The sequence below is a fragment of the Akebia trifoliata genome, chromosome 9 (assembly GCF_017979445.1).
Source record: "Akebia trifoliata isolate Shusen 1 chromosome 9, ASM1797944v1, whole genome shotgun sequence".
Taxonomy (NCBI): Eukaryota; Viridiplantae; Streptophyta; class Magnoliopsida; order Ranunculales; family Lardizabalaceae; genus Akebia; species Akebia trifoliata.
The window spans coordinates 1657194-1729282 of NC_141383.1; the positions used below are offsets into that span (position 1 = coordinate 1657194).

Sequence of the window (72089 nt, forward strand, 5' to 3'; positions counted from 1 at the left end):
TTGGTTGAAAATTTCATTTCGTCATTCAATCAATATTAACAATATAAATTATTATTTAGATTATTGATAGAATAAAATAAAATAAAATAAAATATTATAATTATAAAAAATATTAAAAAATAAAGCTAGTACATGTATCTATTTCATGAATGTAAATTATGATTTAAATTTTGATTGAAAATTTCTTTTCATCATTCAATCAATATTAACAATAGGAATTATTATTTAGATATTGATAGAATATTATTAATTTTATTTCAAATAATGGTGTTGATGATAATAATAATAATATAGATGCAAATTTTAACATATCAAAACAATCCTTGATTGATGAAAGGAAAATGATTTGTAATATAATAAGTTTATATTTTATTTTTGGATTTTCTCTCATTAAGATAATAGCTTGAAGAATTATTTTAATATCATTAATAATATTTCAATAATTTTCAATTCGGCATGTCGCAAATATTTTAATTGGAAAAAAAATTACAACTACACCATCAATGATTTGATGAATTTCATTTTTTTTAAGGTAATAAAGGCCATAAGTCTTCTATAAACTCTTGCATGTTTACTAAAGGTAGAGGAGAAAAAGATGGGGTTAGGGGTGTTTTATTCAAAATGGCATGGTCACGGTAGCAAATCGACTTGTTCGTCGTATTATGTTGAAAATGAGCTCGTTTGCTAAAGAATTCAATCTTGTAGAAGTATTTACTAAAATTCTTTGTTTCTTTATAAAAAAATACTTAATCATAATATCATATTTTATTTAGTTAATAAAAATATTTAAATTATTAAAAAATAATTATCTTAATAAAAATATAAAATATCAATTGATTAAGTACGAATTTTATTGATTTGTTCGATATTTTTTAAATACCATTCATGTTATCTCGATTGTCAGACGATTTAAAAATCCATCTCGTTCATGAGCAATGCCGGGATGACTCGAACGAGATTTGAGAACATACTTAGTGGGCCCAAAAGAGTACCAGATGTCGCTTCTTCAAAACGGTCTTACTAGATTTCAATGGCCCCGAATGCAGGTTATAGAATCCATCTAAATAAATTCCAGTTCTGAAGTTCTCTTTAGAGCCCCGTTAATTGAGAGGGAGAGAGAGAGAGAGAGAGAGAGAACAATGGAGGAATCGAAAATTGAAGAGCTGAAGGTGTTTGTGGATCAGTGCAAATCAAACCCAACGATTCTCAACGATCCTTCTTTTGGATTCTTCAAGAACTATCTTCAAAGGTGATTATTTATTTATCTATTTTTCTCTCATTTTTGAGCTTATTAGTTCTCAATTTCTTAATGACCCTTATTTCAAACTTTTGTTGTTTAATCAGTTTGGGAGCTCGGATTCCTCAAAACCCAAAATCGGTGAGAGAAAATTTCAACGAATGAGTTCTTTGAAGCTTATGATTGATTTTTATTTTAATCTATTGTGTTTATATTGTGTCTTTTGGACTTGAACCTTTACTTAGTGTGTAAAGTCTTCAACTGTTTAATTATAGTACCCGAACTATAAGAAGATTCCAGACCTCAGGTACCTGGAACGACACGAATTAAGTCGGTCGTATGCTCCCAATGTGCACCTTTATTAGCCACTCCACATGTCCTTCTTCGATTGGTTTGCAGTCTTGAGCCGTCGCCTTATTATGATAAGGCATTAAATGTCCTTGTTTGACCTTCCAGGCAGTTGGTTTCTTTTCACATGGCGTTTCTGTATTGGCTTGGCACGGGCACGTGGTGTTCGGTCGCCTCGTTTTTTAGGTGCAATGATGGCTAAGACAGCCCATCATGTGCTCTTCAACATAGGCAGTTCCAGCCCTTGGATTAAACACAAATCTCAAGGGGGTTTTCCTTATAAAACCCTGTTTTCTCACTTTTATTTCACTTTGTCAAAGCCCTGCCATTTTCCTTTCTTAAAGAACCTTTGCCCTTCTCTGTACATCTTCTCTGTCGAGTATTCCGGCCAAAGCTCATTCCGTCTTCTCTTGTCATTTCTTTTCTCAAGTATTCTATATTCCCCTTTTTCTTTTCTTTGAAGTTTTGGTTCGCTGTTGCTCGTATTTTCTTTTTGTCCTTTTTCTTTTCTTCTTCTTTAGATTGTTAGAAACCCCTAAAAATATTATGGGAAAAAACCCTATGTCCCTGTGAGACCATCCATGGAAGAATTCCGAGCTACATACTCCATTCCAGAGTTCGTAGTTACGGAATGGTGCGATTTCCCAAACCCTAATGAGACTTGGGAGAGGGACACGACCGTCGTCCTCTGGGGCCAGTTTAAGACAGGTTTTAGAGTCCCCCTGTCCCCTTTGATCCGCGAAGTTTTGAATTTCTATCATAAAACTCTCAGTCAAATAATGGGGAACTTCTTCCGTCTAATTTTCATGATCGAGCTGATGAATATTCGTCTTCCTGAGGACCAAAAGCTCGATCTTGTTGATATCCGAGTCCAATACAAGCTCTCCAATGCCTTCAAACAGCCTGGATTTATCTATCTGATGAAGAGACAGGGTCGGGAGGTATTGCTCCAACTACCCGAGACTGACAAGGAATGGTTCCTGTACTCGGTCAAGCTCACGGGTTCGTGGGAGTATGTCGAGGGCCAATCCATTCCTGCCCTTAAGAATCATTATTTTAATTGGACCGGTAGGGATCAACATATTCACTTTTTTTTTATATACGCCAATCGTGCCCTTTCTCCGACTAATTTATTTTTGATTTCCTGATTTATGCAGGGTGAAAGACAAGAAACCCCCTTCTGCTCCCGTCCTTGAATCCATTTTCGATGACAGAGAATTTCAAGATAGACTTACCTCTCTTTCACCAGCTCTTCTTCTCAACTCCTTTTTACGATCAAGAGAAGGGTCTTCTAGTCCTTCCCAAACCACCGTTCTTTCCTCTACCACTTCTTCATTTTCCCTTAGAAGCTTTAACTCCGAATCCGAGGAAAAAATGTCTTCTTAATTAATCACCCGAAAACCTTCCGCACGCAAGCGCATTTTTCTTGAGACTTCCCCTCTGCTCGTATCCGTCCTGCCCCCTACTAATCCTTCTCCAAACATCCTACTGCCCCAGATGCATTCTCAATTGGGAAGCAACGATCAGACAGGTTTGGTCATGTTTTCCAGCTTCGATCATCAAAACAAGAAGCAGAAAAATACTTTTTCCTCTGCGGACCAAGACGTTCCCACTGAAAAAGCCCGTGGACCTGAAGGTCTTCTTCCCCAAGAAGTCTCCCCTAAGGAAAATGTTCTGATGGTGAAGATCCCTCTTGAGGCATCAGCTTTAGCTAACCCCAAAATCGCCCGAGCACTACTGGAGGGAAGCCTTCCTCTTGTTGACAAGAGGACAATTTCTGACCTTCTAGAGAAGGATCTAGTGTCCTTTGTGGATGACCTCTGTAGCCAAATGACTAAGGTAATCTACTCTGCCACGTTCTTCTTTTCTTTAGATTCTCACGATCTGCATTTCCTTAATCGATTTTGTTTTTCAGGTTTAGCACGGGTTGTTTGCCCTTATTAAAAGTAGGTCGGATGCGCTTAAGGTTGCTTTTTCCGTTCGCTATTCTTTGGAGATGAAGGAAAAAGAGAATTCTGACCTTCGGGGTCAGCAAGATCAATTGACTCAAAGTTCCTTGGCTTTTGAAGGTCGATTAGATCGGATGAAGAAGGAGGCTGAGGAAAAGGAGGAATTACATACCAAGGCCCTCGAGGAGTAGAGAGTTGACCTTCAACGTCTGCTGGACGAAAATGTGAAGGAATGGGAAGATGCCTTGGAAGAGGAGAGGAAGATAATCGCTAAGTTGAAAGTCGACCTCCGTGAACTCCAAGCGATCTCTCATCCCCCAATAGTTCCTTCTCTGCCCCCGTTGCCTACTAACATCGATCTTTCTTCCTTAGCCCCTGCACCTATCGACCTTGTAGGAAGCTAGTTCCTTTTGTAATTCTTATTTTGATGTAGTCGTCCCTTATATCAATGAAAATTCGTTTTGTTATGTTTATTGACATGGATCTGAAGACTTTTATACTAATAAGAAATTGGCTTCCTATCCTTTTTTCCTTGTCAAATTGTCTTTATTCCTCTCAGAGTGAAGCTCGGTTCGCGTAGTCCGTGCCTTATTGCTTTGTTTAAAATTCGCTGTACTCCCCTGAGAGTGATGCGAAGAGCCGACCTTATTACCTTTTTGGTTTTTGCATCACTCACCTCATAGAGTGATGCTCGGTTCTAAGAGGAACCGATCTTTTTGCTTTATTTGATTTTGCATCACTCACCTCATAGAGTGATATTCGGTTCCAAGAGGAATTGACCTTTTTGCCTTATTTGGTTTTTTGCATCACTCACCTCATAGAGTGATGCTCGATTCCAAGAGGAACCGACCTTATTACCTTATTTGAGGTGAGTGATGCTCAGTTTCAAGAGGATCCGACCTTATTGCCTTCTTGGGTTTTGCATCACTCACCTCATAGAGTGATACTCGGTTCTAAGAGGAATCGACCTTATTGCCTTCTTTGGTTTTTGCATTACTCACCTCATAGAGTGATGCTCGGCTCCAAGAGGAACTGACCTTCTTGCCAGGTAAATGCTCGGAATAATAAATAGAAAACTTTTATAAAGAAATTTAAATAGAAAATGATACCGGGATTTCCCTCAGAGTCTATAAAAAATCTTAATGAAATTTTAACATGGAAATTGAATTAAATTGTTCTGAGCGACAATCTTTGAAATAAATCCTATTTGCTAAACTAACTTTACCCCTATTGAAAGTACCTTTTAAGGTTGAAAGCATTCCATGGTGATTCGATTGAATCTCCGGCCATTGTCTTCAAGTAATACGCCCCTGCTTGTTCGAGCTTATCTATCATATATGACCCTTCCCAATTCCCTCTGAGCTTTTCATTTTTCGGTACTTGCATGTTTTGGAAGACCTTCTTCAGCATAAGATCTCCTGGCCTAAACACCCTCCTGTGTATCTTTCGATCATAGGACCTTTTCATCTCTTGGTGATACTTTCGAGCCAACAGTTTCTCATTTACTATATCCCTAGTTTTCTGAGTTCGACCAGTAGGTACCTGAACCTCTGTTGGGATTACTGCTTCAGTCTTGTAAGTGAGAGCGAATGGAGACGCTCCCGTACCTCTTCATGCAGTAATTCGGTATGCCCATAGCATGCTATGTAGTTTGTCCGCCCACCTACTTTTCTGCTCATCCAACCTCTTCTTCAAGTTCTCAAGTATTGTTTTATTGGATGCCTTGTTTGTCCGTTCCCTTGAGGATATCTCGGGGTCGAATTCAGTTTTCGAATTCCATACTCTTGATAGTAAGCGAGGGCCTGTTCACCCTGGAATTGCTTCCCATTATCAGTTATGACGGCATATGGTATTCCGAACCTCCCAAAGGAATTTTTCCACTTCTCGAATTCGAGCCAGTGGGATGTTTTCTATCCACTTGGTGAAATAATTTGTTTTGACAAACAAGAATTCCCTTTTCCTTGTTGCTCGGGGAAACGGTCCCACGATATCCAATCCCCAGATAGCGAAGGATTAGGGACTGGAGATCGGGTGGAGTTCTTCCGAGGGTTGTCATATCATTCGAGCATGTCTTTGGCACTTATCACAGTTTTGGACGTACCTCTTAGCATTCTCTTGCGTGCAGGGCCAGTAATATCCCTGTGAAAGAGCCTTGTGGGCCAACGAACCACAGACCCCTTTGTGTATTTCTCCGAGAATTAACTGCGCTTCTTCCGAGCTCAAACGCCTTAAGTGTGGGCCCCTATAGGACATCCGGAAGAGTTCCCCCTCAATGATAACGTATTCCTTTTCAATTTCCAACCTGCTTTTTGTCTTCTGGTAGCACTCTCGACCCAAGAGAACTTATTATTTTGTCTTTCCAGCTTGGACTTGAATATATCTGCATGCATTCTTTTCCCTTTTCAGGATCAATGCTTGCCTGGGCCTGAAATTCTATGGGAATGGTTCTGACGTCCGTATCTCTGAGTATTAAGGCCAGGCACACCAATGAGTCCGCGTGGCGATTATCGTCTCTGAATATCCTTGATATTTTAACCTTTTCAAATTTAGTCATTTCTTCTCGGATAAGCTTCACATATTTAACCATCCTCTCGTTTTTTGCTTGGTATTCTCCTCTGCACTGTCCAACAACAAGCTGAGAGTCTGAGTAGCCTGCAGCTCCCGAATCTTTAGTTCTTGGGCCATCCTTAATCTACCAAGCACTGCTTCATACTTTGCTTCGTTGTTTGATGCTCCGAATCCAAGTTTCAATATCTTTTCTAGGCGATCGTTGCTAGGAGTAACCACTATCATGCCTGCACCTGACTCATGGAAATGAGCCGACTCATCTGTAAACAGCCTTCAACCTATTTCAAGGCTCATAGGGTCGGGTATATCTTTTTTTGGTTGGTCTACCTCTTCCTCTTGCTCCTAGTAGGGGTTTTTTGTAGGAAAGTCTGCCAGAAAGTCTGCAATTACTTGACCCTTTTGCGTATTCCTTGACTCGAAAATGAGGTCGAACTCTTCTAGCGTGACGGCCCATTTTGCTATCTTCCGGGAATTTTCGGTTTTGTGCAAGATTTCTCTTAGTGGATAGTTTGTCATGATTCTGACCTTGTGAGCTTGGAAACATGGTTTGAGCTTCTGGGTTTAATACACCAGAGCGAGCCTGATCTTCTTCGTTCGGCTATACCTTACTTCTGAGAGTCCCAACGTTTTGCTGTTGAAGTAGACAGGTAACTCATTTTTCTCTTCCGTCTTGAACAAGATGGAACTAATCGCTGTTGGAGTCGCTGGCAAGTAGACGTCTAAAGTTTCCACGTCCACTGGTTTACTCAGAACGGGGGGTGTTCCGTGGTACGTTTTTAGATTTAGGAATGCTTTCTCACATTTTTCTGACCATACCTTACTTCTGACCATACGAATTACGTTCCCTTCTTCAACAAAGTAAACAACGGTCGGCACTTGTCTGAAGACCTCGACATGAACCTGCTAAGTGTGGCTATTCGACCCGCCAACTTCTGCACTTGCTTCACACTGGTTGGTGAAGGCATCTCCGTCAATGCCTTTATCTGGTTTGGATTGGCCTCAATTTTAGAAGATACACTGAATGTGCACTTCTTAGGGTTGAGGCGCATCTTGTACTCCCTCTGTCGAATGAAAGTGTCTTCTAGATGGGTCATATGATCTCTCGATTGTTTGCTCTTTATTAACATGTCATCGATGTACACCTCCATCGTATCCCCGAGCTTGTCTTCAAACATCTTTGTGACCAACCATTGGTACATGGTTCCTACGTTCTTTAGTCCGAATGGCATCACCGTGTAGTAGAAAAGGCCTTGATCGGTGATGAAGGCGGTCTTTTCTTGCTTTTCAGGAGCCAATGAGGTCTGGTTATATCCTGAATACCCATCCATGAAAGAAAGCCTTTTATACCCTGTCGTAGCGTCTACCAGTTGATCGATCATCGGGAGAGGGAATCCGCCCTTTGGGCATTCTCGGTTGAGGTTGATGAAATCAATGCAGACTCGAACTCGACCATCCTTCTTCGGTACCACCACGATGTTTGCGATCCATGTTGGAAATTGTACCTCTTATAAATCCGACCTGCAGTAACTTGGCCACTTCTTCATTAATTGCTTGCCTTAGCCTTGGCGCTAGTCTCCAAGGCTTCTACTGAACGGGTCCGAACCTGAGATCCACATGCAGTTGATGGCTCGCTACCTGAGGATCGACGTCAGACATATCTTCTAATGACCAGGTAAAAATGTTTTTGTTTTTCCTAAAAAACTCAATCATCTTGTTTGACTCTTCTTTTCCCATATCTGACCTTATGAAGGTTCGGTGCATGCCTTCTTCTCCTGAATTTGACACTTGTCCTGGCAGTAGTGTGCCCTGTAATTGCTATTGATCCCTTGCGCCGGAAAGGCTAGCCTTTACTTCCTCAATTTTCTCTTGATGTTCCTTCTTCTTTCCCTCCTTCATTGCACTGGAGAAATATTACCGAGTTGCTACTTGATCCCCTCTTATCTCTATTGGACCTTGGCAGGTTGGGACATGCACGATCTGATGGAACGTGGAGGGAACAACTTGCATAGAATGGATCCACCTTCTTACCATAATGGCATTGTATGCTGAGTTTGCATTGACCAAAACGAACTTGGTCATGATGACCTCAGGGCCTGTCGTCATGGGGAAGGTGATTTCTCCTGCGAGTGCCACTGGGATTCCGTTAAACCCGTAGATGCTAACATATAATTGTTCTAACCCCCCGAGCACACCCACACGCTCGGCAACTTTCAGGAACAAGATGTCCACTGCACTTCCAGCGTCAATGAGAATCCTTCTCAGATCTACTATGCTTACCTCCAAGGTAATGACAAGAGCGTCGTTATGGAGGTTGGACACCCTTTTCAAGTCTTCAAGAGTGAAAACCGTTGTCTTGCTCCCCCATACTGACTCCGATACTTGAGCCACTACTATTTATTTTGTGACCTGATAGACTTCTTGTTCATGTTGCGACTTCCTAACCTTAGAACGGTGTGAGACCCCAAACACTTTGTTAGATCCTAATTTAGTGATGATCATGTTCACTACCCTCTGACCTCTATCCTCCCGAACTGGAAGGTCTCGCGGGGATGGGGTGGCAAATCCTGTCTCCTTGGGTCTTTTGTCACGGATGCCACGTATCTCCTGAGCTTGCCTTGATCGATCATGTCCTGAATGACATGTTTCAATCTCCAGAAGTTGTCTGTCGGGTGGTCATTTGCTTTGTGATACTCGCAGTAGGGCATCCCTAGCTGACCCCTATAGTTCGGTGGGGCTTGCTAGAAGCTCATATCATTTTTGATATGCTTCAATATCTCGGAAGGCCTCTCAGTCAAGGGCGTGAAGGCTCTTCTCAAATTCCAGGAACCTCGATTCACTGTCTCCTTTGCCCTTTTCCTGTCCGACCTCTTGTCTATTCCCTTTTTTTTGCCTCTAGGACTCGCCCTAGTCGGGGCCACAGTGTTTACCGTAGACACTGTTTCTCGAGATCTATTCTTCAGGGTTTCTTCCAATGTAATAAACTTCTTAGTTACCACGTAAAGGTCTTCCATTCTTTCTGGAGGATTTGTGATCAGCTCTTCGTGCAGTCTGATACATGGTATGATTGCGTTGACATATGCTTGAACTACCATGCCGTCGTCCGGATTTTCGGTTGAGAGTAGTTGTGACTGGAACCGAGCCGTGAAAGCTTGGATACTCTCTTTTTCCGCATGTCGTAGATAAAACTAAACGTTGACCTTGACCTTCCTCCACCTATTGTGGATGTATTGGGCCACAAAGAGCTCTTCTAACTGTAGGAAATTTCTAACCGACCCTGATGGAAGACCTTGGAACCAGGAAAGGACCCCCAACCTAAGGGTAGACGGAAACATCTTGTAGATAAGCGCATCATCTCCCTGGTGTAAAATCATCAAGTTCCTGTAGTGCATGACGTGCTCCATAGGATCTTTTGTTCCATCGAAGGAATCAAACTTCGGCATGTGGAACTTCCTTGGCGGCTACTCGTTTTGAATTGCAGCTGTGAACGAGGAAGCCCTTAAGTCTTTGATGACCGATCGGGCAAGTCGACCAACCTAACCTCATTTGACAGCGTCTTCCTCCCTTCGCCTCAGCAGATCTTCCATTTCCAATAGGGTGAGGGGATTCGGCAGCACGTATTGCTCCGTGCTGGCTTGATTTCCCTTATTCCTTTCCTCGGGGTCGTGATTTTTGGAATGCTGACCTTCATCTCTATCAGCTCCTCCCTAGTTCTCCGATTCCTCTCCTCTCCGTTGCCTCAGATGCTCATTTTCCCTCCTGAGTTCCCAAATCTCTTCTGACTGACGTTCCAAGTTTTGTTGCAGATCTACTTTGATTTGTGCCAATAGCTGCTGGACGTTCAAAACAGGTTGGTTTCCTTGCCCGCCCTGGGATCCGTGGGCTTGCTCCTCTGCTGCTACCAAATTGGTTGTCTCTGTTGCTCCTTCTGCTTCCACCCTTACTGCAACCCTCCTACCAATATTCCTGGTATTCGCCATGTGTATGTCATGTTTTTTCTGTTTGGTTCCCACGGACGGCGCCAATTGTAGAGGTAATTTTTGTGATCACCTCGAGATCTCCGTTCTCCGGTGTGCAAGATCTTCTCTGGATCATCCCTGTTCCCTGATACACAAAGCCTCCAATGCCTAAGTTAGATCCCATAGAAAATTTGATAGAGTTTTTATGAGTTAAATCGCGTACCTTTGGGTGTGGCTCTTTCTTTTATTTATAGAGTGATAGTTTCTATCTTCCATGTTTCTAATCTTAGCTCCTATTTTCGGATAAGAAGCATGAGAAACCTTGAGACTAGAACCTTTCCTTGCATATCACGCTGAAATCCCAAGAATCCAAGGATCTGCACGCCTCCTTTTCCGAGATCTCATTCTCCTTGATCGTTTCCTGAGCGACGATGGCTAGGTGGGAATCTCAACTACCCGATCGATATAATAAATAGGTCGAAACCTAGAGATCAGATGATATGTCAAACAGTTTACCGACCCGTGTTGTTACTTCTATGGCTTGCAAATTTATCCCTCTACAACAATCCTTATGATGGAGTAGTGCAAATAATTGCTCTCGATGTTTTTTCAATATTTGCACCATTCATTGTAATTTGTGAAGAAGTGGTACAGATAATTGCACTGGATGTTTTTCTAGTTGTTTCAATGTATACTGTAGACGTTTTTTTTTTTGATTGACCGTCTTCATCACCTCGAACCAGAAGCTTTAATGGTGATCCTTTGCACTTGCTTCAAGCTGGGACATTGGTGTGGTACCTGTTAAAGAGACTTTGACACCCTAACTAATGGTTTAATTAGGGTTTTCTATCTCGAGATCACACATAATCCAAAAGTCCTCTTCCACAAGGATCATTTCCTTATTTATAAATGTTTTTCGTTCTGTGAAAACCTTACCTTTCATGATCTCTTCGTGATTTGTGGGATATGAGAATATCCATTTCCTGGATCCTTGGGGACAGTTAAGGCTTAAGGGAAGGAATCAATCCAGCAAAAAAACTTCCTTATATGATTTGTTTCTCTTTCAAGAATCGTGGTCAGATTGGTTCTCTCTCCCTGAATGGTATGGACCCATTTGAAGAACTCTGGATGTTTACCATCTTCCTTAAGCCGCGTAGGGACACTACCGATCAGAGGTACCATGGTCTACTGGTGTGTTTGGATCCAGAGAAATGGAGAGAAGAAAAAAACGAAAAAAAAATGAGTTTCTTTCCATTTCTCTTATTTGGATTGCTAAGTGAGGAGAGAAAAGAAAAATAATGGAGAGAAAAATGGGCTAGTTTTTCCTCTATTTTTTTTCTCCCTCCAAATTGGAGAGAAAAGAAATGCTGATGACTACTAAGAGCACTAAAAGTTACAACTCTACCTTTTTTTCTCTCCAAACTTAAGTTCTTCTACTGTTAAACCAAACAAGATGGAAAGAAACTGGATTTCTTCTCTCTTTGTGTTCCTTTCTTTTAATGAGTGTCTTTTTCTTCATTTCTCTCCATCCAAACAAAGCGTAAATGATGCCGATCTCTACGCTGTCCTAGTTATCGAAGACCATATAAAATGATGACACATGTAGGGTTGGGAAACAATGCTTATATTAGACCTTGTCTTGTTTCTTTTTTGCCCTTATATAGCTCTACAATGACATTAATTATTCGATGGTAACATACCTGTGTTGGTGTTTCACAAGAACCTCTCAAGGAAGTTCTTTGATGTTTCAACAAAGGCTCCTCATGACATCCTAGACGGTTACTTTAGAGCAATTGGAAAAGCTTTCTTTATTGTTGTTATTGAGGCTACGCTAGCATTTTCCATAATTTATATGCACGTAGTGTTAGCACGGTTGTTTGGGTGATAAAGTTTTGGCTAAAATGGTGCAAAGTGGTGTGAAGCTTCTATTTCCTATAGGCTATAGCATAATCCGTTGGGGGTTCACTTGTAGTTTCCTCAACTTAAGGCAAGAAAATATCCTTGACAACTGCATCCTGTTTCCACATCTCTGTAGTTGGAGCAATAGTTCCATCCGTTGTTCGGATCTTGACTTCATCATTCTAGCTATTGGTTGCCACAAGTCTCTGATGTTTGGTGAGATATCATTGAATTGATGCTTCTGAATGTCTCGTTGGTCCTTATCCCATTTTCATGTTGCACAATTCAAGGTAGTCTGGAGCTTTCATTCTCCATAGTATGATTGCATGGGGGTTTACTTGTAGTTATAGCTCTTTAGTGGATGCAATAGTTCCATTGGGTGGTTTTGGTCTAGCCTAAAGGTTCCTCATTGTTTTTTAGTGGTTTCCACAAGTCTCTGGCCCCTGTCGGAAGTTAACGAAATTGATACTGCCACTTTGGTCAGGTCGTGAAGTCTATGCGTGGTATAGAAACCAAAGTTCCCATGCAACTACAAGGTAAAAAAGAGGAGTGCATGGTTTAGGTAAAAAAGATGTTCACAAAGTATTGCGTCACATTGGCCAAGGCTGATCAGAATCATCTTATACGAACAATTTGGATCATTCTCAATTTTTTAAAAGTGAGAAAAAGAGAAAAAAATAATGAAAAGAAGGAATGATGTAAGATAACAGTAGGTTTTTCTTTGGTGGGAACAATGGTAGAAGTGTGCTGCCCAGAGGAGCCTTTTGGCACTATTGGCGGTGAAAAAGGTTTAAAACGTGATTCTGTTTTGATGTTTTGATAATTCGTAAAATTGAAATGAAACATTCGTAATGTATTGATACATTCCAAAACATTCCATATAAATGTAGAAACTCTAGCTTTTATTCATAGATGAATTTAGAAGAATAATATTCTTTAATTGATTAATGAAAGATATAATTATCATACTTCTTCACATTGATACACATTACAAGTTATCTGTAACATAAAAACATCGCATTTATGGAGTTCATTTTCTCACTCACCCTTATCCTCCCTACATGGTTTGAAGTTTGAACCAACCAACTTCAATGAAGAAGATCATCTTCCTTCTTTAAATACAAGAGTTTTTTTTTAACCCAACGTGATCATAATCTGTGGTAAATGTCAATTGTGTGGTGCAAGCAAGTGAACATAAAACAGAAGAAACTTCGTATTGTCACACCAAATTTTGTGGAGTGTTGGAATCAACAACAGTCAACATTGACATTCTCACCCTTTTAAATCATAGAAAAAGTGAATTATGCACAATCACTTTCCATTATATGAGTTCGTGTTTTTAATGAGCCTTTTTTTTTTCCGCATAATAACTCTTCTCTTGTTTGTTTGTCACAGAAAAGTAATGTGCCAGATGAACAATATGATGAGAACCAAAAACCCAATCTACCAACAGAAGATGATATTGTTGAATCGGATATTGATTTGGATGAAACTGAAGTTGTAGAACCCGATAGTGATCCACCACAAAAGGTGGGTTGTGGAAACAATTAATGCTGACTGACCGAAGGCTAGTTCAATGTTCCGATATTTTCCTTGGTAAGTCTGTTTATTCTTCTACTTGTAGATGGGAGATCCTACTGTCGAGGTTACAGAAGAAAATCACGATACCGCTCAAATGTCCAAATCAAAAGCTATGGATGCAATCTCTGAAGGTATGGCATAACTTTGTTATGAATGATACTTCTATTTGTGCTTTAATACTCACATTCATCAATGCGAATTGTATTTGTAACCAACATGTGTATAGGTAAGCTGGATGAAGCCATTGAACATCTAACTGAAGCTATCTTGTTGAATCCAAGGTCAGCGATCTTATATGCAACTAGAGGTAATTTATCTGTCTTGTTTTTTTCTGATTTTCTATCACCCTTTATTAAGAGAGCTGCTATTGGCACCCCAACTTCTACTTATTACACTCCAATTTCTTAAATTATTTATCACACCCCAATTAAAGATTAAAACACACCATTCAAACATTACAAAAATTGGGCTCAAGTTATTAATCAACATTACAACACATACAAAAAATTGCAGTAGTTGTTTACAATTACGATTAGGCTTGTATAAAATCTTAAACCTAAAAAATCTAACAAAAAAAGGGAGAGAGTTACTTTTGGCACCCCAATTTTAACTTATTCTCAAACATCCACTTATTTAATTTGCTTCTCTTTTTTTTTTTAATGATTCTGTCTTGCTTCTCTTTATTTGCTTAGTTTTACTTGTAAAATTGATATCTGCTCATTTTCAGCTGGTGTCTTTGTGAAAATGAGCAAACCAAATGCGGCATTCCGAGATGCAGATGCGGCGTTACAGGTTTGTCCACTGTACCCTCTATGCTCTATTCTCAAAATTCAACTTGACAATGAATTTTGATTAACTGGTTGATGGATTCCCAACTTCTCTCATATAAAATTTACGGTTTTTATAAAGAGAGCTGCTATTAGCACACCAACTATTACTTTTAACACACCAATCCATATCTGAACATGTGCTTAATTTCAAAAGTATTAGTGTGCTGTAATTAAAAGTTGGTGTGGCAATATAATCTCATTTTTATAAATAAAAAAATGCTTACAGATTTGTATTGATCTGGTTTCGAAAATTATCTCATGAATCTTTAAATGTACTTGTATAGATAAATCCCAACTCAGCGAAAGGATACAAATTTCGAGGAATAGCACAGGCCATGTTGGGGCAGTGGGAGGAGTCAGCCAGGGATCTACATACAGCAGCAAATTTGGATTACGACGAGGAGATGGGTACTATGCTTAAGAAGGTAATTTGTATATTTTAAGAGATTTTATTGCCATACCAACTTTTGCTAACGCCACCCCAAGATGTGTACTAATTCTTTGGTGATTTACATATGAATTGGGGTACATTAGCAAAAGTTGGTGCGGCAATATAATCTTTCTATTTTAAAAGAGGAGAATCTGGAGCTGTTGCTTGATTATTTGTTTCAATATGCAGGTTGAACCTAATGCACGTAAAATTGAAGAGCATCGCAGAAAATATGAACGTCTCCGAAAAGAGAAGGAACTAAGGAAAGCTGAACGTGGAACGAATCAAAGAGCTGAAGCCCAAGTAATTGGAATTGATGTTATCTTTCTTGAAAAATATCACGCACCAAGAAATTTCTCAAAATTTTATTAGAAAAGATGGGGACGAGAAGTCCCATAGTACAATAAAAAATAGAAGAGTATAAATCAAAGATAAAAACCATAAAGAAAAGCCGCTACTCTACTAAATTACAAACAAGATCCCATCTTACTACAAAATCCTCAAAGAAGGTCTCTTTAAACTCTTTAAAAGCCATTTAATTGAATTGAGAGAACTCAAACAGTGATTAATTACTCAACCCTAATTAGGTTTTAAAGGGATTATATAATCTAATAAGTAGAAAAGACTACAAAGGACAAAAGACTTAAAAAAACTAATAAAATAGAATTATTCAATACTCCCTTTCAAGTATGTGTGTAGATATCGACAACGCCTAACTTAGACAAGACACCTTCAAAGGCGGTTTTGCTAACACCTTTAGTAAGAATATCGGCAAGTTGTTGAGATGTAGGAATAAAATGAGTACAAATCTGCCCAGAAATAATCTTCTCTCTAATGAAATGTCGATCAATTTCGATATGTTTCGTTCTATCATGTTGAACTGGATTTGCTGTTATGTTAATAGTTGATTTATTATCACAATATAATGAAAATGGGGTTGTCACAGGAAGACACAAATCAGCTAGTAAGGTCTTGAGCCACAATAACTTACACACTCCAAGTGCTATAGTTCTATACTCTGACTCAACACTGGATCGAGAAACCACATCTTGCTTCTTATTGCATCAAGTTACCAAGTTGCCACCAACTTTAATACAATACCCAGAAGTGGACTTTCTGTTAGTCACTGAACCAACATACTCTACGTCTGTCCATATCTCAACACGAAGATGACCATGATTACTGAACAAAATATCTTGACCAGGATATCCTATAAGATATCTAAGAATACGATAAATAACAGTAAGATGAGATGTGCGAGGAAAGTGCATGAGTTGACTTACAATACTAACAACATAGGCAATATTGGGACGAGTCATAACAAGTAAATCAATTTTCCCACAAGACGTTAATACTGACTAATATCTGGCAAACACTCCCCCTCGGAATTAGTCAACATGTGATTTTGCTCAATAGGAGTATCGGCGGGACGAGAATCAAGCTGACCGGAGTCACTGAGTAAATCAAGGACATATTTACGTTGAGAGATAAAGATACCAGAATGTGACTGCGCAACCTCAATGCCCATAAAATAGCGAAGATGTCCAAGGTCCTTTATCTCAAATTAACGTCTTAAGTAAGATTTTACCTCGGTAATGCCGTCGCAATCATATCCAGTAAGGACAATATCATCCACATAAACAATTAAAGCGACAATTTTGCCATGGGAGTGACGCAGGAAAAGGGTATGATCAACAGACTCTAATGGAAACCAAACTGATGTATTACCTTAGTAAAATGCTCAGACCATGTTCAAGGAAACTGCTTCAGTCCATAGAGAGAACGGCGAAGACGACAGACAAGTCCAGAAGAAGTAAGTGCAAGAAAACCAGGAGATTGGACTATATAGACTTCTTCCTGAAGATCACCATTGAAAAATGCGTTTTTTACATCTAACTGAAAGAGGGGTCACCCTCGGACAGCAGCAATGGAAAAGAGAACATGAATGGTGGTTATCTTGACAACATGAGCAAATGTCTCCTGGTAATCAATCCCATAAGTCTGAGCATATCTTTTGGCCACCAGACAAGCCTTATATCGAGCAATAGAACCATCAGGATTATGCTTAATAGTAAATACCTAACGGCATCCCACAGCCTTCTTTCCAAACGGGAGAGGAACAAGTTCCCAAGTCTAAGTTTTTTTCAAGAGCATTCAATTCGTCAATCATAATTGCTCGCTACTCAAGATATGCAATAGCATCTGCAACAGTATTAGGAAGAGAAACAACAGAAACATAAGCAAAAAAACTCCAATAGAAGGGTGAGAGAGCGGAATCAGATACATAATTAAAAATGAGACAAATACAAGTGCGCTTACCTTTGCGAGTGGCGATAGGACAATCATCACAAGGGACAGTAGGAGGAGGAGTTAAAGGCGAGGAAGTGAGTTGGTCTGGCATCGAAGTGATGGTAGTATTGCGTGATTATCAAGAGTAAACCTGCAATTAAGGAGGTGGCGATCTGATAGGAGATGGAGAAGAAGGAACAAACATGGGAAGAGGAAATAACAAGGGAAAGGGGTCATCGTCAGGGGAATCTAGAGAAAACCACTCAAATTGAATGCCAACTAACCCAGTGTAGTATGGGGTATGTTTAAAAAAAGAGATATCCTGAAAAATGAAACACTTTCGAGAGGGAGGATGATAACAGCGGTATCCTTTCTGGGTAAAGGAGTAACCCAAAAAAATACATTTAACGACCTTAGGGTCAAGTTTAATACGAGTTTGAACAAAGTAAACGCACCCAAACACACACGGAGGAAGTGGAAACAAGGGACGATCTGGATGGAGTTGAGAGAAAGGAATGGCAAATTGAAAAACCCGGGAGGGGGTCTGATTAATAAGGTAAACAACAGTTACGTTCATGCCAATAGAGAGAGCATGGGCTAACTCTAGAATATGATAATTTTTCCTTTCTGATTGACCATTCTGTTGAGGAATCTTAACATTAGACATTTAATGCTTAATGCCACTCTAAACAAATCTTCAATACCTCACTATAGGTGTACTCTGTACCATGATCAGAACGGAAAGTTTTGACGGTACGATCAAATTGGGTATGAACTATAACAAGAAATTGCTTGAAGATTCTATATATTTCACTCTTGTATTTCATAAGATAGACCCAAGTGGTACAACTGTGGTCATCGATGAAGAGGACAAAATAACGAAAATCATGAGTGGATGTGATGGGGGAAGGACCTCATATATCAGAGTGAATTAGGTTAAACAGAGCAGGTGCAGTAGTATTCATATTAATAGGATAATGAGAACGAACATGTTTAGCTAATTGACAAGGTTCACAAGAAAATCAAGCAAATTATTATTATTAAATAAAGCATGGAACATGTATTTCAAATATCTAAAGGAATATGGCCTAAACGTAAGTGTCAACGCATTACAAGTACCTTATTAGACTGACTACTACTACTAAGTCAAGAAACAGAATGAGTGCTAGGTGAAACAGGTGCGCCCAAGAGATACAAGTTATTTACTTCACGTCTAGTGCAAATCGTCTTCTTCAACCCCAGATCCTGAAAGACACAATAAGAGGGATAAAAAGTTACACTGTAATTCAAATGCTTGGTAATGCTACCAAGAAAGATAAAATTAGTAGTAAGTTGAGGAACATGCAGTATATCAATTAAGGATAAAGAAGGTGTAATAGAAAAATGACCTTGACCAGCTATAAAAGACAAAGAATCTTCAGCAAGGCGAACTTTGCAATGATCAGAACAAACACTATAGGTTTTGAACAGGGAGAATGTACCAGTCATGTTATTTGAGGCACCAGAATCAATGATACATGATAAGGAAGTGGTGGAAACACTGTGGCAGAGGCAAACGTACCTAAGTGAGTGAAAGTTGAAACCGGTTGAGATAAAGTCTCCATCTGATTGAAGAATTTCTTGATCTTGTCAAGCTCAGCCTGGGATATAGATATCGAATCTAAGGAGGAGGTAGTAGTTGAAGGGAGTGCTGGATCAGTAGTCGACTGAGAGACTACATGAGCAAAAGATCGTTGAGACAATTGACGTTGTTGATTAAGACAACCATGAAGCGCATAGCAATGGCCTTCATGTTACCTAACTTTCCACAATGATCACACTTATGTCGTTGACGTGTAGGTAGAGATCCATTGGGAGACTATGGAGAAGATATGCGAGCAAGCATAGCGAGTGGTCTCCTGAAGAGTGAGGTAGGACAGCTGTGTGACGACTCTTATCAGCTAAGACATAAGAATACACAGTCTGTAGGGATGGAAAATGATTCATACCCAATTAATGAACTCTCGTATACTCAAACTCATCCCGGAGACCGGTTAGAAATTGAAAAACTCGATTCTTATCTAGAATCGACGCATATAATGCCTCATCAAGAGGATTCTTCCAAGTATAGGACGAGGAATAGAAGGTCAATTCTTTCCGTTGAGCACGTAACTGTGATATATAGGTGGTGATTGAAGAGTTACCTTGCGAAAGATGAGAAATCTCATGATCTAAGTTAAAGATCCGGACATTGTTTTGACGTTGTGAGTAAATACTCTTTACGAAATCCCATATCTGTTTTGCGGTCTTGGAGAACTTAAAATCAGCCGCAATGTGTGGTTGCGTAAATGTAACCAGCGAAGAACAGACTATAGAGTCATTAGCAAACCATTGGGGATATATAGTGTCAGTCTGTGCAGGTTGTTTGTCCGTCCCTGTGAGATAACTGATTTTTCCTTTTCCACCAATAAACATTTCAACCGATCGTGCCCAAAGAAAATAATAATTATGACCATCTAAATTCAAGGTGGTTATTTGAATGCCAGGAAAGTCGGTTGAATGAGAGGGAATACCGCCCGATCCATCACTATGACCAGTGATCGAGGAAGATGATGTCTCTGAGGCCATCAAAGAGTCGATGTGCTTTGGTTTGAAGAGAGTTTAAATAAGAAGAGGGGACGACTCACAAGGAGAAACTGATCGCAACACCCTAAATGTGGCAATACACGATCGTAAAAGCTGTGGAAAGTGATCAAATACGGCTGTAGGTGACTAGAGAAGTCATTAACGCAATCGTAGGGCACCTAGGAGCAGTTATGTCGCTGCCATAAGCTTTAAACAGTAACTTGCTATTGTTGCAATCTTTAAACAACAACATTGCTATGAGTCTAGCCCTGAAACAGCACCCTGCTATGAGCCCATTCCCAAAACAGCACCATTGCTATGATCAAAACCCCCAAACAACACCATTGCTGTGATTGAGAACCCTAGACAACACTTGGCTCTTTTTAGCAAATAGCCAAGGAGCTGTTGTGGCAGTTCTCTAGGGATGATCTAAGGTCCATTGTTTGGCCTTAAAGCCACCAAAAAACAAAAAGCAGTACCTCTACTGTTGCCGTAGGGCTTCAAGATGTTCTAGCGACCCTATCGCATGGTGCGATTAGGGTATGGAGCAAAAAAACTCCCATAGGGGTGATGTTTTAATCTAAGACGAGAGGTGTTGAAGATGGATTTAAGAGAGGAGGGGGACGATGAGGTTTGTAGCAAAGAGGGGGGGGATGGAGGTAGGCTCTGATACTAAATTGAATTGAGAGAACTTAAAAAGAGATTAATTACTCAGCCCTAATTAGGCTTTAAAGGGATTACATAGTCTAATAAGTAGAGAAGACTAAAACGGACAAAAGACCTAAAAAAACTAATAAAATAAAGTTAGTTAACACTTTCCCTAGAAAAAGAGCAGCCCCAACACATCGATTTTGATATCTTCATAAGATAACTCCTTCCCTTTGAAAATCTGATTATTCCTTTTCTTCCATAAACTCCAACAAATAGCAAAAGGCAAAAGACTCCAAAGGATTCGCTTAGAACGATGAATAGGGATACCCCAAAGCAACCACAAGTCATAAAGCTCACGGATTGTTTGTGGAAGGCAACCCACCAAACCAAAGAGACCTAGGTAATGAGACCATTCCACAATGTAAAAAGAGATGATCAACCGTCTCTTCATTTCTCATACACAAAACACATCCATTTCCCGTTTGAAAGCCTCTTTTATTAAGTTGGTTAGTTTACCCAAAGATGCTTGTCATGCAAAAATTGAAATTTTTGAGGGAACTTTTGTGCCCCAAATCATACCAACGGGAAAGAAATTTCTCAATTATTGTGAGTCTACCTTTTTATTTCTTTTGCAGACTACTTATGAAAGGCAGAAAAAGAAAGAACAATCTCCAAGAAATAGAACTTCTGTAAGATTCTGATTTTATTGTTGAGTTGCAATCCTTTGCATGTGGTGGTAAGACCTTTAAACTAATTCATTTTATTTTTAATTTTAAAGCAGAGTTCAGAGGCTGCATCTGCTCTAAAAGATGGTATGTTTTCTGACTACTACTTTTTCTGTTTGCATTATTAAAAAAAAAATTGTGATTCATGCACGTTACTGTAGATTTGTTGAACCCTATTTCATTGAGGTTTCAAGGTTGCCTTTCAACATTAGCAGCGATAAATTCATGAGCTAAATAAGAGTTGGTGCCTATGTTACTGGGTTCATAGCGAACCACTAACTGGTACAAACTGGATCAGTTCGTGGTGGGTTCGTCCAAGACAGAGAACCTAATGAACCCCCTTATTTTGGTGAATTTTAGAGATGCTCCCATGGTTTGGTCAATATTAGAGATAACCCTTATTTTAGAAATCCCTAGATTTGGTCAATATTAAAGATACCCCTTTGTTTTTAACTGATGATATGTCCCTCTTGACTTGAGTCTTCTTCTATGAGATTAACATAAATGATGTAAATATCTGCCACGAACTACCTCTATGAACCGGGTTCTTCAAGAACGGCGAAACACGAACCGCATACCTGAATTCGAACTGAGCAAACCAACGAACCAGGTAACATAGGTTGGGGGTATATTATTGAACCACATATCTTTACTCTCTTCACTCAGTTTCTTATGGTGCATATATCGGTGTGTGCATTAATTGCTCCAAGGCTAGTATGTAAATACCTGCTTTTATACATGGATATTTGGCATGATGATTAGTAAGCATGAATACTTAAAAATGCCTGTATTGACACGTATGGATACCACCACTTATATCGAATACTGCATGGATTCTTCTGAAGGAAAATTTTCTCAGGAATAATTATTTCCTGGCTACTGAACTAAGAGTCGAAGTGAGCTTTATTTGTTTGGCATGTGAGGAAACATGTGTTTAGGTGACCTAATGAAGGAAAAAATAGCAATAAGATGAAGATATACTTCCTGAAGTGTCGGTTAGGTGGGGAATATCAATTTGCAAAAAGAGGTAGGGAATATTTTCTAGAAACACCCACCAAAAAAAAGTATTTTCTAGAAAAATGACTCTCTGACACCTATCTCATGACAAAGTCAGATAAGCTGGGAAAGGATCCGGGATTGATGGAAAATCAGCAAGAAGAAAATGATTTCTGTAAAATAAAGCACAGACAACATTTTAAAAAAAAAAATTTCTTTTTTTGCTTGAGGTGACATTGAATAGTTAATTTGGTTAACAAGTACGTATAGAGATCACATTTTCTCTGTGGCAAAACTTCAAATTAATCTGTTTGTAATCTTTCTAACCCTTTTACCGTACTTCTAATCCAAGCTGTCCTTCTTACGCTTCATTGAAGTAAATGTAAACACTGATAGTTATCATGGATTAATATAGGAGAGCTTCAATTGCCACACCTAATTATTTGGTGATTTACATATGAATTGGAGTGGCAATAGAATCTCTCTTAATATAGGTTGTCTGATTCCTTCCAAAACTTAACTGGTTCTTGGATGCGGTGATTAACAGGGCATGTTCTTAGTATTCACTCTTCTTCTGAATTTGAAAGCAAGTTGAAAGCTGCGTCAAAGTTATCCCATTTGGTGATTCTGTACTTTACTGCAACATGGTGTGGCCCGTGCCGCTTTATGTCTCCTCTTTATGAAAGCTTAGCAGCGAAGTACCCAAAAACTGTTTTCATGAAAGTTGACATAGATGAGCTTCGAGATGTGGCGGCACGTTGGAATATTAGTAGTGTTCCGACCTTTTTCTTCGTAAAAGATGGAAAGGAGGTTGACAAGGTGATAGGGGCCGATAAGAGTGGGCTTGAAAAGAAGATTGTTCAATATGCAGGCCAGTCTTGAGAGGGTCCATTAAGGAATTTGGCTTTTAGATTCCATCTGGTTGTTTACTACAATTGGCTACCTATGTTGTCATGGATCTCTTTCAGTATGTCCAGGTTATCTTGAGATAAACTGTTGTACTATCCTTTATTAGGTTGGTTCTCTTGTTTAAAATCTTAGATGTTATCTTGCAAACTGAACTTGGCATGGAAAATAAAACACCAAGTTATTTGCTGCTGCATGGGTGTTACCTATTCACTTATATCTACTGATTTGGTGAAAGATTATGTTTATTTTCCTCCTTTACACTTAATTTCAACTAGGGTGATCTAAAGGTTTTTTTTGTTTTTTGTGTGTATCCGTGGCTCATAATTCTTTACCCATCATAAATGGATAATAGATCATACATTTTGAAGAAATCTAGTTGGTGCGGTTAATTGTATATAACTAATAAGTTCAAGCTTCATAAAGGACATGGTTTTATGCCTAAAAGTGCCTAACACTCAAGAGTTGGGTTCATTTGGAATCGAGACCGACTCTACTTGGATAATCCAAAGTCAAGGAGATACAAAGGTGGGACGAAAGCCAATTCTACGACGAATGAAATCCAAGGCAGTCCATAAAACAAGAAGCCGCGTCACATAAGTCTGGTTAGTTCCAACTCATGTTATTATTTTGTCTGGAGTCTACATATAACTCAGGAGCATTAGATACTTTTAAGTTTTGACTGATGATCTCATTTTCACTGCTTGGGATACTACGAGACATCATATATGAACTAGCTGTCTATCGTAGTAAAAGTTGAGCTGCTATTAGCACCCCAACTCTTACTTATTCCCCAATTAAAGATTAAAACACACTTTTCAAACATTGGAAAGGTTTGGTTCAAATTATAATCTCAACATTACAAAACATTGTAACACTTGTTCAAACAATTGCAGTAGTTGTTTACAATTATGATTAGACTCATAAAATCTTAAACCCAAAAAGGAAAAAAAGAAATCTAGAAGGATAAAACAAGAGTTTCTATTGGCACCCCAAGTTTTACTTATTCTCAACTATTCAATTTATTTTCTTTATTTTTAGTTGGGGTTAAGTAAAAATTGGGCTTCCACTGGCAGCTCTCAAAGAAAATGACAAAGGAAAAGATAGATGTCATATATTAGTTTCTTGAATTGAACTGCTTATGAGCCTAAACACAAATATAGTAGAAAATTTATCGACTTTGTATGGTCATCATGTGTGAAACTGATTGTAATCTAAAATTTAAGACACCCAAAAGTAGCAAAAGAAATCAGATACGACCACACAAACTTTCATTTCCTCACATTCTTGGAATAGAATCTCAGAACCACGTAGAAGAATAGCCGATAAAGAACTCCCCAAGCGAGCAAGATAGCAATGTTGTACAAAATGTTATCCTTATCAATATCCATGGAGGTGAGGACATCTTGTCCGATCAATGTGCAGTTATTAGGGAGACCTTTTGCTTGGATATGTTCAGGGCTGAACGTCACTGAGCCTAGAGGGCCCGGTGATAGATCTTGAATATTCCCAGTGTAGCAATTTTTTCCCTTGAACTCATTTGTAAGCAAGGCCTCGAATGGGTATTTGATTGCTGAGATGTAATGGAGCCATCTCCAATATTCGGGAATCTGAAATCTTTTCAAGAAGAACCCACATGTCAGGAAGAAGAGTGCGGTGGTGGCTATCACAATCGCATATCCCGTGATGTAACTTGGTACAAGTGCGCTCACAAGCATAACATAGGCATTTGTAGTTATCAGCGAGGAGAAGAGAATCAGCCAAAAGTTGAGGAGATTGCTTTTTAGGCCGAGAATAAATTTTGTGATGACAGCAAATGTGAAACCTTGAATGGCAAAAAATGGAAGGTAGACAATGAAGGAGGCGATAACGTAAGAGGAGGCTCGATAAGCATTGTGAGAGGTCTCTCTAATGAAGATGAAACGTTCTTGGATGAAGGTAGGCACTGCATCATTCGAGGAAAAGAAAATGAGGCAGACCGCAAAGATATAGAAATTGAGAAGTCGGTTAATGGTCTTTAAAGTTAGATCATCGAGCCTTTGGAATAGGCTTGAAAGAATAAGAGCCATAACGGCCAAGACAATTTCACGAGAGAGGAAGAGTTCCGGGGTCCTTATCACATTGAGCACCGTGCGCCATGAGAGGACTGCAACCTCACGGAGCCATGGATTTGCAAATTCAGGTCCATGATCAGGTTCATCAAGCACATCCACCTCAAACTCTTCGTAAGAAGGTGCATAGGGGTCGGGAGATGGGTTGAAGACTACCGAAGTCTTGGTGCGAGGAAGTTCTTGTTGTTGGGGTGTTGGAAATTGACTTCTTGATCTCGGAAGTGGTGTTTTTGCTGGGGTAAGGCCTGGGGTTCTTGCTGGAGTCCATGACGGTGGACGACGAGGGGTGCCTTTGACACCATGGTAGAGCCAAACAGAGAAGTCTTTGTAGAAATGAGAAGCCAAACGTGGGTTGAAGACTCCACTATGCATGTTCATAGGCGTCTGAGTCTTGCGTTCAAGAGAGTTATCAAAGCCTTCTTCATCATCATCTTCATTGTAGTAGTTAAATTGGCTAGAATTTGGACCGGGTGTCTGATTTCCCACAGAAAAGCCCTGGCTACGTAGGTGAATATGTTTGGACGGGGTGGGTATCATGGCTGAGTAGGTGGATGACTTCATGTATGGCGTGCGTGATGTCTTTGGTGTTTTAGGGACGGGGGTCATGGCAACTCCATCAGGCTTGATCCCATCACGTTGGTAGAGAACAAGTGGCTCGAGCCCTACTGTTGAGTCATCGTACTCTTTGATCACATCTAAGAGATATTCCATGCTGTTCTCGCCATCCGGAACTGGTCTCCCAAATCTAGAAAGGTAAGTAGGAAGTGCGGTTGGGCTTCCCAAGTAAATCAGCCTACCCCTGTAATCAGATTAGATTGCTAATGAGCATCAAACATGGTTTCAAAACTTAGTTTGACATAGGGCAGGCAATGATCCGAAATATACCCGATGTCTGAACTGGTCCAAATCGAAAAAACATGAAATTTTGGATTTTCAGATCGGATTTGGATTGGAATCTTAGATCCGAAACAATTTCGGATCTGATTTGGATATACTCGAATCTGCTCCGAAAAAAATTTGATCCGAATATATTTTAATAAATTTTTTATATTCTTAATTTCATATAAATAAATATAGATAAAACATTTTAGTCTTTTTGATTTCCCTCTATATTTGTAGTTGGAAAGTAGATATTTTAAAATTATAAATTTTTTTTAATTTTTTAAACGTTGATCATTTGAAAATAAGGCGTGTGTTTGGATCGGTTTCAGATTTAGGATGAAATGAAACGGATAGGATTCAGTTCACATATTCATTAATCCGTTTGGATCGGATCGGGTACATGCTTACAAAAATTCGGATCGGTATTGGAGTGGTACTGATCCGGTACTGAATAGATTCATTGCCAGCCCTAGTTTGACTTCTCGTCTCATTCATGGACAAGACCAAATCATCTTGAACGAGATAAGTCATTTAACTCGATGTACAATTATTTTTTCATAAATATTTATATGAGCATAACTGTAAATATTTTTAGAAAATAAGGTAGATTATTAATAGTAAAATCATATTTTTATTTATATAATAAATATTTTAATTTAAAGAATTAATTATTTTATTTAAAATATACAAAATCCCTGTTGACTTGGCCGAGATTTTCAAAATATCGTCTGAGACATCTTGTTTGTCTCGCAAGATTTTGCACATGTGAGACGCCATGTCTATCCATCTTGTTCATTGACAATACCGAGATAACTCGGACCAGTCATCTTGGTCTCAGACTAGATTTATGACCATGGCATCAATTCCATAAGACAGATGTTTTGGAAGCGGTCTTAACCAGATTTAGTTTTCCTTCAGCTAATATGTTAATGGTGACAGGTTATAGAGCAAGCTATTCACCTAGCCAAGACGGTGATCCGATCTAAGAGCATTTGAATTCGAAAAGAAGGTTGATGGATGGTCATGAGGACGATGCTACCACCGCGGGCAATGTCTTTCACCTTATCCACCACACTATAAGCACTCGTTGAGTCTAGGCCCGATGTGGGTTCGTCAAGGAACAGAAGTGATGGCTTATGGATTATGTCAATTCCAATAGATACCCTTCGTCGCTCCCCACCTGACACACCCCTTCTTCCCTCATCTCCAATATAGGTATGTGTTGCAGTCTGTTATATTATCTCAACCAAATTCCTTATAGTTAGGTAACGATATTGATGAAGAATATTATTCGGTAATAAAAGAGGGTGCAATAGGCGCTGACCTGCAAACCCAGTTGTTCAAGGAGCTCATAGACTCTTCTCTTCTTTTCAGCCCTTGAAATTGAAGGAGGGAGCCTCACCTCAGCTGCGAACATAAAGGTCTCGAAGACCGTTAACATGGGGAAGAGCTGATCATCTTGCATCACATATGACGACACCTTCTTCATATAATTTGTCGTAACCTGCATCGTTGTGGTTAGGTGAGATGTGATTTGAGTATGAAATATTGGTTTAGCAAGATTCATGGTTTCAAACTGGGTTTGACATCTCATCTCATCCATGGACGAGACTGAGTTGTTTCGGACGAGATAAACTATTTAACTCGGTTTATAATGATTTTTTTTTATTTTGATGATGGGAGTGTCCAGACCTGTAGGCGGGCAACTAGCAGGGGCGAGGCAATTGGCCTCTTGGAGTACCATATCTGGCCCAAATCCCCCGAGTATATGCAATACCCCACAAACCACACATACCAGGTAAGCCGGGTTATATATATATATATATTATATATATATATATATATATATATATATATATATATATATATAATATATATATATATATATATATATATATATTTATATGAAAATAATTATAAATATTCTTATAAAATAAGGTATATTAGAAGATGTTTAATAATAAAATCATGTTTTATTTATATAACAAATATTTAAATTCTAATTTTTTAATTATTTTAATTATTTTAATTAAAATATACAAACTCCCAGTTGACTCGGCTAAGTTTTACTGAATTGGCTGAGATTTTCAAAATAACATCTGAGCACTTGTTTATCTAGTGAGATGGTGTGAAGTCTCAGTGCCTTGCTGAACGATACCGAGATGACTCAGGCCAGTCATCTCGATCTCGAACGAGGCTTAAAACCATGGTAAATAATTTTGTTAATCAAGACTAACCTGCTTTCCATCAATGCTAACAGATCCTTCCAGGCTTCCTCGGGCAATCCTGCCAGCTATGGCATCAAGGAACGTTGATTTTCCGGCTCCACTAGGTCCCATGATGGCCATGATTTCACCTCTTATTGCTTGACCTGATATGTCATTGAGGAGATAAGCTTCTCTAGTGATCCAAATGCCATCTTTCTTCTGCTTCTTCATGACACTATAAGATAAGTTCTCAAATTCGAGTCCTTGACCTTTAAGAATCTTGTTCCGTTCAAGTATGGTGTTGGGTTGCTTAGCGGCAACCGACTTGTCCATGTCTAATAAGCTCTCTAGGCACCTATTGGTTTCCCGCCGACTGAGTTGTGCCATTGCACCTATTGATGTTAGCCCAAGGACTCACTAAGACTCTTGTTTCAGCTCGGCCAATTGTTATTTTTAGTCCCTTTTAGGGGGAGTTTTATCTATATAGGATTCAAAGAAGTGAGGATGAAAATCAAAGAAAGTATTTGGAGGGTTGTGGAGGTTGACGATAATGGTTAAGAGAACAAGAGTATTAGACGGCTAGAATGAGGTGTATTTCTTAGAGTCTCTTCTTTGGGTTTAACGTTGGTTTGCTTTGATTTTGCAGAAAAGAAGTGTTCTCTTCTGTTTCTTTGTGCACCAAGAGACAGCAACAGCTATTTCTTTTTTATGTCATTATTAAAAGGTGTGGGCGCTAAGATGGTGTACCATGTATCCTGGTAAACCATATTTGATTTCAACATAGGGATGTATTATCTTGATATGTATAAATCCTGACCATTGGATTTCGGTTGAGATAATGTGTTTTTTTTTTTCATGAGTGACTTTTCTAGGGATTTCACATGAGTGCTGATAATTTGACGTACTTTTGATGCACGTTGATGTGGAAGTACATAACTTATTAAAAAAGAGAAAGAGAAAGAATTTCTCTCTCTTACCAGTGAAAAAAAAGAAACTTTCAGATTTGATCACCTTTTAACATTCAAAATCATGATCCGATGAAATAAGATTGTAGATGATAAAATTATATGAATTTTAAAAATAATAAAAATTATTTTTCATCGTTGAATTTTATTTTTAAATTTAAGTACTAAGTAGCCCATCCGATTTAATACCTTGGATTAAGTTCAAAAAATAATTTTTTTTTTTTTTTAGTATGAATATTTTCATAAAATCTAGATGGTTAGATTGTTGAATTGTCAATGTGACAATGAATGTAGGCTCAACAATCCTTTTTAAGATTTGAAATATCTAAAAAAAAAAAAAATAAGTGGGCAGAAAATGGAGAAGAGAGAAACTCTCACCTTTATTTTTTTAATAGTAAGTTATGCGCTTACGTCAGTTGCGTACGTCAAAAGCCCGTCAAATTATCAGCACTCAGCACTCTTTGCACATGTATACTTGTCTTAGACCTTAAGGCTTGTCGGTTGGCACCTTTTTATTTCACATACATACTTGCCTCTGTGGGCACCTTTTTATTTCACATATATATTTTTCTTAGACCTTAAGGGTTCTCGGTTGGCCCCTTTTTATTTGGCTAACATTGGATTGTCAATGGATCAGTTGTTAAGGAACTTAGAATCATAATCATTATATTTAGTTCAATTCTGATTTTTGTTGGTTCTAAGTCCGAGTCCAAAATAAATAGAATCGGAATTGTCAAAAATCATGGGCACTCATCGATTTTAGTTCTCAAAAATCGAATGAGAAAAGAAATATTTCAAATCATTATAAATCTTTTTTCCTTTCAAAAGATTAACATATTATCAATAAAATTATTAACTTAGTTATAATTTATTATATTAAAGATACAGATTAATGATTTTTTTTCAAGAATAAAAATTTATCCTAGTTATGTAAATTTGTATATACAAATTATCGATTGGAGCTTAAAATGACTTCTCTACTGAAAAGGGCACTTAGTTATAAAAATTGATCAAATTTTCATATTTGGCAAATACATGAAAAGGGCCTCATGCTTATGTATGAATAAAAAACAATTAGAAATGATAAGCAGTTCAGACTTATTTCTTGCAAAAATTTTGATTGTTGTGGGAATCTGATGGAAAATGTTAAGTTATGTGATTTTCAGATTTTGGATGGTAATACCTCGATCTATTTGTTTAATAATTAAAGTGCCGGATCCCAAATATGGGGATGGCCAATACTTGGCTTCTTGCCAGTCTAGATCTTATACGGAGTATCTACTGTAGCATTACATGGAACTTTGTTGTGAATGTACACCGCACACTTCAAAACTTCACCCCAAAAGGATTTTGACAAGTCAGAGTGACTCATTATACTTCGAACTGCATCTTGGTAAGTTTGATTTCTTCTTTCAGTAACACCATTTTGCTTTGGTGTGCCTTGAGTAGTGTATTGAGGAACTATCCCTTGTTCTCTCAAGTAATCTACAAAAGGACTATGATTTATACCATCTTTCCATAATACTCTCAACCTCTGTTTGAATGAACTGCCTTAATCATCTTTTCCGGTTGTTTTTCAACCTCAAGCTGAAAAACTTTGAACAAACTCTAATTTATGATAAATTAGGAAGACATAGGCAAATCAAGAGGAGTCATCAATGAATGAAATAAAACATTGTGGATTACCACAGGAAGGAGTGGGAAAATGTATCACGGATATTTGTATGGATCAAATCTAATAGGACTGAGGCTTTAGAAATCCAGTTTTCGTTGTTTGGGCATTTTGCCCTTAATACAATCTACACAAGTGGAAAAATCTAAAAAGTCCAGAGGACCTAGGATCCCATTAGTCGCTCTAATTTCCTAGAAACGTGACCTAGTCTCTTATGTCATAACATAGAAGAATTTTCAATTGAACGCGGACGTTTTGTACTTGAAGACTCAGCCAATAATGATGATGCAAAAAAAACTATCAATGCCTAATTGATATAATGCATCAACAAGTAAACCACTACCAATCATATCCATACAATGATAAATACATAAAATTGAGTCTTTGAAGATAAAACCAAAATCACAAGATTCCAGTCTAAAAATGAAAATTAAATTTCATCTGAAAGACGGGATATAAAAGTTGTTCTTCAAATACAAAACGAAACCAGGAGATAGAATTAGATGATAGGTTCCAATTGCCTCAACTTTCATTGCAATTACATTCCCAAGAAAAGCCTTTTCTCGGGTATAGGGTTTCTCATTTTGTTGAATCCCTACAAGGAATGAGTAATGTGCACAAAGACACTTGAATCAATCCACCATGATTTCACTAGAACTTCTATAAGATTTGATTCATGGTATATTAGACCCATACCTCTTGAATTCTTCTTTAATCAATCTTTGTATTGTAGCAATCTTTTATCAGGTGACCCTTCTTGCAGAATCAATATTCAGACTCTTCTAATATTATTGCTTTTCCCTTCTTCACTGGGACCTTTAGTTTATTATTGTATTTCTTGAATCTCTTCTTCTTAAAAGATTTCTTTCCACTTGGAAGAACACTGAAATGAGTTAACTCCGCTATGGACCCTCTAAGATGATTTTCCTCAAATACACATAATATGAGAAGTTGATTAAAATCCCTCTTAGTCTCTTGTGTATTATAATTCACCTTAAAAGTGTCAAAAGACTTAGGTAGTGACCGAACTACCATGTGAACTATAAAGTCATTTTCAAAGGTGATACCATGCTCGCGAAGATCAAGAACTAGCTTGCACATTCTCCTAAAGTGTTCTTTAACACTTCCATTTAATCATACTTCAATTTCATCAATTGGGTTAGATACTCACATCACAGAGACTTTTTGTCCCTGACAAACTACTTCTTAATCAAAAGTAGAAGTTCTTTAGCTATTTTTGAAATCTCCATCCCCCTTTGAGTGACTCATTAATGGAGGCTCGAATGATCATATTAGCCTTCTCCCACTTGGCATAATGTGTTCTTACTGATTCCTCAACATCTGGTGCAGGAATCTCAGGCGCATTCTCAAAGAGGACAAAATTGTAGTCCATGCAGCCCAGCACGATATCTATCTCTATCTGCCTTTGTGAGTAGTCTAATCAATTCAACGATTTTATCCTTGACAAATGCCTTTGAACTAGTAATCTGTCCATAACTGTATTATAGGAAAAACATGACTAATGTCACAACCTTATCTCAAGAGGGTTTTACGTTTTGTATATTCAAATCATGTCAACGGTTATGACGAGGTTGATCAGGGTGTATTTTAATGTCTTAACAGTTTCCATAATGCGGGAACAGATAAGATGACTATCTAATCATACCTTTGGGCAAAGACTTCGATGTGTCATCTGTCCCCCAAAATCATGTTTATTGAAACGTGCATACACTTAGTTATTGGTGCTTCAAGGTTGATTTAAACATTTCCACTATCTTTGGACGAGAGGGTTATCAGATCTTCCTATCACATTTATAACTATTCTATTTGTTTAACTTACACAAAACTGTCTTAAGTCACTTTTAGGTCGAAATAGTAGTTTAGTGTTAGTAAAACGCAACTTTGTGGCCTTAATGAAATTGTAAAGTCTCAATATTCAAGGGAAACCACAATCTCCATAGGTCGATCACCTTTAGGCAAAACGTGATTCTACTTTGGTCATATTTCACTTAAATGACCATTTTACTAGTCTTCCTAAAACTCTTATAGGCAGGACCTAACACCCAATGAAGGTTGAATATATATATCTATGTTCTTTATCTTTTAAACTGTCCTTTAATAGATGTACTATTTATATTTCATTTTATCCTCTTAGACGTTGAGATTTTATTTTAGATGTTAAGCATTATTCAATCGTTTATGGATAATAATGAAATGTAATTGTACATCTATGTTCATGTATCAGATAAGAACATTTAAGTTTATGGTACATATGTCAACCTAGAAAAGTGATGTATGTTTCAATAATAATTGCAATATGTTATAGCAATTACATTAATTCATAATACAATTGAATGCATAGATATCAAAATTTTCTTCGAAACCCCCAGAATCTACAAAATAATATTTGAGAGTAAAATAATCATTTTTACATGCATTAGGCAATGATTATTGACTTAGTAAATGTCTGCTCAAACTTATTAAATCATGCACAAGGTCAACCAATGTTAATTAGATCCAATCAAAATATGGTAATTCATGAAAGTTGAATTCATCCTTAAATGCATAATATACCAATTGATGGATTTTGAGTAAATTAAATTCTGAAATATATAACCAAACAATTATATAACAAAATTAATTTTTAAAAAAATATGTATTTGAGAATCCAACCAACAAACATCACCTTAAATATATGTTTAAATAATTTAACACATGCTTTAATGGCCGAATAAATATTGTTAACCTTTAATGCATGATTAAACACTTAAAAACATGCATGCATTAGGATTCATGCAAATATCAGAATATTATTAACCTTTAATGTCTAGTTGAATACTTAAAGAAAATTTCAAAAATTATTATCCTTTATTGCATGCATATACATTAAAATGCGTGCTTTAAATGATAGGTCTAATGTTGGCAACGTATGGCCAAGACACCGGCAACATGATCAGGATTGAACTAGTTATCGGTTGAACAGTGATAAGGAGGTCAATCAGGGATGACCTCCCTGAATTTGGGAATTTTATATGAAAAATTAAATTTTCATGATAAAATCAAATCTATATTCAACCTCCCCAATATTAATGTAACTGGATAATGATGCAAATCCATGGCTCTGATATCAATTGATGGATTTTTCAATCCACTTTACTAGGATCTAGGCATCATGCTCTAATTAAATTAACAATTAAATGTGATTCGCAAAACTAAATATGCATAACTTTGAATCGTGAATGATAATACAACAATCAACGAGTTGATCTTCCTAATGCCTCCTATGCCAATCTCCAACAATCAAAAAGAACAAAATCGTATAGATAGCTCTACCCCAATCCTTAGGCCCAAATTTAAAACACCTCGCACAATGCTACTAAGATATTACATTAGGGTCGGGATTGGGTAATTTGACTAATGGAAAACAAATAATCCTGACCATTAAAACACAACCCAATGATTGAGATTTATGTATCCCAATAATGCACACCTCAATAATACATATTTTGATAATAAGTCTCCATTGGATTTCATATTTTAACTTTCAGGGTCGCGTTTTTTCACATTTGTCATCTGATTTATTATATTAAAAAAGCCAAAACTCTTAACATAATATTATCAATAGAACCAAAATATCTCATAAGTTCACCCCATCTTCAACAAAAGTGTTGGTTTTAATCATACTTTTAGTAATTTTCTTTGAAATGATTTGAAATTATCTAATTCGTTTGATTCGACCAATCTAAATCAATTAATTCATTCGAATTGGATTCAGATATGGGTTTAATGAAAGTAAAAAAAGGTTCGAATATGGTTTGAACTTGTAGGATTCAAGTTGGATTCAGATCTGGTCCGTATAAAAAAAAATAGATTTGGATATACACATATCCGGCCCGAACCTGACCCGTTTAAGTCCTACCTGGCTTGCTAAGTTGGCCTAGGTTCGAAATCCATCTTCACCTCCTAATTATTGGGCTCGTTTGCCTTGAAAAACAGCCTTGTTTGCCTAGCCAAAAAAAGAAAAAAAAAATTTAAAATAGACATTTCTCATCTTCAATAAGAGCAAAGTCCTAATGTATTTTTTTTTACTAGTCTAAATACGTCTTGGGGTTTTTGATAGTTGAGTGAATATTTTCTTCCATCACACCTACAATTCTAGGTCGTATCTTTACTATTATAATGATAGAAGGGTGAATATAAAATTACACCACTTGTTTTATTTGAAAGAGTGATTTACCAGGCAAACCTATCTGTTGCAATTTTATTACAAAAACTCGTTACTTTATCAAGTTGATTACTAAAGAAAGCTTACATTGTGAATCGGGCTAGCATGACTAACTTATGAAGATTTCAAGGGTCTTGGCCCACATGATTTATCAAATTCGCAATTCAAAATCAGAGCCTTCTAGATTTCATGGAAAAATCTTGAACTTAAAAAAATCATTTTTGAATTTGATCAAAGATTTTGAAAAAAGATGACTATTAAACTCTCGAATTTATTTAAAAAAACATGAAATAATTGTGTGACTCAAACCTTTGTATGGGATTCACTTTAACCACTTTTCCTCTTTACCTCTCATCTTTATTTTTCTATAGATTTTATGACTCGAGAGAGATTTACACGGCACCTACCCCATATTTGCTTTTCTCCATTTCCTTATCAAGTTGATTCCAACTAGCCTTATTAAGTTAGTAAGGATTTCATCATTACTAAGAGTCCTTTGAAATACTATGCGGCTTCAAGGTTGAAGAGGACAAAATTCTATGAACTTTGAAATATCAAATCCCAAAAATTATTCTTTTTCATCAATGAATTTTAATTTTAAATTTGGGAGTTGAGTGTAAGTTCGGTAGTTGTCCATTTTCAAAACATTGGATCAAGTCCAAAAGAAAATCTTTTATTTTTGGATCTGAGTTCTTCCATGAAATCTAAATGGATGTGGTGTTGGATTGTTAATATGGTAGTCCATTTGAGCAAAACAACCCTTAGTGAGGCTCAAAATCTTACTATATTAATAAGGAAAATGTTTCTTTATCAAACTTGTTAACCAACAAACCTTGAAGTGAGGATCCACATCATAAAATTCAAATGGATGCAGGCCGAGCTAGTAAAGAGCTGGTGGGGGCAATTGCCCCCACAGAACTTTGAGACACCCCTATATTTTCAACTAATTACATACCCCATTTGCCCCCACACCCTCATCTCCCTCCCCATTTGCCCCCACACCCTCATCTCCCTCCAATTTTTGCCCCCACATCCTCACCCCTCTCCATTCAAGTTCTTCAACTATACAACTAATCATAGTTTGCCCCCACTACAAGAAAATCCTGGCTTCGCCCCTGAATGGATGCATTTAATTTTTTACTCAACCTATATTGGAGTGGATCCTAATCACATCAATTTGTAGCATCTATAAACATGATCTAATTCTAAGAACTTTCAAAAAAAAAAAAAGTGGTACTCTGCAAACCATTAAATTTTAGTTTTAACTTTGGGAGTTTGGTAACCATCCATTTTCATGACCTTTGATTATGTTCAAAAAATGTTTTTTTTTTTTTTTTTTTCCTGAAATTTTCCTCTGAATCTAAGGTTTTCCATGAAATCTAAGAGATTGTCGTGTTGGATTGCTTGATAATACATGTGGGCCCAATGAACCTTAGTAAGATTCAAAATCTTATTAAGTTAGTCATGTTAGCCTAATTCATTAAGTCAGATTTGTTTGATAACACACTTAATAAAGTGAGAGGGAGTTTATGTAAAAATATGAAGTTGGGTTCTAAGGGAGTTCAACCTAAGACGTGGGAACCAACTTGCTAAGTTGGATATCTTGGTCAGATTGAGTATCTATGCCTTCTTGGAATCTATTCAATCAAGAACCCAAAAATCATAAAACAAAACTACAAATCATACAAAATAAGACTACCCCTTAGGTTATAGATTATGAATATCGAGATGTCAATGAGATTGAGAAAACAATAAGAATATCCTTCATTATTTCTAACTTTATATGACTTCTCTGTTTCTACAGATAAGTTGCGAATTCAATCTTTATTTATTTTTAATTTTTTTTTCTAGAATTATGTGTTTTGGATTTATGATTTTATGTGACTCTAAGGATAATTTGAGCCAAACCTTGGTGATGTTTAATTGGTGTGTTTTAATCTTTAATTGGAGTGTCATAAATAATTTAAGAATTTAGATATAATAAGTGAAAATTGGGGTGCCAAGAGGAGTTGTCAGATACAATGTACATCGTATATCACAAGTTATTCTTATAATTCTTTTGGGTTTATGATTTTATCTATAAATCTAATCATAATTGCAACCGAATACTGAAATTGTTTGCACAAGTGTTGTAGTGTTTTGGAACGTTGCGATTATAATTTGAGCCAAATCATTCTACTTAATTTTTTTTTCTAGATTTCTAGTCTTTTTTGGGTTTATGATTTTATCTATAAGTCTGATCATAATTGTAACACCTTGGCAATATTTGAATGATGTGTTTTAATCTTTAATTAGGGTGTTGTAAAGAATTTAAGAATTCAGACATAAAAGTGAAAATTGGGGTGCCAATAGGAGTTCGCAAAATTTTTTTTTTTTTTTTTTTTTGTAATAAGTGATTGATTGAGAATAAGTAAAAGTTGGGGTGCCAATAGAAAATTATAATTGTTTTGGGTCTAGGATTTTATATGAACCTAATCATAAATGTAATCAACTACTGAAATTATTTGCACAAAGTGTCATAGCATTTTGTGAGGTTGGATTATAATTTTGAGCTAAACATTTGTAATGTTTGAGGAGTGTGTTTTAATCTTCTATTGGCAGTCCAACTCTTATTAAATCCCAATTAAAAAGAAAAATAAGAGTTGGGTGCCGATAAAAGTTCTCCCATTTTTATTTTTATTTTGCATTTAGGATTTTGTATCATCCTAATCATAATTGTAACCAACTATTGAAATTGCCTGTGTAAGTGTTATAGTAGCCAAACTTTGTAATGTGTGAAGAGTGTTTTAATCTTCAACAAAATTTGGAAGCACCAAATGTGTTAGGAGATATCTTTTTCACAAATCAGAGAATAACATATTGCATGTGAGATCTGACGTGTTTTAAAGAATAAATTTGATTTTCAATACATAACGCGCAAGGAGCACGTGCAAGAGTGACTGACCCGTGCCATATGCACAGGCATTCATTAGTTTAAAATTAAAATAAAATGGTGAAAATTAACTTTTTTGTTTTGATTTTTTTTTTCAAAGTATCACGTTTGGAGACAACACAAATTGACGCGATTAGGATCCACTCCAAGATATGTTAAGTAGCAAATTAACTGCATTAATTTGAATTTTATGACGTGAATCCTCACTAAGGTTTGGTGGTTAACAAACTTTGCGAAGTAACAATTCTAAGGGAGTTTTAACCCTGAGGGGTAGGCTCAATGGCAATTTTGGACTAATAAACAGTTAATGCCCGTAGGTCCTGTGTTCGATACTTAGTATGAGCATTAATTCCTTAAGGTCACCCGCAAGGGTGCTCCGACACTTACCTCGTGCGTGTGATGTGCAGGCCTTGCACGTGCCCCAAGACTAATCCTTGCACAACACCTTGGTCTATAGGAAGAAAAAAAAATTAAAATCTTAAATTAATTTTTATAAATATTAATTTTTGTAGGTCATGTACAAACACAGCCTACTTCACTTTGTCGAAACTTCAACTTGGATTAAGCCAAGATCATCAGCATTCATTGAATGGTCCACCCATTTAGGTGGTCATTAATCTAAGTTCCTTCTTAGGATTTGCACCCAATTATCATTATCGAAACTTCATTGTATTTAAGTAAACATGACTTCCTGGCTCGGCCAATCGGGCTTAGTCACCTGGCTTAAACTAGCCAGCCCGGCTCATTGACCCCTCTAGGAAGGGCTACCAATTTGAACTTTGATGACTTAAGGGCATGTTTGCAACAACATCGATCTTTCCTGATCAGGTATAAGATCTTACTAATTGTTTGGCTTCAGAGGGGATATGGGAGATGCGGAATCGGTAATAAAGCTCAAAAAAGCATCCAAGGAAACTCCCCCCTAATCACTACAGTATGAAAACCGATAAACAATTACAGAAGAAATTCAAAAAAGCTCAAATTCTTGCTCACGAAGATCGATTGATTATGATGAAAGAGAAATCCTCCCTAACTGCTGCAACCAAACAAGCCCTAAGCCACCTGCAAACAATTACAGTGTCTACCATGCTCATGAGTCACCCAGCAAGAAAGAAAAAAACAGACGAAACTCGAAACTTCTTAATTGAAAATTTCATTTTTAGTCTATAATCAGAATTCAGCACAATGAGTACGACATTTAGTGCACAACCACGTCTCATTTACAATACACATTGAAACAACTAAGTGACTAACATTGAAACAATATTCAACACCGACTTGGCAAATTTGGTCTAGAATAAAAAACATGGACAAAAGAATTACCTTAGTGTTGTCCCATACTGTACACATAAACTTATTCAGATCACAATCCGACAACTAGAGAATTTGAAAAGCGGATACCACGGTACGTTGGAAGCTTCACTTTAGTCTCAATACTTCTTCCTTAGCAAGCAAAGTACAAACCAGATTATGACTTTAAACAGCGGATCACTTGGCCGTTTTTGAGTGTTTGATAAGCCAATCGATGACAATATCTATGTTGATGGAATCCTTGCATGAGATCATGTAGCAGCAGACCTCCCTATCTGTTATGGACTCTAGGCCCCTGGTTCCACCCATCAACAAAGACATGACATCAATAAACAAAAAAAATTAACGAAACTTTATTAACAAAAAACATTGATTGATGATTAGGGTCTTCGAACTCACAGCTGATCCACCAATGCTTGCTTGGAAAGGGCTTCAGATTTATCAATCTTGTTGCCGAGAACCAACAAAGGGATCTCACTTAAAGATGGTTTCATCAGAAGGTCTTGCAGCTCACTTCGAGAAATGGGAATACTGTCTCTGTCAGCAGCATCAACTACATATCTACAAGCAATGACAGAAGGTGTTCGTATAAGGAAATAAAAAGAGAGGTCAAGCCACTGCATCTATACTTGAATCACGACCATAAAAAAAGATCCGAAGAATATACAAAAGATCCGAAGAATATTCTTGATACATTTTTAGTAAAATTTGGAAGAATGTTATTAAATAAAGTACTAGGTCATGTTTACAGAATCCGAATTGTTTCAACCTACACAAAGAGTGATTTTCATATCAAATGTGCAGAGGATTATGCCTTTGGTCTCTAGAAAAAGATATACTTTGGTATAAAAAGAAAAGTTCCTTATATATGACTAGAAGTTGGCATGTGCAAACGCAGGTGTAAGAAAAGGGTGTAATTGTAATTTAGAACATTGATTAAAGGATTTAGTAGAAAGGATATTTTTGTAATTTTGAAAACTCTTCTAGGGTCATGGGCAGCAATTTTCTTGATTTTTTTACCAAAATGACTATGATTACATTAAGTTTAAATGTAAAGGTGGGGGCATTTGTGGGATCCATAAATTGGTTTCGAACAACTTCTACTCCGTCTTCTCTCATTATAATAGTAAAGACGAGAAGCAAGGTTGGGAGAATGAGAGAATTACAAAATTGCAGAAACACCACGACAGTAACGCTCCCACATAGTGCGGAACCTCCGCTGCCCTCCAAGATCCCAAAGTTTAATTGTCACATTTCCCTTTGTGACCTTCCGCATGTTGAATCCCACCTGGGTTTGGAGTTTCAACAATGTGTAAATAAATATCAGAGAATGCTGAACTACAAGAATTGAAGTTAAGATTATTTTGAGAAATGATACCTACAGTTGGAATCATGTCTTCAGTGTAGCCTCCAGTCTGATAAACATGACTCATTGGTAAGTCAAATATAATGAACCTCTCAAACACTAAAAAGGATCAGAGATTTTGTTTACTCACAGCAATGGCATTAACAAGAGATGTCTTTCCTGCATTTTGGAGGCCTATTAGTGAAAGCTCCATTTCCTGCTTGAAGAACAAACTGCGACATACGCAGGAGAATAGTGGGAAAAATTATGAAACTGAGAACTCAGTAGAGTTTGATTGCTTATAAAAAGAAGAGTTGCTATTGGCACTCCAACTTTTACTAATTACACCCCAATTTCTTAAATTATTTATCACCCCCGAAATAAAGATTAAAACACACCATTCAAACACCACAAAAGCTTGATTCAAGTTATTATCTCAACATTACAAAGCATTATAACACATTCAAACAACTTTAACAGTTGTTTACAATTAGAATTAGCCTCAGGTAAAATCCTAAATCTAACAAATAGATATCTAAACAAGAGAGAGTTACTATTGGCACCCCAATTTTTACTTATTCTCAGCCATTGACTTATCATTTTAAATTTTTATTGGGGTGTAGTAAGTAAAAGTTAGAGTGCCAATAGCAGCTCTCTAAAAGAAACAAATACTACAGAACCAAACCTGCAGAGCATGTTATTTTTCTAGTAGTTCCACGGTTGACTCAAAGCCTAGGAGCCATTTATACATACGCTTTAGCTAACAAGCTCAAAAATATTTACTAAGCCTCAATCCTACTCGTCAATTGAGAGAAAAATTTGCTCATGACGAGGAAAAAAACCATTTCTGGGTAGAGCAACATACGTAAGAGACTGGAGAAAACCAACAATGGCCAAGTCCAAAAAATCTCTAAAATGCTGGAGAAGACAAGGGGTTAGGGAATCACTCAACTTAGTCACCTAATATCGGGAATCACTCAACCAATTGGGGGATTCACTGACCCTCTAGAGGATCCAAGTTAATCTAGTATTTCCCTAAGGAAGAAACAAAAAATATGTTTTCTAAGCTTCTTTTCCTACACAAACCACCCCACCCTAGTTACAGGCATTTTTTTCTTGTTTTTCACTTGACAAAACACTAAAGAGACTCTAGAACCAAGGTACCTACTCTATTTTGAAACTCCACAAACATTTGTTTTTTCTTGCTTTGGGTGTTTGTAATGATCTTTGAATCACACTTCATAATCGATCTTCCATATCCACAAAATCCCCCTTGCATAAATTGGTATCAGAGCAAGTTTGATCTTCTATGGCAGAGATGTCTTCAGCAAAGAAAATTAATTTAGAGCTGATCATTACATCAAGCAATGAACCAGGTATTCCAAGTGCCTCGAAACCTAGTGTTAATAAAGTATGGAATTCCAAACCAAGTGGTTTGATGGAACAAGATCCCATAAAAAAAATAAAGATATTTTTTCTTCTCTTGAGTCTCCAAAAAATAAAAAATAAAAATAAAAATAAAAATAAATCCCCGCATCAATTTGCCATCTTGACACAGACCTAACATTTGTGACTTCCTTTCAATGAAACTCAACGTAGTTCAATCATCCAATCTAATATTGTGAATACATAACTCTATTTATAGAGGCTCGAGAGACTACTTCTAATCATACTCAAAACTCAAAATAATTAACTTTCTAATCAAATCATCCCAACTTTAACCAAACTAAATTCTTTAAAAAAAAAAAAAAAAAATACACCCACCATTCAAATATAAAAGCAATTAGCCCAAAACAATCCTTCAACTTTTTTCCTCTATCTTCCAATGAACTTTTTTTTTTTGTTTTGAGTAAATCTTCCAACAAACTAAGTGGGCAACCCTTAGGAGACATGATATATTTGATCTCTCTTTTGTGGAAAAACACATACTCCATTGATCGTAATGGATTGGCACATAGTATCAAAATGTTCTAGGTGCTTCCCCTGTCTATAATTGCATGGATGTTTGAACGTACAAAATCTTTGTAAGAAAAACCAATCCGATCACAAGTAGAAAGGTCATAAATGGTCAACCACAATTACTTTCATGGTCCTAAGTTAGTGACAACCATTAATACTCCTTTCAATTCAATTCATCTCAATTGCACAGTTCGAAAGGGATTTAGGGCAACTTTCCCCCTTTAGATATATGCCACAACTGAAGCAAGTAATCAATTTAGTATACCGAGATCAGTCAAAATTCTTCCCTATCGAATAGTGGGAGATTTATTTCCACATCTTTCTTGCAAATAATTCATGTTATGTTTGGAATCTTGACCATATCGAAATGACGACTCCACGGTTCTTATCTCCAAGGAAATAGGTCAAACTAGATATCAGGCTGAAGCCCATGCAAATAACTCTGAATCCTAACTTCTTCATTGTCATAAAGGCTACGACAACTCGACAAGAGAAAATATGATAGGGTTCTGCAGTATATCACTTCATTGTCATATCTATCTAATGAAAATCCTGAAGTCTGTTATGCAAATCTCTAGCATTATCGATTTGTATGCATTTTACTTGTGGTGCCTCTTTCATGTGTTTCCACGTAGTGACTGACATAAGTTGATGGACAGCAACTAGCACCACTCAAGGGAAAGTGTAAACTACCTTCATTGTCAGAAATTTGCAGATGCAGACATATATTTTTACTTATGGTTTTTGCAAAATTTGGTTGTAAGGATTTGAAGATACTCATCCATTAAAGAAAACCCCTCTGAAGTCTCCATTTGGTAGTATTCAAACCGAGTAAGAAACGCATTAATTAGTATTTACAACAACTTTCTTCTTTCAAAAGCAAGGTTCAATGGATAAAGGTCAAAATCAAGAGATAAGAAGTTTTTTTCCATCAAGCAATACTAAACTGAAAAACCTTTCTTATTAGAAAAGACAGAAAATAGTTGGAAGCACCTTCTTGAGTGTAACCTCACATTCCAAATGTCTTCCTACAACCTAACCATAGTGCCCAAACCCACTTTGAGACAAATAATTTTGTTGAGATCGAAATAAATATTAGAGATGCCCGTCCTAACCAGTGTTATTAAAGGTGGCTTATGCCACAAAGCATGCCTCAAGACAAGGCTCACTAAAAGTGTTATGGGCCAAAGAAGAAACATAAAAACAGTTAAGGTATACATACCATACCAAGAGGCGCCAAAAGGCATACACTGTGTGTGAGGCGTGAATGAGCCACATAACTTTTGTTCAAGACCTGCTCTTAACACGGTAATGTTCTAATTTTCCAATTTTTTCTGGTTTTTTGAAACTGCATATTTTACGTTCTCTCTCTTTATCTTCTTATTGTGCAAGCTTCTTGTACTTTTTTAGTTTTCATTGGTGTACAACATAAATGGAGAATTTAAAAACAAATTTAAATATACAACATTAATGAATGCAAAGAAAACTATTGATCGATAAGATTCATAAATAAACTTTTATAACATTTAGTATCATGTAGAGGAAGTTATTGAAAAACAACATTTAGTTATCCTTTTGCAATAAAAAAATTAGTTATTTACTATATATAAAAAAATCAATTATTCAGATATTAAATGTTCTTTTATTGCAAAAAATATAAAATAGTAATATAAATATAGGGGATTAGAACTTGCAATATGATTATATGGATTTTTATGATTATATGATTATATGGATTATCGATCAAAAAAAATATGATTATATGGATTTGAAACTTGAGATTGGGAAATATGTGGTGGTTACCATAATTTTTCTGTCAATTATATATCCATGTTATATTAATAATTCAGATATTCAATGCATGTGAGGCTTAGCCTATGCCTCAAAGCTTAAGCCTTGAGGCGCTTGCCAACCAAGTGCCTCGTCTCACGCCTCTGCATCTAACAACATTGCACTCATAGGAAATGCCACTCCATTGTTATCTCATCGAACCCTTACTTAGACTTAGTTGTACTCCTCCAAAGGCTACTAGGTTCCTCCTGAACCTCTTAAGAAATTTCCCCAAAAAGGGATGAGTTTATGACTTCGAGATTTCTTATCCCCCAAACAAGATGGTATCCAAAAGAGTCATCCTGACTATTCCACAAAAAATCCATAATCATTCTCTCTAGTTTTTTGGCAATAGATATTTACTTGGAAAAAGGAAAAGGTGGATAAAACGGCTAGACAAATAATAAATTCCCCCCTTTAGACAAGTGACTGAACTTCCAAGAAGCAAGCCTCCCTTTAATCTTCTTAAATGATCAACTCCCAAATTGCGTTGGATAGGTAACTCACCCAAAAGGAAATACCAAGATACGAAGAAAGCAAGTAACATGTTAGCAGCTAGCACCTTGCATCCACCCCATAAGCAGCTCCGAAAACCTAGATCTTAGCAAGATTTATGTAAGCCCAAAAATTGTCTCAAAATAACAAAAATATACTTCTCAAAAATCTTAGATGGAAGTAAGAAGCACCCAATAGAAACGATGTATTGCCAAAAACAACTAAATATGAGGGATATTAAGCTAACATCCACAACACAAAATCCTTCAAACAAACCTGATTCCTTTCGCTCAAAAAATTTACCAAAGATTCTACTGCCAATATGAGAAGGAAACAAACAAAGGATCCCCTTGCAACAACTCCTAGAGCTTCCAAAAAATTGGCCCCTTACACATGGGGGGAAAAACTAAGAAGATGCACTTATGAGCCCATCTTCACCATATCAACCCAAAACTATTTCCTCCCAATAAGATAATACAATAAACTACAGTTGGCATAGTCATATAACTTTAGTATATCTATTTAATTAAAAAAAAAATATCTAAAATCACATAAAGGACTCTGGAATCAATACACACAACTTCAATAAGAACTCCTTCCAAGATATGCCGACCCCTAAGCCCAGAGATCGATTTTATATTTAAATTTTTTTTTATATATATGTCTTACAAAAAGAAACACCCATGACATATACCTTAACAACGTAAAGTGAAAACAAATCAAAGAAAAAAGCCCAAAAGGATACATGGTACAAAAGAAATACATATATGAGATTACCTTAAAATGTTCTACCTACCCCCCTTAAAAAAAAACAATCCCTAACAAGAACCATCATCACATAACCCCATTCTTATAACTAATATTTGGTTCAATATGAGGATAAGCCTTAGTTATGTCATTTCAAAATTTATTGTATAAAACTTGAGTCTTATCCAACGAAAAAAACCTAGAAAATGGTAATAAAATCTTCAGATTCTTACATACCTACTTAGATCGGATCACAAAAAATAATAAAAAAGAAGAAAAAGATTGAGATTGATCTCGTTCGAGGAAGATCGGACTTCCGAAGCTACCAATTCGATATGGTGAATCTCCAAATCCCAAAAGACTTTTAATAATAATAATTCTCTGCATCTCTTCATTAATCTCACAATGAATTTAAATACAAGAGAAAACTATCCTAACTACCTACTTCTCCAAACTACCCACTATCCCATAACCCACAGCTCAACTTCTCCCATAATACAGATTATGATCTCAGGCACCCAACATATTTTAACTATTCTACCACTTATTAGGAATATATTCTATACATCATATGTACTCAAAACTACTCTACTCCCATCCCTACAATTAGGCACATAACATTCCATCCTCCTTGAAAACGACATTATCCTCAAGGTCGAAACATCTTGGATCCCAATTGATATTGGAATCAATTACATTCATCTTAACACATAACTCCCAAACTATTTGTCTCTTGGAATCAATGATGTTCTCGAGATAATCATTTTGAATGTCGTTGTCTTGACACTTCTTGAAAATAATTAATGGCTTGATGATATATGTTTTGAATTCGATAGGGAGGATAAAGTCAATTTTTGAATATTATTCAATAATATTGACTTCGCCTTTGTCTTTTTTATTAGATCTTTGATGTTCTTTGTATTTAGCATACTTGATGAGGTTGTCATTGGCATTTATCTCACATTTTTGGAAAAATGATTGTGGAGGTTGATCTTCGATCACATCTAAATTCTCATTTATAGGGTCATCGACTCCAATAAATATAGTTTGCCCTCTTCGAATAATTTCTTCATTTTTTTTGAGAAATTCTTTGATTATGAGACAACATTTCCTCAAACCACCACACATAAACTCGCAAAACTCCTTGAATTCATCATCCATTGACTTAATTTTCATGTGAGGATCGCCGCTTTGATAACAATGTTACGTACCTACTTAGATTGGATCACAAAAAATAATAAAAAAGAAAAAAAAGCTTGAGATTGATCTCATTCGAAGGAGATCGGACCTCCTAAGCCACCAATTCGAGACGGTGAATCTCCAAATCCAAAGGACTTTTAATAATAATAATTCTCTGCATATCTTCATTAATCTCACAATGAATTTAAATACAAGAGAAAACTACCCTAACTACTTACTTCTCCAAACTACCCACTATCCCATAATCCACAGCTCAACTTCTCCCACAATACAGATTATGATCCCAGGCACCCAACATATTTTAACTATTCTACCACTTATTAGGAATATATTCTATACATCATATGTACTCAAAACTACTCTACTCCCATCCCTACAATTAGGCACATAACACAGATTATTTCAAAAATCTAAACCAAATCCACCAAACAGTCTAAATTATAACCCAAGAATTGGTGCCCGGTGGTATTATGGCAATAGAGAGTTTCACCATTCCATTATGGTCCAAAACAGGGGAACCTATCAACTATAACTCTGTTTTTCTTCTTTTTAGGTTATTTGAGTGAATAAGCTAGAACTGGAATTAAACCCAGGATTCCAATTCTATTATAGGCGAACCAAAATAATTTAAAGTACAGTTTCATTCAAGACTTATCTGTGTCAAATGGATTCTTCAGCTGTATAAAAAAATTTCTGAATTATTTACAAATTCTCTACTAAGGATTCAAATACTAAATCAAAATACAGATTATGTAAACCCAAATAATTTAAAGTACAGTTTTTTTCAAGACTTATCTGTGTCAAATGGATTCTTCGGCTGTATAAAAAAAAATTCTGAAGTATTTACAAATTCTCAACTACGGATTTAAATACTAAATCGAAATACAGATTATGTAAATTTTAAACTGTAATCTAAAATCGAAATTAAAGAAAAAAGGACCAAATGATGATGAAATGAAGAGATAGATTTACCTTCGGAGCCAATTTAGAAAGGAATCCCAAATTCCCATGGTGTTAGAAGTAAGATTCAGATCTAAAGTACTTCGATTGTGAGATTAATCAGTAAAAATGTCGAAACCCTAACTCCAACTCTAACCCTATGTTGATGAGAGATTTCGCCCTTTCGCTGTCTGGCGGAATATTTCAGAAGAGTACGAATTTAGACCAGTGAGGACTTCTAGGGACTTCGTGCGTAAGGGTCCTTCAGAAGACGGGCACGTGCGGTGCACGTGGTACTCAACGTCATGATGAGAGGCATCCACCGTTTTCTCCTCACTATCACCTTCAAGACCCAATTAAAAGTAAGATGTAAACGGCAAACTGACCCTAACAAAAATTTATCAACAACTACTTAAAAAGCCTTAACCTTTTGTTAGATAGGGAGGTACCCAAAAAAATCTCTTATGACTTAGGAGAATGCTATTAATCTACCTGAATGAACTCGATAAAAATCTACCAAGTATGATTTGATAGGAACCTATCAAATCCTTGTAGTATAGCTTGGTGTTGATTTACTGAACAAAGCTTCGTTCATTTGTTGTTGATATTGTTTAACAACCATTGGATAAGGAATTGACATTTCCATGGTTATTTCTAACTTACTTTGCTTGTCTAAGGTTATTGCTTCTTATACCACGAAATTCTCATTGAAACCTTTGTAATTCAAAGAAGATGATAATGAAGAAGAAAATAATATCAAAAGAAGTTGGATTTATTTGATGAAGAATAATTAGTGAGTGCAAAGAGTAAATTGTTGTTTGTTAAATTGAAAAAAATAAGTGTTGAATAGCATTAAGCGTTGAAACTTATAAGCGCTGAAATTAAGTGTTTTAAAAGTTATTTGTTTAGATGTTGAATCATGTTTGTTACACATTGTTGAAGCTGGTAAATTATCTTTGTTACCCTTACAATTATTGTAGATACGTGGTTTCGCGATTACAATGGCCACATCTATTAAGAATTGGAGTCGTCACCATTCATATTGTAAGTGGGTGTGAATGTCATCTGATGTACATTTTTCGAAAAAATGATATTTTGGCATTTAGTGACTCACGATGGATAGGAACTAATCAAACATTGAGATTCAAGATAAGCGGCTCGATTGGAAAAATGGAAGGTGTTAGACACCCTTTTCTCCCCACCATGTGGTGGTAACCTCAACTCAACTCAGTAATTTCTATTAAAAAAATATGAAAAACAAAGTGCCACGTGTTGATAACGTGTACCCCAAGTAGGGATTTATTTTTGGCTTGATTATAAGATCATCTAATTGAAGGAGATAATCCTTATAGATCCTTAGCCTTGGGAATAACACATTTTTAAAAGTGTTGGCAATGGTTATAGATCCATTCTCATGAGTTGAGAATGACCCAAAAGTCGGTTGCCTCAAACGATTTGATGGGTTAAATCGGTTTTATTTTTTTTTAAGGTGGTTACAACCCTTATACTTTCGACCAAACCAAAGTTCAATCTATCGGAGATAAGGGAGGGGAAACATTACATCTTAGGGGTTATCTAAAATAAAAATTAAAGAGAGGTGAAAGGAGGTAGTAGAAGATGGATATGGAAAAGGTAGAGAGAGAGAGGGGGGTGTTCTTTTGACCCACCTTGAAACTTCAAGGTTTTCTTTCTTTTTCTTTCCTTCATTCCTCTTCTTGAGTCCTTAGTAAAATGTGAGAGAATGTATATTTTTTTAAAAATTAGTGTGAGAGTAAAGAAGAAATGAGTAGAGAGTTGAGAGTAGAGGGTAGAGTGATTTTTTTTATGAGACTTGGTAAGATTTTTTTTAGTGAGAATTGGTAGGATTTTTGTGATGAGAATTTGGGTATGGGGAAATTGGTAAGACTTAGTAAGATTTCTTTTAGTGATAGTGGGAAACCATTTTTGGGAAGAGGATGTGGGTATTTATAGATGTTGGGGGTTATTTTAGGGATATAATGGGGTAAAGGGTGGGAGAGTAGAGAATGACACACGTTTTAAAGGTGGGTGGTATGAAATTAGGAATTGGGAGAGGGGTAATTATGTAATTGAGGTAAATGGGTTGTATTTTGATCCAAATGATTTGGATCTTATCTAAACCATTTGGGTGGAATGTTTGGTGAAGTGAGATGATGGGTATTTAAGAGGGTGGTTGATTGATTGAGTGGTGTTTGATTTAAAAGAATGGAGGGTGTAAGAAGGTGGTTAGGAGAGTGAGGGAAATTATAACATGTGACAAGATTTGTGGAGGTTAGGGGTTTAGATTTAATTGATGGGAGAAAATGAATGTTTAATTTGAGAGGATGAGTGTAGGTTTAGGTTGTAGAGATGAGTTTATAGAAAATGATGATGGTAGATTAGGTGGAGGTATGATGATGATAGGTTAGGGGAGGTGTGGGTTGGAGGTGTTTGATTTGAGAGAATAGGGGTGAGGAAATTATGAGGGTAGGTTAGGGGGAGGTATAGGTTGGAGGTGTTTGATTTGAGATAATGAAGGTTTATAGGGAGTAATGAGGATAGGTTAGGGGAGGGTGTGGGTTGATGTGACTTTAAGAGAAAAGGTGATGTGGGTAGTTAATTTTTTTTTTTAAATGTAATGGGATGGGTGATTTGATGAGGGAGGTGATGACATGTGTCACCTTTTGATGATAATAGAGTGATTGGTTGATGTGGGTTGTGGTTTATGAGTTAGGATTGTGGGTTAGATATGAATTGGATATATGTTTGAGCTTAGGAGGATTGGGCTTGGATTTTTGGATATGTTTTGGATTTTAGGAATTGGTTGGAATCATTTTAGATTGGATTTGGGAGGGTGAATACGTTTTAGGTTTTTAAATGATATGGGATTAAGTTTAGGTTATGGGGGAAGGTGAGATATTGATTTTGGAGCATTGAGGGTTTATGGGCCTTAGGTGGGTGTAGACACCCCATTTTTGCACTCGCCTGATTAATCAACTTGTCAGCCCGATCGCAACGGTTCTCAATGATGGATGTTTATTCCAATGTTTTATTTTGTTACCAGATATGTTTTAGAAATCCGGATGAGGTATCTCGAACTAACAAAACTTAGAAACCACGCTACGCTAGGAAAATACGATCTCAGGAACATAGAAATCATCATCTTGCAGACCAAAAAGAAGCTTCACGATAAAAATCACTAAAAATAATCAAATTACCAAAATATCCCTAACATCAAAACAACCTTAGAGCCTACATTACGCTTAGGAAAACCCATTCAAACATATAAAATAACAAATCGAAACCAAATAAATCATTTCGCTAATTTTCACAGAATTTGACAAAATTACGAAAATACCCCTCATAAAATTCACGACCATTTCACACAACAATTTCATAAATGACAAAAACTAACATTCTCATTGAATTTCTTATGAAAAATTGATTCTAAAACATCCTGGACCATTGAAAAACGACTTAAAACGTAAAAAATCATCTCCAAGGGTAAAACGATAATTTTACAACTTTAATAATTAAAAACTTTAAAATTAATAAATAAATCATTAAATAACGTAAACTGAAACATTAAAGTCAATCAAGTAAGACTAAAGTCAAGATATTAAAAGCCAACTAAGAAAGACTAAAGTCAAGATATTAAAAGTCAACCAAGAAAGACTAAAGTCAAAATATTAAAGTCAATCTCATAAGACTAAAGTCAAAATTCTAAATCAAAACCCTAATCTAAACTAATCAAGTCAATCTCATGAGACTAAAGTCAAAACCCTAATCTAAACTAATCAAGTCAATCTCATGAGACCAAAGTCTAAACCCTAATTGAAACCCTAAAAGAAACCCTAAAAGAAACCCTAATTCTTCTAAAAAACTTTATAAATAGGAGCCTCCACACCCTATTTTCGTATCAAAGAAAAAACCCTAGAAAAAGTAGATGAAGAAGCCTCCACAACCTCCCCAAAATCCTAATTTTGGAGTCCCAACTCCTTACCTAACATCCCTACTTTGACTTTAGCCTAAAAAACACCTAGAAACCTTTCAAAAATATCCGAAAAATTCATAATAAATTTAAAGCATCCAGATTCAAGAAGGAGATACCTTGCCTCGGAGATCAGAAATCAGATCCGGAGACAGAACAAAGCAAGGAGTACGGTACAAGGAGCAGTTTCACCAGATCTGAGGGAATAGAACCTTTGCGTATCGAAGGTAATATTTTTCTATTTTTTTATCTAGGTTTTGGTCATTAGCAATGTAGTCTTACTTGGGATAAGTAGAAACCGGCATTGGCCGGGCGGGGTTGGTGCCTAACACCTTCCAACCCTGTAACATGATCCCCGGATTCAGATTTTGTGTAGTAGATTAGTTTTTTTATCCATTTTAGAGTCAGTTTGGTTCCTAGACCATAATAACTAGGTGGCAACTCCCAAACCTCAAGGGTCAAAAATGGATCCGCACACCTCGCGAATCGAGGGCGCTTTCAGTGGCGACTCCGCTGGGGACTATTGAGGATCAAACTTGAAAAACCCCAAGTATGAGAGCATTGCCAAGATGACCTAGTTTTTTTTTATTATTTAGTTGGATTTATTTTATTTATTTTTTCTGTTTATTTATTTTTTTGTCTTGATTGTAGATGATTTTGGGTATTGCATTTTTTTTCCAATTAAGGATCACTTTTTGATGACCCCTAAATAATGAAAGATTCAAATTGACCTATGAAAATGATGGAATGATGAAGGTTGGATAGAAATATTAAAACGTTTTTAGAGAATATTCTAGTGAGAATTAAGTCTGAGAACCTATTAATAAAACATAAATCTCATCGAGTAGATTAATATAGAATCTGAATTCACTCAATTTCGTTATCGGAAGCCTTAGATATCATCGATGCAAGTTCAATCTGTAAATCTGGAATTATTTCTGAATGAAAGTTGGGACAGCAATGTTAAAACGTTTTTACAGAATATTCTAGTGAGAATTAAGTTTGGGAGCCTTTTAATAAAACATAGATCTCATCGAGTAGATTAATTTAGAATCTGAGTTCACTCAATTTCGTTATCGGAAGCCTTAGATATCATCGATGCAAGTTTAATCTGTAAATCTGGAATTGTTTCTGAATGAAAGTTGGGACAATAACGTTAAAACATTTTTACAAAATATTCTAGTGAGAATTAAGTCTAGGAACCTATTAATAAAACGTAGATCTCATCGAGTAAATTAATTTAGGACCTGAGTTCACTCAATTTCATTATTGGAAGCCTTAGATATCATCGATGCAAGTTCAATCTGTAAATCTGGAATTGTTTCTGAATGAAGGTTGGGACAGCAATGTTAAAACGTTTTTACAGAACATTCTAGTGAGAACTAAGTCTGGGCACCTATTAATAAAATGTAGATCTCATCGAGTAGATTAATTTAGAACTTGAGTTCATCTGATTTCGTTATCAGGAGCCTTAGATATCATCGATGTAAGTTCGGATTATATTTTCCTAATTCACAGAAAATCCGAATTTATCTAATGTTAACACAATTAATGTTCCCAAGAGTGAGCTCATCTCAACCATTGTCATTCTATCATCAATGTAAAATCTATTGGAATCTCGATTTATTTTGGATCACCCAAAAGTGATCATTGATTGGACCGTAAAAATTATAAAAATTATGCCTATTGCAATGTTTGCCTTTCTCATTAATTGATTTGCCATGATCTTGACAGATATGTTTGTGATGTGTTTGCTTTCATCTTAATTTTGATGTGATGGGTTTTGTATTATTTTCTTAATCAATATTCATTTGATATCCATATGTGATGACATAATCTGGCCCATGGGCCCATGTGTTTGAAAAAGGCCCCGGGCACACCCCACCATGTGTTGCACACACCACATGCATGTTTACTGTTTTACCCACTTACACGTCCTATACAGCCAACGTGGCACTAGTGCGTGGCCCGATCTCTTCGGAGATGCGACGTCATTCATGAAAACTACAACTCCAGTCACGTACCTTAGGGTATATCAAACTGGGGGCATCAATACCGTCTGATCAGGTGATTCTGAGAAGTATATTGATGCACCCAGGCTGGAGCGACCTGTGCCTTTGACCTATTGTAAGCCACACAGTCACATGTCCCGATTGTCAATGTAGTACTAGTACGTGGTCGGTCCCCTCGTGGAATGCCAAACCATTTATGAAAGCTACAACTCTTGACTCGTACCCGCAGGTATAAAAAATAATCTAAATATATCAATTGCACTTCTTGGTCAAAACCGGTGCCTAAGAGAGATCTTGCCCCGCTGTACCCTACTGTACGAGGGGGATAGACTACGTCTATTCTAGACGAGAGGTATTTAAGTGGGCCCTTGCTCAGCATTGTACGCCACCTCTCAATTGGAGATCAAACTGGCTGTTTTTGGCTTCAAAGAAGTGAATTGAGGTTTTAGATTATCACCTATGCGGTATATCAAACCAAGTCACCACGTATCGAAATGTATATAGGTGTGCTTGGGCAAGGGTGGCCAGATAAAATGCATTGCACGTAGTAAGCTTAGAGTCTAGAAACCTTCTTTGTAGGCCACTACTCGAACTTATCGTGGGTGTTCCCGGGTTGCTCCATTTAATCTAACCAAAAGGTAAGTGGGCGGACCGATCCACACCGTTCAAATTAAACCCGCAATATCGGTCCGACCCAATTGGTAAAATGCACCAATCAATTTGAACCAATTAAACCAGTTGGCCCAATTGACAAATGGATCTAACTGAACAACATCAAATCGGTTAGACCAATTGGTTTTTAGGTTCAAAGATTCAACCTAGCTCATACCGAAAAGATGCAATCAAGAGGTCAAACTAATTAGTCTGACCCAAGGTTCAACCCCAACCAGGGGTAGACCCGTAATTAACTTCTTTTACCCTTGTGGTCTTTATAGACTTATAATGCATTTGGACTTAATGTTTACAACCGGACTTGGACTAAATCATGTCAAATTTCTTTTTATCATGTGGTTAAGAATCCAACCTTCCGAGTCAACAGTTGATCCTGATTTACTTCTAATTAGGTAATAATTGCTCCTCGACATTCTAAACCAACCGTGCCACTTTGGGTCCGTGAAAAGAGTCGTCTCACCAGAGTACCTTTGTCAAGCCCAAGTAGTCAACACTCTCCACAAGAAGAAACAAGTATAATGGATGAAGCAACACTCCGTCAGATTTTAGACTCCTTTCAAGTGCAGATTATTGCTTCTGTCCAGACACAAATTGAGGCTCTGAAGACGGAAAAGAAAAAAGATAAAGTTATAGAACCTCAGGCCGTGTTTGATCTGGTTGAAGATTTTGAAGATGATCAAGTGTCCTTTGACCCCGTATTAGCTCATCGAATAACTCAGGTAAAAACTGCATTGAAGAATATCAAGGATCCTGACGATCTCACCCTTGGATTAGGGGCAATGATATTATTTCCTACAATCCGTCTGCCAGAAAAGTTCACAATGCCAGATGTGGATAAATTTGATGGGACTGGATGCCCTAGGACTCACTTGAAAATATATGTCGGCATCATGCAGTCTCATGATCTGAGTGAAGAACAGATGGCCCAACTTTTTCAGAGAACCCTTACAGGTCCTACCTTACGCTGGTTAATGTCACTAGACTCATCTCGAGTAAGAACATGGCATGAATTGATGAAAGAGTTCATTGGTCAATACTCCTTTAACACGGACATTGAACTCACAAGAAGAGATCTAGAAACAACTAAGTAGAAGCCCGGGGAAACCTTCACAGAATTCATTGCTCGATGGAGAGCTAAAGCCGCTCAGTTATGGGACCTACCTCAAGAAAAAGAGCAAGTTAAGATCATCCTCAGGAATCTTACTCCCAATTATGCCAAGTACTTGATGCCTCAATACTTGCCTACATTTCAATCTCTTCTTGAAGCCGGAAACCAAGTCGAGGATGCCTACTCTTCGGGACTTTTTGGCAACTCGTCTGAGTCAAAACCCAAATACTTCAAACCCAGTACAAATTCCTTGCAAGTGGCCCACACCTCTTTTGTCCTATCTCTTCAAGCCACTCAATCCTCACAAGCCAAGCTTAGGAGACAATTCTCCAATCTCGGGATGTCCCTTAGTGTTGCCTACCAAAAACTAATGAAAAGGGACTGTTGACACCGTTACAACCCAAGCCGTTGCCTAACCCTCTCCCTCCAAACTTGGACAATGGGCAATTCTGTGAATTCCATCAAATGCCCGGTCATGTTCTAGATAGGTGCATTACCCTCCGCCATGCTATCCAAGACCTTATCGAACAAGGAAAAGTTACCATACCTGCTCCTACCGCACCCAATGTCAAAACTAACCCTTTGCCTACTTTTCAAAATCAACCCCTCCTACTCTGAATCTAATATCCATGTCCAAACCTGAATCAGTTGACCCAGCTTCTTTTATCCGCTTGATTGGTCTTGATAGTGAATCTTTATCATGCCAGAATGGGCTCATCTCCCCTGAGACAATGACAGAATTGAAAAACAAGGACAATATGAAAGTAATGGGTTATTCAGCGTCAAACAAGCTTGAATCAGAACATGAAGGTATGGCAAAAGCGGACGAGCCTGAATCATCCCTCATGAATATATCCAAAGTGGCATAGACCCTAGCGCTGTGTCCTTCCATTCAGAATCATATCCCTATTTTCAGTTTTTTTTCCTTAAGTGTCAGTTGCATCAGTCTTTAGTCAGTCAATTCCATTATGTTAAGATTTATTTTTTAGTCAAGTTGGTAGGTCTATGTCTTTTTATTCCAATAAAGTAAAGAAGCTTTTGATTATCATGCGTGGAATAATAATGTGAACATAAAATCTAACATGAAGAATGACTCAGAGCTCACTAATTGAACTTGATAAATATTGGAATAGGAGAGTACACTCAAGAAGTGCATATTGGTACTACATTATCCTCAAAAGAACATGAGAAAATGATGAATTCATTTAAGAAATTCAGCAGTGTTTTCGCATGATCTCATGAGGATATGGTAAATGCGAACACTATTTTACCTTTCGGATTGCCACCAAAATAGATCAGAACTTACTGTCAAGAGTGAACATCAAAGCCAAAGATCATCAGGAATGATGTAATTGAAACCGTCGACAAAGATGTCAAGATTTGCAAGAAGGAATCCCTCATAAAGGATAAAGGATTTTCTCGAGTTATAGAAGAAGTGAACAGTCGAATGCGAAAACTTAATCATATTTTACAAAAGAAGATTGAAAGCAGTTCATTCTCAAAAAAGAGATTGAAAAGTTTTATTCTCAAAAGAAGATCTCGCTCGACAAAGTAATCAAGACATTGAGTTCCCAGAACCTTGACCAGATCAAGTAACTTTCACTAAAGGAGGCCTTCTTTGGCCAAACTATTTTCTTATCTTGCCAAGAAAGAAAAATGACCCTCTTTAGCCCCTTGCAGCCTCTAAAAAAATTCAATAGTCTTTCTCTTTCTAAACCATACCAACTAACCTTAGGAGGGAAATCTTGTATGAACTACGTTTTGACCTGATCCCAAAAAGAAAAAAAATGATTTGGGGTACGTAGGCAACCTGAGAAATTACTTCAGACCCGGTTACAACAAAAAACAAAATATACATTCTCTTAAGGAAAGTGTCATCGAAAGGGAAAACCCCCTGTTGAAATGTGCAAAAGAAAATAATACCAAAAAAGGGGTATTAGAAGAAGAGAATCAAAAGAATTGAAGGAAAAGAAAAGAAACCCAAACTAGGGGCATTGAAAAAAAAAAATAAAAAAAATGAAGACAAAAATGCCTAACTAGGGGCATTAGAAAGAAAGAGACTTAAGAGAGTTGTCTAAAAAAGAGAATGTCATTCTAGGGCATTTTGGGAAGTTGAGCCTTATACATTTTTTTTTAACCATGTCCTAAGCCCACCTACGTCCTCCTGAATGTTAATTGATTTGGTTAAGGTCCAGAGAACCAAAGGTTGTCAAGTTGAGTATCCCAGATCATCAAAAATAAAGAAGCCCGCTAAGTTGAAAATCCGAAAGGACGACTTAGACAAAAGTTAGGGCATAACAAAAAAAAAACAAGACTGCTAGGTTGAAAATCTGAAAAGGCGATCTAGGCAAAAATCAAGGCATCTTCAAAAAAAGAAAAAACAAAGCCCGCTAGATTGAAAACCTAAGAGGCGATCTAGGAAAAATTAGGGCATCATCAAATCGAAGGAAAGATCCCACCAAGAAAGAAAATTCAGAATAAAAGCTTACACAGAAGTTGGAGAATATAGAAAATTGTTCAAGACAATGTTGAAGTTGAAGAAACTCAGAAGCCTTTCTTTTGAACATTGCAAGATCTTTAATAGTGTCTGCTAATGGGAAATGTAGATTCATTGACCACTTTAAAGAGGAAGATCTTATATTTCAATATTTATCAAAGTCCAGCTCAAGCAGTTTTCAAAAATAAATTCGAAAGAGAATGATCATTTCCTTATTGCACATATGATAATCTCAAGAGTCTTGAATTTAAAGGAATGTCAATTCTTTTGTCTTTTATTTATTGGAGTCCGTAGTCCCTTTTCCATACTTTTCAAATGTAATCCAGCCCATCAGTTTCACAGTCAAGTTTCAGATGTAAGTCAACCTTGAAACTAGGGGCATTTTTGAGACTAACTTCGATTCTGAAATTTGCATTCTTGATCCCATGATCAAAAGGAAAAATCTTATTCAAAAGCTTAAAAGTCCGACGAAGCCCAATCATAATTATGAATCCAGATGCATGATAAGCCAATAAAAGGTCAATTTCTTAATCGTTGAGTTCGATAATACTGAATCTTTAATTGATCCAAGCCCGAGAAGCGTGGCTCCATTGAGTTCGAGTCCGAGAAACAAGACTCCAGCTCCTTTGAATCATAAAATGAGTTAATAGGATTGTTTAAGTTCCTACGAACCCAAGCCCGAGAAACGTGGCTCCAGCAAGTTCGAGTCCGAGAAACGAGACTCTAACTGTTTTTGAATCATAAAATGAGTTAACAGGATTGTTTAAGCTCCTACAAACCTTAGCCCGAGAAACGTGGCTCCAGCAAGTTCGAGTCCGACAAGCGAGATTCCAACTGTGAATTAACAGGATTTTTTAAGTTCCTATAAACCTTAGCCAGAGTCCGAGAAACGAGACCCCAGCTTTGTTTGAATCATAGAATGAATTAACGGGATTGTTTAAGTTCCTGTAAACCTCAGTTCGAGTCCCAAAAACGAGACTCCAACCATTTGAAATAGGATTGTTTAAGTTCCTATAAACCTCAGTTCGAGTCCGAGAAACGAGACTCCAATTTTTAACAGGATTTTTAAGTTCCTATCAACCTTAACGCGAGTCCGATAAACGAGACTCAAACTTTTTCTTACTCTAAAAAAAAAAAAAAGAATTTTGATAGGATTTAATGAAGTTCCTACATCACCTGATTCTGATTGTGTTATGATTATCTCATTTTTTCAAACTTGTCATAATTCAAATATCGTATGATTGATTTCATTGCATATATACATTCCAGTTTGAATCATCATTGTCGGCGAGAGAAGATCTCCAGGACCTGACTTTGTTGTTATCGAGGAGGGATTAATCTCAATGATCCGATAGATTATTTCGTGAGTATCACACCATTGCACACACGTGCATGTTAGCATAAGTCAAGGAGAATTTTTCAAAATTCGAGGATTTGACATTTTTAGTCCAGGGAGAACTTACCTTCAAGGATCTGGACGCCCTAACGAACTACCAAATCAGGCTGCAAAAATGAACTATCACTAGCTTTGACATTCGGATATCGCACTATCTACCGAAATAGATTTGCTATCTAGTTTGCTTCAACCCTCTGCCAAAGAGGGGCATCTGTAGACACCCCATTTTTGCACTCGCCTGATTAATCAACTCGTCAGCCCGATCGCAACGGTTCCCAATGATGGATGTTTATTCCAATGCTTTATTTTGTTACCAGATATGTTTTAGAAATCCGGATGAGGTATCTCGAACTAACAAAACTTAGAAACTACGCTACGCTAGGAAAATACGATCCCAGGAACATAGAAATCATCATCTTGCAGACCAAAAAGAAGCTTCACGATAAAAATCACTAAAAATAACCAAATTACCAAAATATCCCTAACATCAAAACAACCTTAGAGCCTACATTACGCTTAGGAAAACCCATTCAAACACATAAAATAACAAATCGAAACCAAATAAATCATTTCGCTAATTTTCACAGAATTTGATAAAATTACGAAAATACCCCTCATAAAATTCACGACCATTTCACACAAAAATTTCATAAATGACAAAAACTAACATTCTCATTGAATTTCTTATGAAAAACTGATTCCAAAACATCCTGGACCATTGAAAAATGACTTAAAACGTAAAAAATCCTCTCCGAGGGTAAAACGATAATTTTACAACTTAATAATTAAAAATTTTAAAATTAATAAATAAATCATTAAATAACGTAAATTGAAACATTAAAGTCAATCAAGTAAGACTAAAGTCAAGATATTAAAAGCCAACCAAGAAAGACTAAAGTCAAGTATTAAAAGTCAACCAAGAAAGACTAAAGTCAAAATATTAAAGTCAATCTCATAAGACTAAAGTCAAAATCCTAATCAAAACCCTAATCTAAACTAATCAAGTCAATCTCATGAGACTAAAGTCAAAACCCTAATCTAAACTAATCAAGTCCATCTCATGAGACCAAAGTCTAAACCCTAATTGAAACCCTAAAAGAAATCCTAATCAAACCCTAATTCTTCTAAAAAACTTTATAAATAGGAGCCTCCACACCCTATTTTCGTATCAAAGAAAAAACCCTAGAAAAAGTAGGTGAAGAAGCCTCCACAACCTCCCCAAAACCCTAATTTTGGAGTCCCAACTCCTTACCTAACATCCCTACTTTGATTTTAGCCTAAAAAACACCTAGAAACCTTTCAAAAATACCCGAAAAATCCATAATAAATTTAAAGCATCCAGATTCAAGAAGGAGATACCTTGCCTCGGAGATCAGAAATCAGATCCGGAGACAGAACAAAGCAAGGAGTACGGTACAAGGAGCAGTTTCACCAGATCTGAGGGAATAGAACCTTTGCGTATCGAAGGTAATATTTTTCTATTTTTTTATCTAGGTTTTGGTCATTAGCAATGTAGTCTTACTTGGGATAAGTAGAGACCGGCATTAGCCGGGCGGGGTTGGTGCCTAACACCTTCCAACCCCGTAGCATGATCCCCGGATTCAGATTTTCTGTAGTAGATTAGTTTTTTTTATCCATTTTAGAGTCAGTTTGGTTCCTAGACCATAATAACTAGGTGGCGACTCCCAAACCTCAAGGGTCAAAAGCGGATCCGCACACCTCGCGGATCGAGGGCGCTTTCAGTGGGCTTAGGGTATTTTTGGATTTAGAAGTAGAGCGGTGGAGGGTAGAGGAGGTGGTAGGCATCCCAAGTCTCTTTTTTAATTTTATTCATTTTTTTGAGGTTTTGGAAATCATTGGTTTGATCAAAATGCCACGTGTTGGCAAATTGGGCTTTTTAGGCCTGTTGGTGAATTTCATAAAAAATTTGGCATTATTGATTTTGAAAGTGGAGCAACGAATATTGGAAAATCGTAGGGTAGGCCAAGTCCTTTTGGTGGGCCCCTTAAACCATTAGGAGGTCTTAGGGACCTTGGTTCGATCAAAATGTCACTTTTCAATGACTTGAGCCCTTAAGGCCCGTTGGCCCATTTATTTGGAAAATCGATATTTTTGAGCCCTTTCAAGTTGAGGCCCGTTTAAATTGGGATATCTACAATCATATTATACATTGTTTGCATGTTTCAAATGTCTATTTCTTATCAAACACAATAAAATATATTATTTCTTATAAAATTAAAATACAATTCATTTTTAAATAATAAATAATACTCAAATCTTCAATTTATAAATAATACTTTCTATTTATAAAAACCCACAAATTTCAAATTAAAAATAATAATGTCATACAAGTCATCAAAATTTGAAATTAACACTAAAAAAACTTAATTTTGAATGAATAATTTTCGATGGAAATGAAGGATGTGTAATTTTAAAATCACCCTACGAATTAATAAGGGCAACCTACACCATAGCCAATTTTTTTTTTTTGTTTTATATGGTTTAAAGTTTTTGGAATGAGCAAATTTTCAATGGGGATGGTCTATATGGTCTAGAGATCATCCTCACCAAAAATCAGTCCATTTTGAAAATTTTAACCCATCAAATATAGTTTTTTTTTTAAAGGGACGATTTACGGTTCTTAAACTTGTTTTGATAGGGTTAAAAGTTTCAGGATGGGTTGATTTTTGGTGAGGATGATCTCCTCATTGTAGAGATCATCCTCATAAAAAATCAACTTATTCCAAAAATTTTAACTTATATAAGACAAAATAATTTAGTCATGGTGTGGGTTATTAATTTATAGGGTGCTTATATACTAATGAGGAGATCATCATCACCAAAAATCAACTCATTCCAAAAAATTTAACCCATATAAGATAAAATAATTTAGCCATGGTGTGAGTTTATTTATTTGTTGGGTGCTAATATAGTTATCCATGGGATATAAGAGGTAATATCCTTTTAAATATAAGAGTATACTTGTCCGTGCTCAAAAAACAAAGGGCATACTTGTCCGTGTCGAAAAAAGCAAAGTGCTTACCGCTTCAACACTTTTTTTCATCATTAAAATAGTGCTAAATTTTTTTTTCACTTATTTTCAGCAATAAGCGCTGAAAATATAGAGTAAACAAACGCGTTATTTTGACAAAAAAGTGTTGAATTTATTTCTTTTTAGCAATAAGCGCTGAAAAATAGCGCAAACAAACACTTCCTAACTAAAAAAGGTGGGAGCAAAGTGAGTTTCAAAATTTTGGGGTGGTGCTAAGAGTAAGTAGGTACATTGAGCATAAAAGGGTGGATGCCAATAGAATGTCCCCAATAATAATTCTTTGAGTAATTCGCAAATTATATATATATATATATATATATATATTTCAAAAGGGGTTGTCATTGCACTTACCTTAAGAAGTCAAAATTTTAAAAATAGTGAAATGACTAAATTAACCTTAACAAAAAATCTTCCACACCTAAATTTTTATTCTGTTTGAACTTTATGATCGGTAGAAAGTTACCGAATTTAATCAAAGTGACTTGGTGGGATCCTATCACATAGAAGTATAATTCAAATTTTGGGTTAAACTTTTTGTTCGATAGGAAGCTACTAAACATTATAAGCATAAATCAATGGGAACCTACAAAGTAAGTTCATATATATTTCATACGATCCTATGGAGTCTTTGATGGGAAATGAGGTGCTAACTTGTACCAAATGATTGACTTTCATGGTCTTACTTATTGTCCCTACTTTAATTAGTTCATTTTACAGTCAAGAAAAAACATGGGACATAATAAGAGGAAGAAGAAGGTGTGAGAGTGGGATTGTAATCGATATAGGTTTTGGTTTAGGAAAGAGGAATGAGAGTGGAAGAAGAATAACAATGAACGAGGTTTGATTATGGACAATAACGGGAGAATGCACATAATAACTCAAATAATAGGTTGGCATAGAGAGAATTTAGAGATTTTGGAGTGGTGCACTGAGACAAATTAAAAAATGAAGGTGCCACTAAAGCGTTCATTTGACAATCTAGTTGATAATCCTTTGTCTTATATGGGTTAGAAGTTTTTAGATTTTTTTTTTTTTAAGATAACAATTTTATGGAATTCAACTTCTTGAAAACCTTCATGACATTTTTACCATTTTTTTTTTCTATTTGTTTATCAAATTAATCAAATAAAAGAATTGTGTAAAAAACATTATTAAAAAAAAACACAAGTCTTCATTTTTATTTTATAATAATTTTCTTTCTATTACAATCTCACTTGGTAATATAATTTTATTTTTGTGCTCACAACTCATGATTTCATCATTAAACGATTGCTTATCATATCTATTATCAAGGCTATCGACTATTATTTCGAAATTTTCACCTTCTCTTTGTATGTCTCTTTTTTCTCATCATCTTTTTAGATTTAAAAAAAAAAAAAAAAAATAGGTCTTGGTGGAAAATCTTAGATAGGTAATAGAGTCTTAGCAAAGTTTCATAAATGCATGGCAAAGATTCTCTTAAGTACTCAAGTGTTGTTGGACTATATGAGAATTTTGAGTGATGGAGTTGATAAAAGTTACTTGTTACTAAAAGGAAATAGAGTATGCAGAAACTTAAAGTCCAAAACATAATGACTGTATTGATACAAACTTATCTCAATATATAAACAAAGCAATCTAAAGAAACAGGACTGAAACCAACTTCCGGCCGTTCATGTGTTATAGAAAGAGTCCAATCTGTGTAAACTTCTAATCAAAAGAATAGTCAAAAGTGATATCCCAGTTCGTGATAAACATCGATAAAGACTTCTTGAAACATCGGCAAGTTGTAGAGTAGTAGGAACAAACTTGGTGATAAGAGACCCTTGAGCAACTTTCTCGCGAACAAAATGATAATCCAATTCGATATACTTAGTGCGAGCATGAAAAACTGGATTAGTAGTAAGATATAAAGCACTAATACTATCACCAAATAAAATAGGTGCATGGAAGAGCAATACCAATATCTCGAAGAAGAAAACTAATCCATGTCAACTCTGCGGTAGTTACGGGCATAGATCGATATTCGGCTTCAGCACTAGAGTGAGCCACTGTAGGTTGCTTTTTAGATCTCCAAGAAATACAATTTGCACCAAAACACAATATCTCGTTCTTTTATCAGGGCATCCAGCCCAATCAGCATTAGAAAAGGCATATAAATTAAAGGTGCATTGAGTAGTAAGACGGAGACCACAATCAACTGAGCTTTTTACATATTGAAGAATTTGTTTCACTACTTGAAGATGAATAATGGAAGGAGAATGCATGTATTGACATACCAAATTCACAGCGAATGACAAATCTAGCCAAGTCATTGTTAGATATTGTAGAGCTCCACCAATACGCGATAAAAATTACAGTCGATTAAGGAAGAGGAATCTGTCTCAAGATGAAGGTGATGTTTTTGAGGAAGAGTAGTAGAAACGGGCTTACAATCTAACATAGAAGCTCGATCCAAAATTTCAAGGGCATATTTAGCTTGAGACAAGAATAGACCATTTGAGGATTGAATAGCTTCAATGCCAAGAAAATAATGTAAATCACCCAAATCATTGAGAGAAAACTCAGAACCTAGTCGATCAATCAAACGTAAAATCATGTTCGGGTTAGAACCCGTAATCAAGATGTCATCCACATAAATAAGCATAAGAATCAACCCATATGCAGAATGCAACACAAATAGTGAAGAATCAGCTTTACTGCAATAAAAACCAAAACTCAATAGAAAAAGATAGAGATGGTCGAACCAGGCTCAAGGTGCCTGTTTGAGACCATCTATAGCCCGTTGTAGATGGCAAACATGATTAGGGTAATCCGGATGTGTGAATCCGGGGGGGGGGGTGGGTTAAATGTATACTATTTCTTTGAGAAACTCATGCAAGAATGCATTTTTCACATCAAGTTGCCTAATAACCCAATTATTCACAATTGCAACAGATAAAACCAAATGAATAGTAATGGGTTTTATAACAGGACTAAAAGTCTCATCAAAATCAATACCTTGCACTTGCGTATATCCTTTAGCAACAAGGCGAGCTTTAAAATGCTCAATTGAACCATTTGCTTTAAGTTTGATCTTGTAAACCCATCGAGAGCCAACAACGTTCATATCTGGTCGTTGAGGAACAAAAACCCAAGTCTTATTCTTATCCAAAGCACGAAGCTCTTTGTACATGGCTTCAACCCAAGAAGAACTTTTTAGAGCTGCATTCAAATTCTTTGGTTCTGAAATATCTAAAGAAGAACCTATCAATGACTATTTAGTATAGGGTTTGAATACACCAGCCTTAGCACGAGTGACCATTCCATGAGATAAATTTGAAGATGGATGTGATACATTATCAACATCTAAGATAGTAGGAACATCTCCAACACTAGACTCACCAATAGAATTCAGTGCGTTAGTAACAAATCTAGTAATATGAGGCACATCAACATCTATAATTGGAGTATTGGGAGTACTTTGATAAATAATATTAATAGGTTGAACTGTAACAGATGTGCTTCCTTGAGAAGTCGTACATGACAACTCCCCCTGACTTCTAGCACTTCTTGAATCAGAAAAAGGAGAAAAGGAACCAAACCATTCACCATGATCAGGATATTTTGTAATCATTCCAGTTTGTTGCACAAGACCAGATGAAGCTTATGGATCAACAAATGGAAAAATAGTTTCATCAAATGCAACATGTCGAGATAAATAAACGTGACCCGTAGAAGGATGGAGACATTGATATCCCTTATGCAAAGGACTGTATCCGATGAAAATACAGGGAAAGGATTTTGGCTGGAACTTATCACTTGTATGTGTCCTGATATATGGAAAACACCGACAACCAAACGTTCTTAATTTACCATACTGAGGTTCTTTCTTATACAAAGCATGAAACGGATTATTCATCTTGAGAAGTGGGATAAGTAATCGGTTTATTAAATAAACGGCAGTAGCAATTTAGGAGTATTGGCATGAAACATTAATGTTAAACCAATTTTTACAATATGACGATTCTTTCTTTCTACAACCCCATTTTGTTCTGGTGTTCCTGAACATGAAATTTGTCTCAAAATTCCACAATCATCTAAAAGTGCTATGAAATCCTTAGAATCAATCTCTCCTCCACTATCAGATTGAAAATTTTTAATTTTTTTCTAGCAAACTGATATTCAATTAATTTTTGAAATTTTTGAAAAGTATCCAAAAAATCAAATTTTCAATGAAGTGGAGAAAACGAAGTGAATCGTATACAATCATCCACAACAATCATCCACAATTATAACGTAATACTTGTACTTTTGAACATATGGCATCGGTGCAGGACCCCACAAATCACAATGGATTTTATTCGAAGGGAAAATCTCAATTTCCCTCTGAACATGCCAAATTCCCTCTGGTGTTTTTCGTGCCTTTAGAGCTACCAATATCCGGCTACAACCGCCATGTGATGTATATAAATCACCACATCTACTCCCCGTTGTTATCATTCGTCTCGTTTCCTGATCCTTTATCACAAAACAAAAGATGAAAATTCAAATACACATGAATTTTCTTTAGTAAACTAACTGATAATAAATTCTTCTTTATCCCAGGAACTACTAACATATTATTCAAAGTAATATTATCAGGTACAGATTTAACAATAGTACCATCAATGTGAGAAATACCAAGAGAATAACCATCTCCAACAAGAATTTTATCATTACTTGAACAACGAACAGAAGAAACAAGGCTGCATGAATTATTGGTCATCTGTGCAGTTGCTACTGTGTAAGTACCATTTCGGATCAGAATCACTGTTTAATGCCATCGCAGCTAGAGCATGAGGGATCTCTTCACATTGATATGCATGATCAAACCTATACCAACACTTAATTGTGGTATGTCCAGGTTTACCACAAATTTGACATTTAGAGGCCTTATGAAGATTAATATCATTGTTAAGATTAGGCAATTGTGCCTGCTTGGGAGTTTGAGCATTGAAATTTTGTTCATGTGGACTTCGTGGTTGAGTTGAGTCATAGTTTACTGCACCTTGATCTGGTTGATTAAGATTAAATCTCTGTTTGTTGTGTGTCTTGATTAGAATAAGATTGACCAGAAGGGGTAATGGAGATCGAGTTGCTGTTTCCAAGTCTTCTCAAGAACCATTGCAAGGAATTGGCGGTCCGATGACTAGGGCAAGGACAAAGAGGATGGAAGAGGCATTGTAAGGCTTGATTGTGGAAGTCCAATACAAAGAGGTCATTCTAGAAGATTCTAAGGCTAATTTTGGAGATATCAAAGTTTCATCAAGGATGGTCAACTATCTTTTTATGCAAGAGATCAATTTGGAAGATCAATTTGAATGCCAGGGTTAATTGGGAATTGTTATGTTCTAATTGTCCTTAGTTTTAAATTCTTTATTTCCTAAGGACTAATTAGACTTTCTTTATTTTTTTCAAGGACTAATTAGAATTAATCTTGATCTAATTTGTCTATAAAAGGGCACCTCATTTTGTAATTGAGACACAATTGATAATTTACATCTTATGAGATTTTGAAGTTTATTCAAAGAAAACTTTAGTTTTGTTTCATGTTTTCTTTATGGGTTCTTTATGAGTTTTCATTCGAGTTCTTGAAGAAAAGACATGAATCTTCGACTTATTAAGGAAGTGATCAATCCTTATGGTGTCATTAGATTGGGGTTTCAAGGACTTAGTTTCCTTCGGGTTTTAGTCCGATCAACATTTTAATTTGTTTTAAAATAATCTAGAACGTTTGAAGCCTTCGAATAAAAGTATTCCTAGAAGAGATCATCAAAAGAAGGTCTTAATCCAAGAAGGTTCATATCAAGGGGTGAATCCACGCCCTAAAGAGTTAAAATTTCTACGATCGCGATTGCGGCCCCTATCTCCTCTCCCACTTCCATGTTGACCCATAAAGGCCATTGTATGATTTACATGCTTCTCATCTCCATAAGCCTGAGCTCGAAGCTCGTGATTATGCAATGCGGTGATAATTTGAGAGTAAGTTGGTAGAGGAGGCTTAGAAAGTTGACAATCAACAAAATTCAAGTAGAGTGACCCAAGACCATTGGCCAACCAACTAACCTTATCATCATCTGAAATTGGCTTTTGCATTGCAGCAAGCTCATCACATATGCTTATGAATTTCTTGAGATATTCAGTGATGGTGGAGGTGCCTTTCTTGCACGAATGAAGTTACATAATTAGTAGTCTTTCTCGATCTTTAGTCATCTAGGCAAACGAATCTTCAAGAGTCTTCCATACTTCATGTGCAGAGTTTCCCTGTTACAAGGTGAAGAACTTCTTCAGATAAGGTACCATGAATCCAACTTTTAATAAGCTATCATCCTTTTTCCAGATTGCATATTCTACACTAATTTTCTTGACTCCATTTTCTTCAACAACTTGAGTTGGAGGATCATCAAGAATATGAGCATCGATATCTTGGTTCGACGTAAGTTTGATCGACACAAATCTTGATAGCTGGTGTAAGGTTTGAGCCGTGATCTTCGAAGATGCCATTAAGTAAGAAACGTTAGGATCTATCAGTGATTTGATATTGTAAACACCCCATTTTTGCATCTACCTAATTCAACAATTTGTCACCCCGTTATTGTGGATTCCTAATGATGAGTGCAAAGAACTCGAAGGCTTATGAGTATTGTCGTTGATTTTTCTTGTTTTTAGTCCCTCCATCTCCCTGACTTGTTACGATTTGACATAGACATTTACGCACGCTTAAGATCGCTACAATTCATACCTGATTTAACAAGTATGTACACTTTAGTTTACTACACATTTTGATAACTAGGGACATCACGACATTAGAAAAATGTGACCTCAAGACTTAAGAATAATTATGTTAGGACTAAAAGAAACCTTACGCCAACGTTCATAATCACGATCTTGATCACAATCATGATCATGATTACGATCACGATCATAATCGTGATCTTGATCTTAATCAAGCTCGTGATTGTGTTCACGTTGATCAAGATCACGATTATGATTGTCCTATGATACAGATCACGATCGTGATCTTGATCTTAATCAACGCGATTTGGGTTCTGATCAGGTTATAAGAAATTTCAGTGCAAATGGTATAATAAAGCCACACAGAGATAATAATAATAAAAAATTATATAACCAAGTAGAAAGTAATTTTTTGAGAGCTCAATTTTAGGAGAGAAAATGTTAATGGCACTTCAATTTGGGGACTACCTATTATATTTAATTTTATTTGATATATGGGGTAAGATCATTAATTGTGAAATCATTATCTAACCAAGAAGGTGGCATGTGCAAACACACATGTATTAAAAGATCTTATTTGTAATTCAAAATATTTATTAAAGGGTTTTTGAAGATTATATTTTAAAAAGAAGACATTTGTAATTTTGAAAATTAAGCATGATGAGTAGTAACTCTCTCCGGTATTTTGCCCAAATTTGATTATATTAATTTTAAATGTAAAAGGAGGGCCATCTATGACCACTCAAATTTTTGTGTCGACCCACTTGAATTTTGGAAGAAGATAATGTAGGGTTAATTTACCTAAGGTGAAGATGATGGCATTTAGGTTATTATATTAAAATCTTACAAAGAGACCAAAGTCAAAGGGTATGCCAAATATTCCTAAACATGGAGGACCAAATCAAAATAACACTAAAATATTTAGACCCACTCTAACAGACCCAAAGACTAACCTATTGTAGTGTGATAGCTTAGGAAATGAAAACGGCTCACAACCCTTGATCAAAGTAGGGACCACACCCAATGCATGTTAGAGCCACATGTAGCTCAGGCTAGCCCAAATCAAGTAATTTTAAACGAATTGGACCTAATTTTATAATGAACAAAAATAATATTTTATGTCTAAAACAAAATACAACATAAAAAAACAAAATGACTAGTAAATAAAATGGCATATAACCTCTAAATCTATCATTGAAATAATATTTAGACAAATCTTACTAAACCAAATATCACATTAAATAGATTCAAATAGGAAAAAAATCAATTAAAAAATTTTTATTTCCTTAATTTTACAAATATATGCAGGAAGAGATAGTTTAAAAATAATTACATATTAATATATAGAACTTCAGGCTACGGGTTGAGTTGGGTTTCATATTCTTGTAAAGAGATTCTATTGTCACACCAACTTTTGCTAATGCCACTCTTATTCATATATAAATCATAAAAGAATTAGCTACTTTTGATGTGGTAACAGAAGCTCTCTTCGTTTATATCCAAAACAATTTGACAATTAAACAGTGGGACCCACAACATATATACATGATCACGATCGTAATTGTCTTATGATACGGATCACGATCATGATTGTCCTATGATGTGGATCATGATCGTGATCTTGATCTTAATCAACGTGATCATGATTGTCCTACGATGCGGATCACAATTATGATCATTATATTGATCTTAAAATTTTTTTTTTTTTTACCAACCCTTAAACGGCCTGATTAGGTCTCCATTTACAATTTTTAAAAAATTGGATTTCTTTTAGGAATTATATTTTTCTTTTGATTTTTTATATATAATAATTTCCCCTTTTTTTTAGGCATTCTTTTAAATTTCCTCAACAAGACATGCTCTAGATCTGCCTATATCTCATTCCCCAAAATTCCGAAACCATAACTTGACCCATGATCCATAACCCGAGTTGTGAGAAAAATCAAAACAATATTAAATTCATTTAAAAATCCAAGTTATTAAGGGTTTTTCCTTACTTAATTTGAGTCGAACCAAAAATGAAAATATTATACTTACGATAAAATGATATCTAGTTACTCAAAAAATTCAAATCTGGTGCAATATAGATCCATCTTAATGAAATATATATTTTTCGAAAATAGATTTTCAAAATTTTATTAATTTAATAATATAATAAGTTCAAAATATGTTTTTTTTTTTTTTTTTTAAAACTTTAGAAACACAACTGATTGAATTGAAATGTCTTAGTCCTGGATTTTTGATAAATTTATTTCTTTGAATTTTAATTATTTCTTTAACCATCGGAAAATAAACTTCAAAATCAAAATTAATTCAAATTATACATCAATTAACAGAAATGCAGAAAATTAATATAAAATCAAATTCAAATCTAGTTATCTAGGAAGTAACTCTAATGATGTTTCTAAGAAAAATATCCAAAAATATAGATTTTCAATCTAAACACACATAGTTGCATTAATTTAAAGACCAAACATGCCACTATAGGCAATGTAGGAAACTTTGGCAAATTGGTTACAAGGTTTCTGGGTGCCTGGTTTTTTGTACAGAGATACATGTAAGGGTCTAGAAGCTTTTCCAAAAATCAGTATATTTTTTCCATAACTTAGGTTTCACTGAAAATTCCAGAAATTATTCTACTTACACTATCAATCATAGGAATAGTCAATTTTATTCCAATAAACTCCATACATAAAGTCTTATTATGTGCCTCGTTTCAAAATGAAATGTTCAACCTAAATCATGATTGATTACTATGTGAAAACTGGAAAATTCGACATGCCAAGGCCTACAAATTTTAGAAATTGAATTTTGGCGTCCTAGAGCCGTTGAATATTTGA

At 36.2% G+C, this 72089-nt stretch overlaps 3 protein-coding genes across 5 annotated transcripts; 1 reads left to right on the forward strand and 2 right to left on the reverse strand.

The window, feature by feature from the left end:
• Positions 1-1088: 1088 nt before the first annotated feature.
• Positions 1089-23165, forward strand: TDX (tetraticopeptide domain-containing thioredoxin). Of its 3 annotated transcripts, none has more exons than XM_086453505.1 (11): positions 1089-1249; positions 1345-1378; positions 13353-13487; positions 13582-13669; positions 13765-13845; positions 14266-14330; positions 14653-14793; positions 14988-15101; positions 20978-21031; positions 21121-21154; positions 22611-23165. In XM_086453505.1, exons 1-11 carry the CDS (start codon positions 1140-1142, stop codon positions 22943-22945), a joined length of 1191 nt encoding a protein of 396 aa, XP_086309631.1. In that variant the 5' UTR covers positions 1089-1139; the 3' UTR covers positions 22946-23165. The 3 variants fall into 3 exon arrangements, with proteins under 3 accessions (XP_086309631.1, XP_086309629.1, XP_086309630.1); XM_086453503.1 differs by lacking the exons at positions 1089-1249; positions 1345-1378 and adding exons at positions 1434-2653; positions 2743-3424; XM_086453504.1 differs by lacking the exons at positions 1089-1249; positions 1345-1378 and adding exons at positions 1438-2653; positions 2743-3424 and having other exon boundaries at positions 21124-21154.
• Positions 23166-24019: 854 nt separating this feature from the next.
• On the reverse strand, positions 24020-28556 carry LOC147394010 (ABC transporter G family member STR-like). Its single transcript, XM_086453502.1, has 4 exons — positions 28200-28556; positions 27287-27466; positions 26923-27191; positions 24020-25879 (listed from the first exon to the last, which is right to left on the reverse strand). Exons 1-4 carry the CDS (start codon positions 28554-28556, stop codon positions 24241-24243), a joined length of 2445 nt encoding a protein of 814 aa, XP_086309628.1. The 3' UTR covers positions 24020-24240.
• A 10537-nt stretch (positions 28557-39093) lies between these two features.
• On the reverse strand, positions 39094-48079 carry LOC147394011 (ADP-ribosylation factor-like protein 8c). The gene is made up of 6 exons (XM_086453711.1): positions 47823-48079; positions 40771-40852; positions 40657-40689; positions 40441-40562; positions 39674-39835; positions 39094-39569 (listed from the first exon to the last, which is right to left on the reverse strand). The coding sequence occupies exons 1-6, from the start codon at positions 47858-47860 to the stop codon at positions 39452-39454; spliced, it is 555 nt and encodes a 184-aa protein (XP_086309837.1). The 5' UTR covers positions 47861-48079; the 3' UTR covers positions 39094-39451.
• Between the last annotated feature and the right edge of the window lie 24010 nt (positions 48080-72089).

Excerpts from the sequence above, each read along its gene's own strand:
- TDX (XM_086453503.1), top strand. The coding sequence starts at position 3,083 with ATGCATTCTCAATTGGGAAGCAACGATCAGACAGGTTTGGTCATGTTT. Across the intron at positions 14,794-14,987 it reads TGGGTACTATGCTTAAGAAG|GTTGAACCTAATGCACGTAA; the intron begins GTAATTTGTATA and ends TTCAATATGCAG. Across the intron at positions 15,102-20,977 it reads ATCAAAGAGCTGAAGCCCAA|ACTACTTATGAAAGGCAGAA; the intron begins GTAATTGGAATT and ends TTTCTTTTGCAG.
- LOC147394010 (XM_086453502.1), bottom strand. The coding sequence starts at position 28,556 with ATGGCACAACTCAGTCGGCGGGAAACCAATAGGTGCCTAGAGAGCTTA. Across the intron at positions 27,467-28,199 it reads TTAGCATTGATGGAAAGCAG|GTTACGACAAATTATATGAA; the intron begins GTTAGTCTTGAT and ends ACAACGATGCAG. Across the intron at positions 25,880-26,922 it reads CGGATCACCGTCTTGGCTAG|GGGTAGGCTGATTTACTTGG; the intron begins GTGAATAGCTTG and ends ATCTGATTACAG.
- LOC147394011 (XM_086453711.1), bottom strand. The coding sequence starts at position 47,860 with ATGGGAATTTGGGATTCCTTTCTAAATTGGCTCCGAAG. Across the intron at positions 40,853-47,822 it reads TTTCTAAATTGGCTCCGAAG|TTTGTTCTTCAAGCAGGAAA; the intron begins GTAAATCTATCT and ends CGTATGTCGCAG. Across the intron at positions 40,563-40,656 it reads CTGAAGACATGATTCCAACT|GTGGGATTCAACATGCGGAA; the intron begins GTAGGTATCATT and ends CTCCAAACCCAG.